The sequence below is a fragment of the Papaver somniferum genome, unplaced genomic scaffold, assembly GCF_003573695.1.
Source record: "Papaver somniferum cultivar HN1 unplaced genomic scaffold, ASM357369v1 unplaced-scaffold_131, whole genome shotgun sequence".
NCBI lineage: Eukaryota > Viridiplantae > Streptophyta > Magnoliopsida > Ranunculales > Papaveraceae > Papaver > Papaver somniferum.
In genome coordinates, this window is record NW_020622270.1 from 739,657 (window position 1) to 811,745 (window position 72,089).

At 36.8% G+C, this 72,089-nt stretch overlaps 2 protein-coding genes and 1 long non-coding RNA gene across 3 annotated transcripts; 1 reads left to right on the forward strand and 2 right to left on the reverse strand.

The window, feature by feature from the left end:
• The first annotated feature begins 875 nt into the window (after positions 1 to 875).
• On the forward strand, positions 876 to 4,491 carry LOC113332292. Its single transcript, XR_003351434.1, has 8 exons — positions 876 to 1,001; positions 1,648 to 1,742; positions 2,621 to 2,767; positions 2,913 to 3,008; positions 3,262 to 3,434; positions 3,524 to 3,663; positions 3,763 to 3,840; positions 4,161 to 4,491. It is a non-coding gene; the product is annotated as an uncharacterized LOC113332292 (long non-coding RNA).
• Positions 4,492 to 4,553: 62 nt separating this feature from the next.
• LOC113332290 (oligopeptide transporter 3-like) lies at positions 4,554 to 7,706 on the reverse strand. Its single transcript, XM_026578854.1, has 6 exons — positions 7,102 to 7,706; positions 6,864 to 6,961; positions 6,158 to 6,727; positions 5,793 to 6,054; positions 5,488 to 5,670; positions 4,554 to 5,392 (listed from the first exon to the last, which is right to left on the reverse strand). Exons 1-6 carry the CDS (start codon positions 7,648 to 7,650, stop codon positions 4,775 to 4,777), a joined length of 2,280 nt encoding a protein of 759 aa, XP_026434639.1. The 5' UTR covers positions 7,651 to 7,706; the 3' UTR covers positions 4,554 to 4,774.
• A 22,011-nt stretch (positions 7,707 to 29,717) lies between these two features.
• On the reverse strand, positions 29,718 to 32,047 carry LOC113332553 (protein NRT1/ PTR FAMILY 5.8-like). The gene is made up of 4 exons (XM_026579095.1): positions 31,910 to 32,047; positions 31,588 to 31,805; positions 30,885 to 31,486; positions 29,718 to 30,777 (listed from the first exon to the last, which is right to left on the reverse strand). The coding sequence occupies exons 1-4, from the start codon at positions 31,971 to 31,973 to the stop codon at positions 29,961 to 29,963; spliced, it is 1,701 nt and encodes a 566-aa protein (XP_026434880.1). The 5' UTR covers positions 31,974 to 32,047; the 3' UTR covers positions 29,718 to 29,960.
• Between the last annotated feature and the right edge of the window lie 40,042 nt (positions 32,048 to 72,089).

Here is a 72,089-nt window from a genome sequence, read left to right on the forward strand (position 1 = left end):
TGTAGTCATCATTACCTTTGTTGTGCACCCATTTACCATTGCAGTGGATGAGAACAACTTTGCTAATCATTATGGCGACGACAATTTAGGGTTCTAAAAGCAACTGCATTTCATGGTGTAGCAGCTGCCATGAAAAAGAAAAAAAAGATGAAAGAAGGAAGAAGAAGAAGATGAACCGCTAAAAAAAAGAATGAAGGTGGGTTATGTAAGGAAAAGAGGGGTGTAACGGGTTGTAAGGAAGGTGAAGCGTTAGGGTCCCGTCAAACGGTAGGATCCAGACTTCGAGAGTCTTGACCCTTGTAAAAATGTTATCACTTCGTTCATCCCCGTTGTCACCTACATGGCACCTACGTGGTCGACTTGAAAAAGGTCCTTAGCTAAGGGTCCCGACTTCTTAGTTAAAGGTCCTGACCCTGGTGCTATAGGTCCTTACCTTGTTCATTCTACTTGTCATCTACATGGCGCCTAGGTGGTCAAGTTAAAAGCTCCTTAAACTAAGATCCAGAGGGTCCTGACAGAGTCAGGACCTTCTTGAAGGGACCCTGCATACTTAAGTACATTAAAAAAAACGATTTCTAATATTTTTTTAATATACGTCTAGGGTTCGGTAAAGAGTCCGGACCCCTTGTATAGGACCCTGGCACTAAATAACCACATAAAAAATAATTATTTTAATTTTTGAAAGTTGGAAATAATATCAAACAACTAAGAGTCCTGTACTATTAGAGGCATAAATGTCATATAGTGACATTTTTGGTAGATTGGGGTTAGGGGTGACACTTTTGGAAACCCATTTCCAAAAGTGTCATTTCCACCAATTGAGCCTGCCCGTTAAAATACTATTCACTTTTGGAAACCCATTTCCAAAAGTGTCATTTCCACCAATTGAGCCTGCCCGTTAAAATACTATTCACTCAGTTTCTTTCTATCGCTCTCGCTCTCCTTCTCTCGATTTTTCCCAGAAATTCAAATTACAATCGTTTGTCGAAATGGTGATTCAGGTACTTTTCGTGTATGCAAATTGATTTTATCTATGATCCAAGATCTCAAAGATCATTTGGATTACATTAGAGTCTGCGATTCAAGATTGTAGTTTAAATCTGAATCTAGATTTTTTTTTTTTTTTTTGTGGGGGTTGATATAATTACAGTATTTCATTGAAGTTTCAACTATTATCGAGTCGCTGATAGTCTTATTTTGGGTTGAAATTTAGAATAGAACGATTTAGTTTCAAATTTGGGGTTCAGGGTTTGAATATTCTGTTGAGTTGGAAAACTAGGGATGCATTGATCATTGAGGTGATAATTTCCCATATAATTTCAGAGAGAACGTGAATTTTGTGTATAATTTGTAAACATTGATGATGATTTATAATCAACTGGTGTTCCGTTACTGTATCATTGTCCTGTATTAGTTTGTTAATCATGTTCTGTTTAGTAGACAACAACAGTTACCTAGATACTGGCTAAAGCTGAACTTAAATGGATGATCTATTGAGTTAGTTTGAACACTTTGTGGTTCATATGTGCATTAGTGGTTACGATTCTATTATATAGGTGATATTATTGTGAAATTGATTGTGTTTTTGGGCGGTTTTTAGTTTGTATCCATGTTATAGTGAAATTGATTTGTTGAGTGTGATTACAGGTTATAGCTACTGAAGGCTTGAGCCATTTTCTACAGCTTCTGGAGTTTGGATGATTGCAGTGCTCCTGCTCGTTTCCAGAAATATTCCCATGAAGGTTTTCTTCTTCTGTTCCCGGCCATGTGTTTTCTTTTGTTGGTATTATAGAAATTAGAATTCGTAGAGAGATTTGCAGGCTTTTTAATTGTAGCTTTATTGGATACTGAGTTTTGGCATACTGTAAAGAACTTCATTATATCATTTGGCACTCAACTTGTTTTGAGTTGCACAAAAAACCTTTCATGTTATCAGTTTTCTGATAGAAGTCTTTGCATTATATTTGTGCAATTCTGAAGATGGCTTTGCAAAGCATGTTACTAATATCTTGTCGTCTGTGACTAGTTGAACAATTGTTTCTTGTCTATCCAAAATCTATTTTGTAACTCAAAATCTATTTTGCAAAGCATGTTACTAATATCTTGTCGTCTGTGACTAGTTGAACAATTGATACTTTTTAAGTGTTGTTCAGCCTTAGTTTAGACTGACAAGTTTCAGTTAATTCCGTAGAATCTGAAACTCAGTAATACTATCTTGGGCTGGGTTGTTGCTGATACTACAAACTTTGTTATTGTGTACGAAGATTTTTCATGTTTGACTAACATTGAATGCTTATTTCTTCACAGGAAAACTTAAAGTGTCTTCCTAAAAGCAGACCATTTCAAAGATACTAACTTTAGTGATAAAGCAGACCATTTATCACTCTCATCGGTTTTAGCTTTCAAATTTATGATAAGTCCAGTACAGTAGTAGATGCTCCTGTCTATTATTTTTCTCTTTTGCAATAAAATCCAAAAGTGTCATAAATTAACACCTAACTATGAAACTTGTTGTGAGAGCAGAACAACATTGGCTATACGCATACTCAAGATTCCTACATATGTCTTCTGGCTTACATATGCTAAATTTTGATCTTGGTTATGTGTTACTTGGAACCAGGCGGTGAAGAAGAAAAATAACTAGGTTGTTTTTCAACAGCTGCTCACGATACCCGTAGGAGAGTCTCAGCCCAAGGTGTTAATGCAGCAAGCCTGTCTAAGTATTAATCCAGTGGCTAACTATTCAGCTGTTACTAGAGATCCTATGGTGAGTTAACTTACTTTGGCCATGATCTAAATTCAGCTTTTATTCCGTCTCCGAATTCTCTGTTTTTAGCATCTAAGCCACAAATCTGTTGATATTATTGTCAGGTAATCATTAGTAGTCGATTTAATTTGAGTTTGTTACGCAGATTTATCTCTTTTATCCTGTGCTTTGATATCTGCTTCAGTTGAGGCTTAACTTCATATTCGTTTTGTGGCTAAGCATGACTCCTGCATATGAGGAGGTAATTCCCGTTACTTTTTATTCTTTTTTGTTTTATTTTTGTTTCCTGGATTTATAGTTTAGAGGTCATAAGAAATTGTATGACTTCCACTCTCTTTCAAGGGGCTTCTATGGGTCCTGTTATTCAGATGGCTATGGATATTGACTTCACGTAATTATAGATGCATAAGCATTGTTGTTTTTTCGTCGCTGTGGGTATCTGTTAGTATATTAACCAGAGAGGAAATATTAATTTGTTACTTTTGTTCTTTTAGATGATAGTTCATTGGCTCATATTAGGAGGTTAAAGCTATCACCAACTGATGCAGGCGATATACCCGATTTTGTCTTATGTTTTTGGTTCTTGCTTGTAATGGAAAGCACCAGCATCAAGCCAGGGTTGATTTGGATGCGTTTCTCCGTGAAAGAGTAGTGAATTTGTGTCCTGGTATTACGTTGTTCCTCGTATTCTTTTCAATAATAAATTAATTTTACAAAACCAGGTGGATAAAGAAACAATTAAACATAAAATTGCAGAAGAGCAAAGTTCCAGGAGATATTTACCGGATTAGATTAATCGTCGTGATATTGTGAAGCATGATTCTTCTAGAGTGGAAGTGTCTTCTGGAAATTCGTTTGGTGGTGAGAAGAACGTTAGATACGCGGGGCAGAGAAAGGTTGGCAGTTGGCACTAGCCTTATTTGACATTAGTTATCTGAATTTAAGTTTATTGTTGAATTCTCATCTAACTTGAGCAACTGGATACTGTTGCGAAGATTGTCAAGGATTCCCTCGACATCAATCTTCAGTGGAGAGAATATTAGGTTCTGTGAGTTCACAATCTGCAATAGCAGGTACTGTACATCTTTTTGATTGTCATCAGGTTGAGAGTGTCAAATACTATCTCTTGTCATTAATCATTTGATTGTCATAATCAATCCTTAACCTCTGGTCATTAAAAAGGCAAATGGTGCTCAGGGTACTTGTCTATCTACCACCGTCTCAGTTCATCATTAAGTCTAGCATTAGTGTTTCTCTTATGTTCTTACTTGTTGTCTTTATCTTAGTCAGCTTTAATTTTCAATCTGCTCTTTTACACCATCATTGCAGTCGTTGTCTAGACATTGTAGTTCACTGTCTATTGAGTGACCAACTCGAATACCCATGTTTGCAGGTAAAGTATTTGGCAGAAGCTGTTGCTTCTGGGATAAGAAACACAATCCAGGGTTTTGGAAGGGGATGTTTCAGGAAGATGGATGGGCATAAAATTAATATTACTTTGAATAGTTCTTTTCTGTTTGAGTAATCATCTTTGGCGAATGCAGTTTAAGAAACACTTAACTGATGCAAAGTTCCTGTATCTCGTTACTCGCATCGATTACCTGGTAATCTTCTTCTTTTTCCTACAAAAAATCCATCTTGAATTTGATTTTCAACTCAGCAGGATAGTGATTGGTCTGCTGCAAAAGAAGAGGCTTGTAATTAACTGTAGTTCAAATTTGTGGGTTAGTTAATGCGAATTTTCATTTTCAAAAACTCAAGTTCTCAACTACAAGACTGGATTATGCAGCTTCCGCCAGCAGCAAGGCAACAAATACCAGAAGTATTTTAATAATTTCCATAAAAAGTATTATTAATCAAACCTAACAGATAATCAATGTTCAAGGGGAAGACTCTGCTTCACTTCACTAAGCTATTCTTACTACAATTCAAATTTAAAGCTAAAGCCAATTTAAAGATTTCAACACACTTTGAGCTCATTGATTATCCAAAGTATTACCAACCTACTTACTTAAAACCTGGGCACCCTTCAACCATAATACCATGTTGAGTTGGGCAAGTAGCCAAGGGACAGTGATCACCTTCGGTTCCCCACCACTTTAATATCACATTCCTATTATCTAGTGCGAAGAAGATTAACACGCCCATCAAGGCTGTCCCAGTATCCAACGCTGCCGACAAAACGTAGTTGTATTTCTGCCACCATCCTTTCTTGTACTTGAACACAAAGTAGTTGAATACCATCCCTGTGATTAGCCAACAAGCAATGTTTGTAGGGCTTGCTGGAGGCATGCCGGCGAATCCATAACATATCAGTGGTATGTTGATCAATGGAATCCATTTCTTCTCAGGGAAGATTTTGCTCATCAACCAAATTGGTACTGGCAAAACAGCTCCTACGAGGTATAACCACACCAAGTTTCGATACATTCCACCTGGTCCGAATAATCTTTCTGGTCCAATTAGACCCCATATAACAAAAGCATTGAAGGTGGTTTTGTATTTTGGACAAGTCCATGGACCATCTGGATGCAGACCATCAACATCACATATGTTTTCGATATTCTCAAGCATCCACCATGCAACTCCCAGGTTGACAATACCAGCTATAATTGTTCCAGCAAGCTTCATCATATAAAGACATCTTTAGTTAGTAAAGCTTTTACATTATGCACACACTATAACATTGCCTTATTTCTGATATGCTTGAAGTTTCATACCTGTGCGGTGTACATACACTTAGGTGGAATTTTCATGTAGTGACCAAGTTTTAGATCGGATAAAAACGAGAGTGCATGAACAGTACTAATACGTCCATATATTTTGAAAAGCAGACTTGCAATGGGTTTTTCTTTTAGGATATAGCCAAACATAAACTGTGCTATTATGTCATATCCCGGTTGCTGCAACATAACCACAAAAACATCCAATAGTTAGTGCAAGATCTGATTTTACTGATGTCTTATTTTTTGTACTGAAAATCAATGGAAAGAGGGAAAATCTAAAAGAGATTGAATGTGAATACTTGGTTGGTGGTTGCTTGAACGACTCCAATGGGTAAGGTAACGACAAAAGCCAATACGAATGCCAAAATCATCCCCCACCAAGGAAGCTGAATATCTTTTTTCCAAATGAAAGACATTGAGAGAGACAAACCAATGCTTCCTCCCAAGAGAATAAGATACCACCACTGAGGGACGTCTTCGTAAGCCTTCATTAATTTTGCATGTATGTCCAATCTCACATTCACATTTTCCCATGCTGATTTAGTTTGTTTCCAAATGGCACTGCAAGATTCCAAGTCAGTCAAGACCAGATACCAACAATTAATTTGATGCGAGGTTTTCTAACTTTATAATGAACTACATAAGATGAACAAGTAAAATATACCTGCCATGAAAGAGCGCAACATGAACGATAGTAGATGAAAATCTTGCGAATCCGGATCCAATTGAAAGAGCGAATAACGTTCCGAGATATAACTTTCCATAATTTTCATAAGCCTCAACGTCAAGACCATATTGTGGATTCAGGATCTTGTTGATTTCATACTTTTGACCGGCAGAAGTGAAAAGTTTATTTGAAAACATAGGGAACTTTCTGTAATCAAAAGTATTATATTTCCAATAACAGATAGGAATGATTATGTAAACGAACATAATGAATCCAACTGCAATATTGAGAATTGAAACCCATGGTGTAATTAGTGGACTTCCATGGTAAGCTGAAATTCCTGCCCAATCAAGAGTGAAAGCACCAATACCAAGTCCATGATGACCAGATCCAATCTGTTGAGCAGTAATGCTATGGGGCCATACCCAACAAATCCATGAAAAAAAGGTCAAGACTGTGAAAAGATAACCAGGTAATGCGTAGTAAACGAAACTTGCCGCCATGAAAATGAGGAAGAATTTCATTCTTGTTAGGCCCCTAGAATTTGGATCCTTCTCATGAAGAGCTCTGTGAATTTGTTATAATTATAGTTAGTAACTTTTAACTGTGCTCAAATATTTAGAATCATATGAGCTAGAAAGAATAGATCTGCAAATCAAACATGAATTCTGTATAAAGCGTCTCATATTTGAAGCCGGAGTACCTGAAGAAAGAAACCTGAGCAAGGTTTGATGGCCACCACATTTCAGATGGATCAACCAAATACCTCTTCAACAACCCTGCCCATCCATACCCCAATATCTGCAGCAAAGTACAATTATTGCAATTAAGCTAGTAAAATACAACAATATCGCAAAACCAAAAGAAGATTAAGACAATATGCACAAAATTAAAGCCGAAAGCAAAAAAAATAGAAAAAATAAGACAAGGAATGAAAATACCTGAGTAGTCAAGACAATAAGAAGAGCACAAAGGAAGCTCATGTTTTGTTTATAAAAACCTTTCATGACAGTAATAGCACCAATAGAATAAGCATCACCACCACCACTTGAAACACCACAGTTTGCAAAAATTGTGATAATAACATGTTCTTTTATATTAAAAGGTCCAGGATTTAAGCTAAATGTTCTCCCTAGCATTATTATATTCCTTTTTGGAAGTACACTAGCCATGAATCTACCAATTGGTAGGACTATCATTTGCATTAAGATTGCAGATATTACTAAAGGTTGAGTTCTATAGGTGAAGAATGTATTTAGACAGATAAGTATGGTACAAGAAAGTGTACCAAGAACCCATGCCCTAAATGTCATTACTGGTAAAGAAGGGTCATCGGTTTCTGGTACTACTAGTTTAACCTCTTCGATTGGTGAATGATCTGTTTCTTCTTCTTCTTCGATCGGTTGTTCATCATATAGTGTTCCTTTTTCTTGTGGATGATTGAGTACCGTTTCTTCTGATTGATGTGTGATCTCATTTGATGACTCCATTTTAGCCTCAATTAATTCTAGTTTTGAAGAACTGAAAAATGAAGATGAGATTCAGATCCGCCGCTATGGTTTTTAGGGTTAGGTTTAACGCAGCAGAATACTTATAAGGGTTATATCTGCCCGTTTAATTAGGGTTTAATTTACTTCCGTTGATTTCTTGATCTAATCGGGTGATCCGTTATTTTGACTGCCCAAACTTGTGGTCGGGCATATGTGTTTTCGACGGTTGTGATTGTGTATTCAAGACACGTGAAGAGTTTAGTCCGAATGTAATTTGAATTGCAGGGTCAATTTGAGGTCCATGACTCGTTGGCATCATCCACATTTAAAAGACTCAAATTAAGCGTGTAATCTTCATGGACCTTTAAACAAAATGTTCGGGTGGTATTTGACGAGAGGGGACTACGGTCCTGATCCTACTACTATTCAAGCTACTGCTGATGAAGTTTCTCAAGGGATTTTGTAGTGTGATTTGGAAATGGCACCATGAATGAAAATGAGGTTTGAGTGACATATATATTTAATTCTGTAGTGTGTTTAATTTGAGTTCATTCGTTTAGTTCTTAATTGTAACGCTTTGTTGTGTTGCCCGAGTAGTTGCAAATAGAGCGTCTGAGATACTTAGACCCAAGCTTAGAAGCTATACTTGCAGAAGAATTCATGGATTCTAATGTTGATGGTCTTTTAAAAGATGACAATCCGTTGCATAACAAGGCTTGGAAGGGCAAGCTCTTGTTTAAAGTTGATGTTCCAAGTAACTTGGATATTCCTCCTATAATCATTCAGGAATGAATTTCTATGCTCCAGATCATCTGTGCCATCATATTCCCTGTCCATCTGTGTGGGTAAAATACCCGACGGCCACGTGTCAACATCCTAAGAGATGAACATATGATGAGATGATAAGGTTGGAGCACCGAATCATTCTTTGAGATAAGGATTTGTCTCAGTCGAGGCAACTGCACAAACGTCACATGAATGACACGTGCGTATAAAAGTCTAATCTGCTCAGACGGTCAAGTCTAAAAAGCAAGACCGCATTTAATGAAGGATAAGAACAGGACTTGGGTAGTTGGGCACCGTGACGGAAGACTCAGACGATCTATACTATGACCCAGAGGTGATGGAGCACGAGGTTCTCCACAGAAGGGCAACACGATCCAAGGGAGAGCGATACAACTCGGAGGGAGGACCAAGTATGCCATCACGAGGGACGGTATAGAACGAGTCTGAGGGAGCCAGGACGAAGGAAGACAGCTCACCTAACTCGGACGATCAAGCAACCACGAGTTTATTCTGTCTATAAATACCAGTCCATGTACCAGGAGATGGAAAACTTATGTAATCTTAGATGGTCTTTTTACAGAGAATTCCTGAGAGAGACTTAGATAGAGAGAAAGTAAGAAATCTAGAAGGGATCTGTAATACTTTCAAGGGTAAGACCTTATAATCAATAAGAAAACATCTTCTTCTCTGTGGACGTAGGTCTTCATGGCCGAACCACGTTATATGCTTGTGTCAATCTTTACATTTCATATTATTTACATCTTGTTTATGTTGAATCTTGTATGTTTAAATAGTTTTTAGTCTTTAATCTTAATTGGGTGTAGTAGTCAGAAAATATACAACTACATTTTGGCGCTAGAAACAGGGAGGTATGAAGATCTAATCTACCTCCCTAACAACAACTCTATATTGTTTTCATAATCTCTGTAAGAAAAGTGTTTTCACAGTACAAAATAGATTTATGTTGAGATGAACGAGTAGAGCTCGGACTCAAAAAGGATCTTCACGATCTGAAAAGTCTAGAAGAACCTCAAGATCAACAGATCTACGTTTTTTCGCTAATTTTCTTTAAGATTTCTTGTTATTTTCGAGATTTTTAAAGCCTACCTCAAGTAGCACAGGAGAGTTGTAGATCGATTAAACATGGAGTTTTAAATTCTTCGGTGCTCAAATGATCTCCTCCATGAAAGGGTTGTTAAGAGATGCTAGTCAGTAAACTACATAAGGAAGCAATCACCTTATGAGAGTTGAAAAAGACGAACTTTTCATGATGTTCATCATCAAACTCACCATAATCTTGGAATCTCCTTCTTAAAAATTTAAATTTAAGTCAAGGAGAGGAATTAATGAGTATATAATTAGTCATCAAACTCTAAGTTTGTTTGAAATCATAAGTTAAAAGATGATGAGATATATTTCCTAGAATGAGAAAAACGTACTCAATCGTCATAATTAGTTTTGGCATTTTGGGTTTTTTTGTTTACCTTCCTGGGTGAATACTTGAATGCTATATATGTAATTTCTTTTTGTGATAACGATATTCATCTACAATGGATCATGGACGATCCAATGTTAACTAATATGTTGAAAAGTTCAGAAAGAAAATGCAATTAAAACATCGATGACCATAGAGTTCTTATAAGATAAGAGGGAAACACTCGTAGGGTCTGGTTTAGGGCAAAAAAGAATCAGGGCCGGCCCTGAGATAACAATACATTGCTTAACATGGCTTGGAAGGACAAGGCTCTTGTTTCAAGTTGATGTTCCAAGTACCTTGGATATTCCTCCTATTAGCATTTCACTTTAATGAATTATATATGCGTTTATTTTCCTCATCAAACTTAAAGACATTTCACTTTCTAACAGACTGAAATAAGGTGTGGCCTCCGGGAATCATTTTAGTACTCATATAGATATAGTCGTATAAGCGATGCATATGCGCTGTAACAAAATTTCATGAACGAAAAGAAAAACAAAGAAATAACGAAGTTGTAAAGGTAATTTATTATCTGCATATCTTAAGAAAAATATTTTGTAATTTATTTTCTAAGCAGAGAATTGCAACCTTGCCATATTGGGGTATACCCAATTTTAAGTGGACTCTTATTAAGGGATAAGGGGGAGTCCTAATGGATAAATTTACAAAACTATCCTTGCTTTTTTTTTAATTCTTATTACCCTAAATCAGTTTTCATTTTTTTCTTCTCTTCTTCTTCTCCTCCACCTCTACCTCACCGGCTTCTCTATCCCATAACATTGAAAACTCGTCGTAATCGTCGATTCGAAAATTCTGATTTATATTTAAACAAGGAGCCACCGCGGCCTAGGGATAGTCATATGAAAAACACAAATAGAAAATGCAGTGAATACAACCTTGGAATTGCAAATTTAGTTCAAAAGAAAGAGAAGAAAAAAGGAGTTGAAGAAGAAGAATAAACGCCAATGAAAAAGGAGAAATGACGCGATTGAGAAAGTAAGGGCCTACTTAAACTCACTCCGTCCAGTACTTCAATTTCATGTTTGCATGTCAAATTAGATCAGAAGAATCGAATTTGTGAATTTGCAGTAGTTTAGCCGGCAAGTGTTTCTTCCACGACCATTCCGACTTTTCATATTTAGGGTCAGTCGCTAAGCAGTCAACCACGAGATGACGCTACTTCACCTTCTAGATTGAAATGCAGGAATGCAAATGTTTCTAAATTGAATAAGAAAAATCACTTTTCTCATGTTTTCACCATAGGTTCAGATAAATAGTATATCAATCAACCGCTTCCCTTCCATGTACTAGTATTAAATCTATCTTGCAGTTTCTGCTTTAATCCATAGCTTCTCTGAAAATCTGCTTGCTTACTTAGTTTATACGGTCTAAGAATTCTCAAAAAGAGTTGGCAAGCAAAGGTTTGGGCCGCACCAGCTGGTGTGTGATTGTATCTACTGATGAGAGGGGTGCTTGCCACCGCACTTTTAAATCTCAAGTCATTCTTGGATGGAAAATGGGTTATCAAAAGAATGATTTTTTTTTAGGGACCATGGCTTTTTTGAGGGGACCATAGTTTTATTAGACCACCTTCCCTATAGTGATAAGGGTGTCCTAAAACGTTGAAATGACTAACCTACCCTTAACCTAATTTAATTTAAAACCAACCTAATAACCACCTATATATATATAACCACCACCTCCTCCCACCACCACCTCCGATTATCACCAACCACCGATTACCACCACCACCTCCTCCCACCACCACATCCACCGCCTATTTAAGAAATGTAACAACATCAATGCGATCACAATTAAGTTCTGTTACATGATAATTTTATCGAGTGTAAAAGACGCCAATCGCAGCCTGATTCTGCCATGGGACCACTCCAGAGGTATTTTCCAACAAACCCTTCACTTTAATTTGATTTTGATTGCTTCAATCGAATAGAAATCATCAAAATAGGGTTTTAGTAGGAGTTACAGAGCCATGTTCGGTTAGGCCGATTTTCCAAAAAAACCTAGTTTACTAACAGAACTTCTTGAAAATGAAGAACACGAAGAACAGTTCGGTTCTATTGGATTTAAAACTAAGTCACCGAACTCTCTGTTCGGTTGTTTCGCAAAAAATTTTAAAACTACAAAGTAACCGAACTCCACCCTTAGAAACGAAAAAAACAAATCTAGTCTAACCGAACTTTGTTGTTTTGGCCACTATCTTGAGTTCCAAAATAACCGAACTTAGCCAATAGAGTTCGGTTTTTTCGCAAAAAATTTTAATACTACAAAGTAACCGAACTTAGCCAATAGAGTTCGGTTGATTCGCAAAAAATACTTTTAACCGAACTCCTTGTATTAGAACAACAGAAGTCCATAAGTTCGGTTCCTTTGCGAAATAAGGATATCACCGAACTTTAGTTTACGAAAATAATGAGAAGTCCACAAGTTCGGTCCGTTCGCAAAAATGTTAAGTTTTCTTTGTAACCGAACTCTACCTTTGAAACTTCGTAACCGAACTCTACCTAATTCGCCAAGAAATAAATTTCGTAGTAACCGAACGTTTGCCTAATTGCATATATGCATATATAAGCCCAGTTCGGTTGATTCGCAAAATCTGTTGAAGTTTGCGAACCAACCGAACTTCTAATACTAGGTTACTTTCAACCTGCAGTTCGGTTGGGAACTTGGTTGCGTTGAAGTTTGCGAACTAACCGAACACACAAGATGTACCCAAATAAATTGTTAAGTTCAAAGTTCGGTTACCTACCATTTTATCCTAGGTAACCGAACATTACACTGTACGACCAAAACCTCCATTAACGAGCGAGTTCGGTAACCTGCGTGTTTGGAAAATGTAACCGAATTACATTTTCAGGTGTGTTCGGTTACATGTTCTTGACATATGGTAACCGAACTGACCCAAATCTACATAAAAATTTTCATTTTTTTTGAAAGTTTGGAGCAATTTAACCAACATTATCTAAGTTTGAAGCACACCTGGGTACCCAAATACCCTTCCTCAGGTTGTAGTTGGTAAAATCCATCGTTTTTCATGTTTTCCTTCATCATCTTCTCTAACTTTACTCTCTCAGTAATTCTACTTCTTCAAAAAAAAATCATCTGATTTTTTATCTCACTAATTATCCTTAACTTAATCATCTCACTAATCATTACACTAACTATTATTAACACTAACTAATCATCACCCAAAATTAATCAGGAGAGTAATTTAGGTATTAATATAAATATCCAGATAAAGAGTGACCTAAATTTACTTCTAATGTCTTTACCTAAAATAAAACCATGGTCCCAAAAAAGATCATGGTCCCCAAAAAAATCGTTCGATCAAAATGGATTGCAAGTTCAACTTGAACTTGAACTGCTAGTGCCAATTTCATTTGTCAGAGGCCCATTTGTGACCATCTTTATGCTGGCTTGGTTGAACTGCTTCTAGTGCCAATTACAATTATGTTCCTATCTTCTCGGATAGGAAGTAAGAGAGTGTTTGTTTATTTTTCCGACTCTAAATGACTATTCTGAATCTGACCCCTAGTTAGTAAGTTCGCGAATGATTCGCGAATCATTCGCGAATTTTTCCGTATCACGAATTTTACCGTCTTATTCGCGTACGTTTAGAACTCCGAACCCAAGTCGCGTATTATGTGGCATTCCCGGATTATTCGCGAACCGTTCACGAATTTTACGTATTCCGAATGATACGTCCGCTTAATTCGCCATAAATTCTTTAGCTTTTACTTTTCAAAGACTCCATTTTTTGGGCTTTACTGCCTTCCGAGCATACACAACCGAATATTAGACGTGTTGTAATTTTAATGAAACAAAAACGACTGAAGAGATTTGAAGGTGAGAGATCTCAAACTCACTAACCAAACATCTAAACCACCATACGACGTCCTCTTGGATAACTAATGTTGTATATATTATTAATATCATCATATTAAGTTTATTTTTTCTTTAAATAACTCACACATATGCATAAAAATTAGTCTATGACCTTATAAATACAAATTATTTGTTATATATAGATACCGAATTTTCAGAGCCGAACTCACATTTATAAATCGAATTATACACGTACGTATGCCGTTCCGAAGTACTGACGAATCACGTCCCGTTGACCGAATTTTGGACTGAATCTGAATTTTACAAAACCGTATAATACTCGTACGTTTGCCGTTCCGTACGTTTGCCGAATCCCGAATTGCTAACTAGGATCTGACCTGTCACATCGACTCTATAATGTAGTCTAAATTGTGTAAAAAATAAATAAAATATGACTGAGTCATACCGCAAGTCATATACTACAAAAATGAGAAAATAAAGAATCTAATATCTGATTCAGGTTGCTTCGAACTGAGTGAAAAATGAGAGGTCCATAGGGCTTTGTCTCTATAGATTTTTCTCGGGAGATTCTCACGGGAAGTAATGTAGCCCCTTTTGGTACGTTGGAGTGTTAAAAAGACATCACCTTACAGTGAAAATATTTCATGATGATTTTCACACGGCTAGCTCCAAGGTAATTCAAATGTTTAAGCTATCCCACTTAATGAGTTTGTAGTTTTACCCTTACAAAATTGAACTCAACTGCTAAATTGGGTCTTATAGCTTTCATATCGTTTGTCATGCTGATATTTTAGTGGTTCTTTACTCAACTCAAGTGTACGTGGGAGTTTTACCCTACTGTTAACATCTAGTTTCCTGTACAGTCCATCTCGAAGATTAAAATGGGAATCTAGGACAGATTTGATGTGCAAGTTCATTTGTTCGTTTTTATTACTATGTTTGAAGTGTCAGTTTGAGCTATCCTGTTAAACAAAATGAAATTGATACATCAACAGTGGTAATTTTCTTATGAGAGCATCAGTGTCTGTGTTTTCCGTAATTTCATGAAAGCTTAACTATATATACAATTTCATTAAAAATTGAAGATAGCACAAACAAGATGGGGCAACAATCATATGTTCTACATTATATGTTGATTTTCTTGCAGACTCACCTCATGTCAATAATTAGATAGAGACCACAGAAAACGCTGAGGATTAGTTTGGAGGTGCAGTTGACCACCATCTAGGTTATGTGACGGGAGTATGCTCTAGTTAAAATCTGGTTTTGCTCAAACAAGATGGTGCAAGAGCATCAATTACATGATTTTTAGGAGTATGCTTTATTGCATATGTTTTACATTATTACACTTCTCAAAGGAGGGGCTGCTGGTTCCATAGCGACATTTATATAGCACTATGGTTTACATTATCTATGGTTTCTCTGAAACTAACGGTCTGTAATTGCAGATTAACACCAAAATCTCAAGAATAATGTTTCATTATCGAAAATGTTATATGGCCCCGCTTATATGGAGATGTAGTATGGTTTTTACTATGGTCAAATAAGATTAGTTACTATGGTTTTTACTTTGAAAATGTTATATGGCCTCGTTGGGTCTAACACGTGGACATTAAATCGGGTGACGCGGAGTAAAGGCGCGGTCAATGACTCGTCGCAAATAGTCTGCTCTGATACCATGTTAGAATACGGGAATCCAACTCAAAACCAATTGGCAATGAGTGGAGAGGCCCTTAGAAATTATAAACCGCAGGATGTTAGATTGCCCAACAATGTGGGACTAATAATAGTCTCAACAGAAAATACGCCTGCAACTGATATATTGCTGCATCTCGACCATCTTGAGTTATCTCAATGAAGTGGTCAGTCGTGTATCCATGTAGAGCCCAAAATTTGGAAGCCAGAAATATATCAGTAAAAAGTGAGTAATAAGTTTGTGTAAAATATAAAAGTGATTTGCTCTTCAGATCCATGCTCTCTGCCCATCCATGCTGAACCATGGTCCGCCTCAAGTAGTTCGGTATCATGAGTCATGAGCCGTGGCACACCATGAATAGTGACCTTAACTTTCTTTGACCGGTTTTGATATTTTTTACTACCATCAAAGAGAAACCCTAAAACATATTCCTCCTCTTCTTCTCCATCTCCAGATCTTCTCAGATCTTCTAAGGGTCTTCTTCCCTCAATAACGCCGTCATAAACCACCTTGAACGAACCAACAATGGAATCATGTAGATCTGGATCTATCATAGGTGGTGGTTTCGTATGGGAATGTGGTGGAAGAAGAACAAACAAGAACACCCCCTATGAATTTAATTGATCTCAGCAGCATTATGATATCTCGTCTCAAGTAAGATTCCAAGGTACTCCTACCGGAAAGATAACTTGGTCATCCGATTCTAATTACCGAAAGGTTTCAGCTGAAAGTGTGAAGATTATTTGTACGTCAAAAGGTTCCAGTTCAAGATAATTAAATCGATGAAGATGTGAATGAAATTCACGAGTTCAAGATGGTTAATTTTAAACGGATGAAGATGTTTCAAACTGTAAGTGTCGATTGATTCAGGGAGATTTCTCTGATACAAAGATTATGTGATTAGATCTCAGCTAGAAAGTTAAAGAACGACTAAGTGATGGTGTTTTGATTGTAATCGAAAGGATGGCTACAGCTCCAAAGTAATTCAAATGTGCATATCCTTCTTGTGTTCATTCCGGTTTCGAAGCTGCCCCAATTGAATTGTATTTATGTTGGTTTCATTCTTAAATTTTTTGGTGCTTCTTTACACATAGGGTAGTTGAATTCTCCCCAATTTTCTTCTGTTCCCATCTTAGCATTAGTTGTCATGTACAAAATACGCTTACAACTAATAAATTGTTGTATCTCAACCATCTTGACCTTATCTCGATCATGGCATGATCAGGATGTTAAGAAAGTTTAAGTTATGATTTTCAGAACGGTCAGTTGAGTGTATCCACATCTATTTTGGTTAAAGACCAAACTTTGGAAGCCAGATATATATCAACTTCTAAATGTTCATACTGATGTAGTGATAAGTGATGTCATAGGATAGACAAGAACATGAAGCAGAAGTAAACAATTGATAGATTTTGTTTCAATATTCGAGTAGAAAAATAGAAGTGAATTTCACCTATAGTTGAAAAAATCAAGTTGCCAAAGTAAAATACTAGTGTTATCAAAAGGATCGAGCAGATAATAATGGGATTGACGTAAAAAGTGAGGCACTCCCAATTGATGGAAAGGAAATTGTGAGAAACGGTTCACATTTATTCGACAAAGACATGATTAGAGAGCCACTTCTTAGAAAAAGGATCAACACCACTTCTCAGATTGCTCTGATTGGTGCAAATGCCTGTCCACTTGGAAGCCTTGATTATGAGTAAGTGTTGTTCTTTCTTTCTTTTTGTCTCAACTGGAATTGGTTTGTGGATTTCTTTTCATGTTTGTGTTTCTCCTGTATGCTTATCAGAGACATATGATTTTATATAAACATTTATCCTTGGTCAGTTTTAGGGAAAAAACTAGCAGAAATGTATAATTTAGAGAAGCCGAACAAGGTTTTGATTTTTTGACAAAATGTTATTAAGAAGACATGTAAATGACTTCTGGTATGCTGAATTTATAGCACAACTGTCAAGTTAGAAGATGCGTGTGTCCGATTCAGTCAGGTTCACTAATTTTGTTTTTTTTTGTACGCGGGAATGTGAACTAAACTTTCTCCAAAATAGTGCAATTATATCTTGTAATCGCATGGAAATGATATTTGAGGTAAAACATGTGTGGAACTGTATGGCATGAAAAAGCGTTCTTTATGAAAGTAAGTATATAAAAAATACATTCATAAAACCACTTGACAACAAATATACCACAATCATGTCATGATTTCCCCTAAAAAGAAGCCTCGGAGGGTAGCTCCTATGGACGTTCACAATCTGATCTAGCATCCAAAATTTTTGCCTAAAACTCCCTGTTCACAAACAGTATGAGTTAAAACCTCAATATAATAGAAGATAATTCACTTTTTTCACAAATTTCACTTGGGCTATAGCCTGGTTTATCCCGTTGTAATGTCCGACCCTGATAATGGATATGCGTTCCACAGAGGAAAAAAAAATGGAATATTTAAAGACCTTATCAAAAAAAAAATTGCGTTTATTTACGTTTGCAACCATACCGGCAAACCTCAGTACAACTGCGTAAAAATCTGAAACTTTCTGCCATGTTTTTTGGTTCTTATGAAGTGCTGGAACGTATTGGTCAGGTAGCATATAAACTCCAACTACCTCCTACTTCTGATATTCATCCCTTTTTTCACGTTTCAATTAAAGAAGAGAGTGGGTCAAGGTATCATACCACAGACAACCTTACCTTCGTTGGACAAGCATGGTTTGATGAAGGTTAAAACAGTGGCAGTGCTAGATTCTCGTGTGCTTCTCAAGGGTCGACAGCAAATACCTCAACTGCTTGTACAATGGTCTCATATTACTGAAGGGTATTACTGTTGGGAAGACACGGCTTTTCTCAAGTCGAAGTTTCCTACATTTATCCTTGAGGTCAGGGATAAGCTTTAAGGGACGGGCATTTTCATGTCTCATGCTCAGGGCACCCATGTATTGATTGTAGTTAGTAATGTGTGTGTGTCTGTGGCACATGTGCCTAGTCTGATGCCCTATTATGTAGAAAACTGTTTTCTCTTTTCTAGTTATCAAAATAGAAATTGTTTTGGTTTGTTCTTCCGCCTCACTGAGGTTTTTTATCCCAATCTCTACAGAGTAAATCCTGTAGGATTGAACCCTGAAATTACTTAATTGTAGTGCAGGTCACTACACATAATGATATTTCCTCTCAACAAATTAGTAAGATCATAATACTACTGCTCTCAATGTAATGTGGTTTTTGTGAATAACATAAAAATCTGACATTTGTTTTGATGGATCTGTGAACTCTTGTAGGTACCTCATGCCGCCCTCCATTCCTTCAAAAGGTATTTGGTTGGTTTACTTTCAATTGATTGAATTATTACTACTACTTCATGTGCATTTTTGGTTTTTTAGTATGCCCCGACTGATGACATGTTTGTATTATTTTTAATTGATTCACAGATCACTATGCCTATGGGGCTAAACATATCCATGGAGAAGCCATATATCCCACAGACTAATATCATGGCATTTGGGTTTACTTTCGATTCCTAATACTACTAGCTGTGTGTTTTTGAATTTTGATGTAACCCAGCTGATAACATCTTGGTATGTTTTTTTTTTTTTTTTTTTTGATCGGTAAATAAATTCACATATATAGAAATGTTTATGTACATAATTTTGTTGCACCAAACCCACATAGATGATTTACCAACAATGTACCGACATAGAAATGTCGGTCATAGGACCCAAATGGAAAGCCCACACAAGGGAAAGCCCAAAAAAAAATACTCAAACCTACCAAAACCCTAAATCAACCAAAGGAAATTATAACATGGAACAACTGAAATTGCAGCCGCCGCCGCGACCCAAGCTCTGAAATTGACGCTGGAATCTGTCAAAATCAAATTGCGCCACCATCCCACTGCTAAAATAGGAAGCTTTTTGGTGGGGCAAAGCCTAAACTGTAAGACTTCTGCCATCATCTGTACTACCGTCATCAACTCCAGATCCATCAAACCACCGTTGAAACCGCTTTAGAAAAGTTAGGATAGTTTTACTCAAAGCTTTTGATTGAAAATGATGTTGAAGAAAAGTGCAAAATTAGACAGGAAAACCATTAAGGATAGGATTTGAACCACGCTGCCGTTACTATCGTCGGACCCTTGAATGAAATCCACCTCCATACACAGACATCTTCCATAACCAAGCCACCATAACGAAATCGTCGCCACTTCTTTCATCAATAAACAAGTACCTCAGATGAAATTAGTGATTTCGGATGATGTTGATTGAAAAAAAAAGATGAAAAATAATTGGAATTCAAGAGAAACCAGCAAATCAGCCACACATCACTGAAAACTCAGCCTCTATGAAGAACCCAACTCTCGATCAAAGTACTTGGAAGCCGTCTCTGTAAAACAGAAACCCAAAGGAAAATACCAAGGAAATCTTAGAAGACTTAGATCCAAAGAGAGAAGATCAAACATCCAACATCATTAGAAAACCCATCCTCCGAACTAATGATGTGCTGCTCAGACCCGATCTGTGAGGTTGAAAAGAAAACCCAATATCTCAAACTAGATATAGAGCTAAATGCCCCAAATGCATAGAACAAGAGGCTTGAAAAGTTTGTGAAGGTTGCAGGGAGGAGGGGAGAAGAGAGTGGGAGAAGAGAGTGGGAGAGGAGAGGAGAGAGCCTTGGTATGTTGTACTGGATTCAGAGTCAGATGCAACACTGATGAGGATGGTTAGTCCGTACCAAGGTAAAGTGTGATCTTCCCAAACGCATTGTGGGGGTTGAAGCGGCAGGGGCGGAGCCAAGGGTTGACTAATCCTGGCTCTAGCCCCCCAAAAGTCATTAAAACCATAAAAACACCCTTACTTTAATCATATATTTTGTATTTAATCCACTAATGCTTTATATTAGAAAGTTTAGTCCCCCTCATTCAAAATATCTGGCTCCGCCACTCGAAGGTATTTTGGAAGGATGTAGCCTGCTCAGCAGCTTCATCAAAACGTTTTTTTTTTTAAGTATCTTAGAGATGTAACACAGGAAAGTAAAGTATCCATCTATATCAGCGATTCTAATCAAAAGGGGAGAGGGAGTTTGGAACGAGCCTATCTCTGTCGGAAAGATCTTATTAGTCAAGGATAGACAAGTTAAAGCCTGGTTAATGGAGAGAGTTGAATCAAATAAAGACATACACTATTTATGTTGGAAAGAATTGATAAGCAAAAATGTTTGAAGGGTTTATTGAGTCATAATTATCTGCTTATGTATGGAAATTCATTTTCGATTCTTTCACTGTTATAGAAATTTTTTTAGTTGATTTGGATTCCTTTGGTTTTTAATCCCAACTGTAACCAAATTCCGACTAGTACAGTATTTTATTTATTCCTGGTGACCAGCCGGTGAAGGGTGGCAATTTATCAGTTTATTAATCCAGGAAACTCTTAAAGATTCAAAAATTCAGTTGAAGAGATACTAATAGCCTATCTAATAACTCTTCTTATGGATTGTTTTCCTTTGATCAAATCTGTGATTGGAATACACATGTGTAGATTTTTATTGTCGTTCATTCGTACGTTGAAAAAAGGCGCAGAATAGGCCAAATATCGCCAAATATGCAGATGTTTTTCATTGATCAGTGTGGTTATTGTATTTACAGAAATTGATCAATAAGGGTTGATAAACTTCATTTAGAGGAGTATAAAGATTTTTCTCCTTGGTTACAGTCTGTACTTTAAAGGGAACCTCATTGAGATTAATAAAACCTTTTCTTCGTATCAAGAAAACAAAAAAAATTAGACAAAATTAATCCAGAGGATGCAATTTCAAATTATTTTTGTATGCGTTGGTTGGCCTGGGATACAAAGTTTGATTTCGAGATGTGTTCTTTGTTTTTCTTTTGAAAAAAGAATATCCGACGATTTCCTGATAGAGATTATGTTAATCATATTACAATCATAACAAAAAATTATGTTCATATTGCATTATTTGTTTGGTGTACTCGTATAAAAATGAAAAATCAAAACTTAAGAAAACCTCTAAAATTTCGAGAAAGGAGCACAAAAGTGTGAAAATACCGAAAGTATGATGTAAAAGACGTGTAAGTAACAATTGTATTTGTATTCTAAGTTTTTGGATATCATTTTAGGGCTTCAGTCTCTCATTTGGCTGAAATCCATATAAGGGACTGGGAGAGAGACTAGAAACTTGCAGAAACCCGCTAGTTTCTAGAGAAATAATCCTAAAGAAAAAAATAGTTGGGTTAGTTCCAAGTCACAAACCCGCTAGTTTCATTGTTTAGTTGCAGTACTGTTTCTAAAATTTTAAGATTTCATAAATGAATTCTAATTAAAACAAACATGTAAGATCACATTAAAGCCACAAATTTGATTTCAAAGCCTTCAAAATTGGATCAGAAGTTCCAGGAGTTGCACAAAAATAAAGCAAGTCAGTAAAATGACAGATGAAGATTAAAAAGCGCACCATATGGGAATGCTCAAATCCATGACCTCTAACCCTATACTTGTTGGGATAGATTTTCACAATTGTACATTGAATATCTCTAGTGGCTGTAGTTGCACTAATATTGAATAAGTAATTCTTTTTTCCCATGCAGTTTCATCATATCTTATAAGGCCAGTGACTTTGGAGGAAAATTCTAAATTTCATGAGTCCATCGGAATCTATACTTGCATCAAGCAGAGTAATTGACGAATAATGCATATGGCACCTTAAAAACCCTATCTATCCTCCACGAGTATCAGACTCCTAGCTCAGCCGTCTTTTACTCAATTATAGTGTTGAGTCATTGAACACGTTACAGCTGTTAGATGAAACAAATAAGATTGAAATCAACGGTGATACCTTAGACCTAAATCTCTAACCCTTATAAATAGTAGTATTGTGTAGTTTCGCTCAACAAACTGTGCCTCCCTCCCTCCCTCCCTCGTCTCGTCTCATCTATCTATGTAGAGAAGATCCATCGAGATTGTAGCTTAACATCACCAATTGTCTAGAGGAAACAAATAATTAAATACCCAACAGCCTGAAAGGGATCGGATCGAATCGGTGAGTTCATAGATGTCAGTCATCAAATACATTTGAGCCGTTGGATCAAATAATAACCCTAACCCTTTTATGTACTGTATATAGCTAGTGTATAGGTTTTTTTGCAGATCCAATTTGCGCCCCCCTCCTTGGTATGTCGAGAGAAAGGAAGAAAGTAAATCAAACCCTAACGCTAGGAACAAAGCAAATGTAATGAAACAACCACATCTTCTCCCCATCTGCATCCTATGTTCATCATCAACATCAGTGGCAGCAGCAAAATCATAAAAGATGGTAGTCTAAGATGTAAGTGAACCAATTACGCAACGTAAAATGAAATGAAATAATCAAGATCTGTAATATAATCTGTTGTGGTGACCAGTTGTAATTACTCATTCTATTAATGAAGTTAGGAAAATCGAAATCGATCCATGTATTATTATTTATTTTGAAATCTTATCTCAATAATTGAGTTTCACTGCTTAATTTTTGCATCTCTCTAACATGGATTCACAATAAAACTCCAAAAAATAGCTTCTCCATCATGTACTTATGTGCGTTTAATTCCTCCGCTACATAGTCTTAACTTCATTAGCTGCACCAAAGAAGAGAATTTCATTGAATTCAATCAGAAAGATTGCCATTACATATACTCTTAGTGGTCGGGACAGCTTAACTAAAAAAAGATTGGCATTAGATTCAGTACGGAGATGTCAGCAAGTGTGCACAAAAAGATTGCCATTGACAACTCACTGGGATTACAGATGATCGACATACTTGGAAAGGTTGGTGAAGGATCAATTGCGGCTCTTTTTGGCTAGGGTTTTTACTTTTTATTGGGCTTCTACCCTTTAGTGGGTAAGGCATTTTATTTTTTGGGGACCATGGTTTTTTTTTTTGAGACCATGGTTTTATTTTGGATAAAGGCATTAGAAATAATTCTAGGTCACCCCATATCTAGTTATTTATTTAACGGTCCGCGAGTTATAACCCCAAAGGTGTCACTATCCATATATAAAAACTCCAACAAAACAAATTGTTAACAAAAACCCCATTTAATATAAACTGTCTATATTACCCTTCTAGTTTAAATCACTCCAACAAAAACAAAAATCAACCACACTTTAATTCTTATTATATTATCACCCCCAACAAGAAATAAACAACCACCAATAAGCACCGCCGCCACCGATAACCACCGCCACCACCGCCACCACCTCCACCACCTCCACCACCTCCGACCACCGCCAACGCCACCTTCCGCCATCGCCGCCGCCGACCACCGACACTGACCACCGCCGCCACCTCCGACCACCACCTCAGTCGCCTCCACCGACCACCACCGCCGCCGCCGCCACCGACCACCACCGCTCCGCCGCCGCCGCCGCCGCCCGCCGCCGCCACCACCGACCATCGCCGCCCGCCGCCGCCACCATTGACCACCGCCGCCGCCACCGACCACCGCCGCCACCACCACCGACCACCACCGCTCCGCCCTCCGCCGCTACCGATACTGCGCAATTGCACCACCACTGCCAGCCACCCTACCATCCAGCACCACCATTGTCGACCACCACCGCCACCACCTCCGACCACCACCACCACCACCGATACTACGTAATTGCACCACCAATACCAGCCACCCTACCATCCAGCACCACCACTGTCGACCACCGCCGACCAAAACCAGCACCACAACCGCCCACCACCACCACCTCCCAAAAATACGATGAAACCAATTTTGGTTTCATCATAAATACGATGAAACCGATTTTGGTTTCATCATAAATAAGATGAAACCGATTTTGGTTTCATCTTGGTTTCGTAAGAAATCACCAGCAAGAAATTTTTTAAGAGGTATTATACATCTTCATGGATAGAAATACATTGTTGAAATACGATGAAACCGATTTTGGTTTCATCATAAATAAGATGAAACCATAATTGGTTTCTGCGCTTCACCAACAATACCACCAGTTATGTCTCAAGACCCATTACTCAGCTTCACCTGGTATATCTTTCCATCTAGGTTTACAGGCAATTCCTCATTGTATTGCAGCACTTCATTGCACCTGCAACTACAAATTCACTTCAAATCCCATACCCACTGCATTACTGCCTTGCATTTCAGTTCAAGCTCATACCTGAACACCACAAATGCTCCATCTCAGGCTCAGTTTGATCTTCAACTGGACCTGCAATATCCATATTAATTCAACCAGAGCAACACCAGTTCCTCCATGGATTCTGATTATCACCAGCTGCAGTTCATAATCATCACCAACATAGGCATCTCAGTTCTTCTCTACACTCTCAACCTGCAACTGTACTTAAAAACCATTCTCAAGCATCAGCTCAAACCATTCTTCATAGAGAACCAACTCAAATCCAACACCAGTACCACCTTCTCTATAATATTAACTTCAGCTGCAACCGGAGCTTACTAGCAGCATCAAATGAAACTCGTCACAAGACCCTGTCACTGCAATAACCATATCAAACCCATCACTGCAATAACCATATCAACAATACCAGCAGCTACACTTGCACACTGCCAATATGAAAGCAGCGACAACAACATCTCCTAGTTGACTCTAATCAGCTCCACAATCCAATTCACCACCTTCAATTGCTTCCCATTTCAATTCTAGCCATCATTTTTCTCTATTAAACCTTCTTTTGGACCCTCTCCTTCACCTAATTTCAGAATCAGATTCCACTGTTTCCAGAACAGTTTCCTGTTTCCCTTCTTCCTGTAGTAAAGAAGTTTCATCAACTTTATTCATCCCAAGAGCAGTCCTTAATGTCTCAATCTTTCTCTCCTTTCTAGCATCAATTTGATGGGTCTGACTGAGTACCTGACACCCTGAATCAAACACAAGCAGTTCCAACATATCAGTAATAAGATATAAGAATATTGGCCAACAAGAATAGAATAGTTACTTTTCTCTTTCCATATGCTCAAATCATCTCAAGTAGGTACTCGGAAATTAAAAAGAGCATGTTTTAGGGAGATACCTCCTTCACTTACGCTGCACACAAGTGTCGGTGCAGGAGTCAAAAGAGGGCCACATTGTGGTACTTATACAAGTTTTCAAGTTCAAAAGGGGCACCTAGTCTAACCACTCTAACCATAGATGATAACTATCAGATTGAACTGCAAAATATGACTTTGAAATGTATGCATGACAGCTCAATATTAACAAACCACATAATGTCAACTGCTAAGTTAACTGTGGAAACACAACTTAAGTTTTCAATAATTGCACAACCAAACAACTTGTACACTTTCCTTAACCAGTTCTTTAACTGGCATAGACTTCAATTAAAAAGTTAGTCCATAAAATGGACCTCACTAAGAGACAGTAATGCACACTTTATTGATCTCAACATTTTAGACTAAAGTACTTAGACAAACTTCAGTTCAAAATTCATCTACTATTAGAAAAATCAATCCACCAACAACGGTTTCACCAAAACTTGTTTCATCATAAATCATAGTACCACCAATAATTGGTTTCGTCTACAAAAAGTAAACCGACTAGTATTGCTTGATACAAAATTGATGAAATGAAAGCAACAAACAGTTGAGTTTCAATGAGAACAATCCCATAAATTTGCCAACAATACTGGTTTCGTCGACAAAATAGGTTGTACCAAAAATAAATAAGAAAAAGAAAGATATTAAATATATGATGAAGAATTCAAAGGTAGTCCAGGTGATACCTTTTTTTCCAGGTTTCTATGAAAACGTTGTATAACAATTAAGCTTCTTGGGCAATTCATTGTTGTTTGTGGAAAGCAACCTGCAGCCCTGTAGTACCACTTTATATGTAAGTACTAAACAATCCAGACAGAAAGAATGTGAAAATTTTAGGTCCACTTCAATTATAAACTTCCCATGTGAAACACAAACTGTGGAAATGAATAACTAAATAAATGTGTACCATTCTTAATTGTTCCAAGAACTTTATATAATAAATAATATCTCAGTGAACGGTTTTGAGAGCTATAGAGGGAACCCTTAAAAAAAATTATATCCTTCCAAACTCCACAAATCGAGCTCTCATTAATCAAATGCAATCCCACAAATTAGCCCAAGCCTTATACCATCTTAAACTGGACTTTCACATTTCTTTTTACCCAAAGCCATCACCTAAAGGAAGCCGCTGTTCTTATATTTCGGACAACGTCGTTAGCAACTTGACTTGCTTCCTCATACAACGTATTCAACCATTACATGTAAAAAGATAACTTTTGCACAACCAAGATCGCGAATTAGAAGTAAAAAAATAACATGTATATAAACCATGTAACGGATTCTCATTTATACCTAAATCACTTATGAGTCTTTTGATTAAGCTACACACGACAATGACAAAGGAATATATTTTTGATGCAGATGAAAAAAATGAAACAAAGTTAGTTTCACCTATAAAAATTAAAATAAAATTACATGAAATCAAAATCGCTTTCACCAAAATTAGATGAAACCGAAATTGGTTTCATCAAAAATTCACTCATGAGTGTTTTAATTTGCCTTTTCCAACACTTTCAGAGAACTATTGTGTTGGTGTATATGTTTACATACCAAACATCATCTCTTGTAAGTGCTTGAGCTAAAATTATCATTAACACAACGAATCAATCAAACTGAAACAATCATGACTTCAAATTCAGATCTAAAATTCATTGGAATGTAAAATCAATTCAACCCAAAAAAAACCAAAATCGGGTCCAAACCATCATAAAAATATAAACCCAATGGCAGATTTAACAAAGATGACCAAAATTTTATCTCAATTTCAAAAAAAGAAATCAAATGGATTCAACAGAAACTCATATAAAATTATAATTCAACAACAACTCGTATGAAATCAAGTAGGAAATTAGCACCAGATTGAAGTCATGGTTTGTGGTTGTACAACCACTATTGAAGAAGTGAATCAATGGAGATGAGCACCAGATTCCCAATTCACCAAACAATATGTTGATTTGTTGTTATTTTACTGACATCCAATTCCTCTTTTTCTTCTTCTACTTCAAGTTATTTGGAACTCTAAGTTCTACAGTGATATGGTGTTGACGGAGGAATAAATAAACCCTAAAGAAGTTAAGGAGGAGGTGATGGTGGTCTTGGAAATGGTCGTCGATTTGGTGGTGGTACGGAACGAAAATGAGGTGATAGATCTGAACATAAAAATAGAAGAAAAAGAAACGGATCTGTTCGTGGAGGAGACGGAGGAGACAAAGGTGTTGCTGATGGTGGTAACAGAGGTGTTGCTTCTGGTTTTCGCGGAGCTATTTGTTGCTGCTGGTGGTGATGATGGTGGGGAGAAGGAGGCGGAAGAAAGAAGAAAAAAGAAAAGAGAGAAGAAGAAGAAGAAATGAAGATAAAAAGGGTATGTTTGGATTTTTAAAAAATAATAAAAACTAAATTTACTCATTATTATTTGACATGGGGTTTTTGTGCCACTTTTTAATCAAATAGTTTTTATTTATTAAAAATAATATGGTTGGATTTTTTGTACCACAAGTTTGGTCACCTAGGGGTTTTGTCACTAGTTTTGTTTATTTAATACCTAATCTACCCTCTTAATTAATTTTACGTTATGATTAGTGAATGATTTAGTTAAAAACAATTAGTGAGATTAAATTAAAAGATGGATTTATTATTAGTTGAGTAAAATTATTGAGAGAGTAGAGTTAGAGAAGATGAAGGAGAAAAACATGGAAAATAATTTTTTTTCCAATTCACTAAGTTTGGTAGTTATGTTTATATTCGTTACGTAGGTTTTTTAAAATGGTTTTCAACGGTATAAAATTTACGAAAAACCGTGATATAGTTTAAGAGATAAATCATTTCTAAGTTTTACTAACATCCTTGTCTTAAAAATTGTGCAAACTAGACGGAGGGAATATCTTTTTCGCTGGATTGAAACATTCTTTACTACTACTCTTCTGAATAACCAAGCCTTTATTCAAAATCACCAACCTCTGTCTTAAGACATTTCATCAAAGTCCACATCAAATGCAGAGATAAAAGCTTCGCTGATGCTGTCATGAAAAGCTCTGCAAGTGTTTTTATATATTTATTTGCTTGCTTTAAAAATTATGTTTGAGAGTTTTATCAAAGGAATTCAAAATTGTTAAGAGAACTGAAGCGCGGTGGAAATTCTTAAGATCTAATGATCCGGTTCTTGAACTCAATAGCTTATAAGTTAAAATCAAGTCTGTGAGTCAATTAGATTGTAACGTAACTAGAGCAAGCAAAAATACATATTGCGCATGTTTAGTCCAGACTTTAGGTTAGTGTCTCTGGTGCACAATTCAGTGGTCAATCCATTTTATTACTCTTCTACTATCACACCAAGATGTTTGGGCTGAAATAAACAAAATAATCAAGAACCAAACACAACTACTTGTCAGTCATCAAATACGTTACACCCGTCGATAAAATGATAACCCTAACCTGAATATGGAGATCTCTAACCCTTTGTAAGTACATGTAGTAATAATAACCCTAAACTTAATGTGGAGATCTCTAACCCTTTTAAGTACAAGTAGTAAAATATTGCATCCAATTTGTGCCACCTCCGTTTGTGATAGATGCTTAAAAAACAATTTACCGTTTGTGCAGAGGAGGATTAAGAATGGGCTTAATTCTGTCCTGCCAACATGGTGTTTGAAGTATGTTGAGTCCATCGGAATATTTTCCTGCACAATTAACTGATGCACAAATAAACGATTATCCCTTGCACCTTGAAAATCCTCACTGTCCCTTGATATGAGCCACAACTTATTTTAATCTATTACTACGTACATTGAAAGGAAAAAAAGAAAAGAACTCTTCGAGTACAAAAAATGGATAATGTTTGGAATCTACAACTTGCATAAAGTATTCTCAAATACAAATGTACTTGGAGGAAGATGATTATGGAGTTCAAACATTAGCTAGTTGGGTGAGTCACCTAAGATTCTTTGCACATATCGATTGCGACTAGCTCCCTATATGTTCGACTAAGAGAAGTATTTGGAAGGATAAGATCATCACCCGTGACTTGAATGATGAAAGGAAAAGTTATTCGGAATGGGTCTACACTCCATGGAATTTACATTACCATGCATCTCTGGGACCTCAAAGGATTCTCTTCCATGATTGTCATTTTCAGGTATGTATATGCAGAAAGTACCAGCCAGCATCAAAAGTTGTATGTACAATCTCATTCACAGATTTATTTATCCAATAACCTAGTAATCAAACACAATTACAACTTTTTTTACATCAACATAATAGACTCTCAAGATACTGAACGTTTAATGTACAGGCAAACAATAAAGATACTCCTGAAACACACTATATAAACTACCCAAGTGCAAGCCAAAAGAAATAACAAACCCTCATTATGACCTCTAGCTGAGTTAATATAACTTTCTTATACTCCATTATGTGTTTCAACTCACCTACTTGTAGTACTTATGTGAGTAAATTGCAAAGAAAAACAAGCTTAATGCACTTGAGAATGCTAATAACCAGTAGTATTTGTTTAGTTGGGCCTCGCTCATATCATCTGAGAACCAACTATGCTTTCCATTGCTATCACTTGTAAAAAACTCGATGAACGATATTAAGATTGCGCTAAGGAAGCTTCCAACACCAAAAACACTTAAATGTAAAGCCATTCCCATAGTTTTCAGCTTGTTAGGAACTTCGCTGTAGAAAAACTCCTGCATACCAACAACTGTAAAAACATCCGAAATACCCAAGAGGATATACTGGGGCAGTAACCAGAAAATGCATAATGGAACAGAATTCATGGTTGGTTCTCTTCTACTAATTTCAAGTCTTTTTGTCTCCACAATTGCTGCGATTGACATAGCAATTACTGATAAAAACATACCAAAACCCATCCTTTGCATCACACTCATCCCATTATCGCTTCCACTAATTATTCGATAAACTGGTGTTACTATTTTGTCATAGAAAGGCATTAACAGGATTATAGAAACATTTATCGCACTCTGTAATGTTGCTGGAGGGATCATAAAATGGTTACCGATATTCCTCTTCATCGTCATGCCTTGTTTTGTGAAGAAAGTAGCTGGTTGTTGAAAGATGATTGCAAACATTAATAGCATCCCCCATATTGGCAAGAGCCGCACTACAGATTTTGTTTCCTCAACTGTATCAACTACTGGTACTTCACCGTTAGGCTTGTTTACCATGTTGTCGGATTGTTGATCACCAGAGTGCTGGCTACATAGTGGTTTCTGCTGAGGCCTATAGATGACATGTAAAAACAAGAGTTCAAAACCAATATAACTCTACAGGAAATATTATTCATTTAAGAGAAAACAGTTTCCATCAATCGAAATAGAAGAGCTTACTCAAGTTCGCCTGCCTCTGCGTCAGATTGATTTGTGGGTAGGGCGACATAATCGCGATGCATTAACTTCTGTGCAGCACCCTTAATAGAGTTCACTAAGCTTTTTATCATGTTTGCGGTGCTACCTCTAACAGACTTGGGCTGTTGGTCGATAACTGTATAGAACCTAGTCCCACATGAGAAAGGAGTAACAGACATAGCCATGGCAATGCAAGGAATCGCAAAACCTAATCCCCAACCAAATATTTCTTGAAGGTAGGACATTAGCGATACACCTAGCAAACTCCCGCTACATATACCAAAATACCACCATTTAAAGAACATACTTTTCATCCTTTCATTAGAAATATTTTCGTCATTTGCATCACCATCTTCGTTGTTGTTCGAAGTTGGTAACTGATTATCATTTTTCCTAAGTTGAAGTTGATCTGCTCCAAAGGCTTGCAAACATGGGTTGTATCCACCTTGTCCTAAAGCGATCAAAAATAGAGACAAAAACAGAGGAAAAGAAGACCATGGACTTGAACTAGTCTTTTCATGGTCATCAGTACTCTTAGCTATCCATTCCCATACCAGTGATGTTAATGTCATTGCCACCAGTCCCTACATTTATACAATTATTAACCAAAAAAAAAAAACAATGTACAGTTAATCAGCTTTCTCAAAATTATACGAAGTGTTTAATGCGCCAACTAATTACTTACAGCAACATAAACAATAGAGGAGGAAAACATGGTAGAATATCTATCCAAATAGGAGTCTGCAAGAAATGCTCCAAACAACGGCAACAAGAATGAAATTCCAGCCCAACTGTTGACTGTTTTTGCCGCTGTTGAATTGCTCATCTTCATCACCTCCGTCAGATACGTTACAAGGTTCGAGGCAACACCTTTGAACGCAAACCTCTCTACACCAGCCACCACTACAGAATAAAAAACAGAAAAATATGGTCTTAATTGGAGTATAATTCTAAAACAAAGGAAAGAATATAGCTTAGAAAGATAAAATAGATATCAAATTTCTCACCAATTATAAGAATACATGATTTGTTTAGCATGATAGACGGTAATCTCCCTCCACCTCTTACCATGACTTAACTCTTTCCTCCCCTCTCACTCTGTCGCTCTAGACAAGACTCAGTGTTCTCTGCACATGTTATTTTTGTGCTTGCTAGAAATCTGAAGTCACATAATCTATCACTCATTAAAAACAAGTTTAAAACCCACATGTCATTCTCCTTGACCGACATGTCATCCTCGTCAACCAACACTTATCTAGTACTTAATTAACAAATAATCAAAACTTAATCATCGGAGGGTATAATGACTTCGATGAAAGGAACATATATGGAAATCCATATTATGGAAGACTGAAAAGGTAGCATGAATCTTAATTTTCAATAGTATCTCATTGTTATTATATCATCATCCAATTGGATGCTAATTGTATATGAACTAGGCCGCCTGTTTCATTTTGTCGTGGTATATGTACTTAACTTGCTTCCTCTTGTCATTATACTTTTACTTTTGTTTCGTTTTTCATAGAAAAGAAACAAAAATCTAAACTCAATCGGAGTGTGGTACAAAAACAGCGTGATCATTCCGTATGCAAATAGAAATCAGAATACATACGTAATGATGTGTATGTATATGTATTGGTACATGTTGTATTTGCCTCCAAGAGAAACTAAAAAGAGTGCTTTCCTGGTTGATGAGTATTGAGTTTTTTATGGAATTCACATTACTTAATTAATTATGCGTCAAGTATATTCACCTTATTGATTTAAGAGTAACTTGGTGGATTTTCCTTGCTTCTTGCAGTCGTAAAGATGAATAATCGAGTTCCGAAGATTGAAAAACAATCTATATAGAGAATGTGGATTCAAGTTCATTGTTTAGAGAAAGGTTTACAGGTGCGTTTCTCTCAGCTTTGTTATCATCAATCAATGCAACAACAATTGGATGTTCCATCACAACTCTACAGTAAGGTTGCTTATCTGTAATTTTTCACTTTTGTAAAAAACATTTTCCATTTAACAACCTGTAATTTTATGAAATATAAACAGGAGTAGTCATTAACTATTCACTCACTCCAGGTCACGTCATAGATATCAATATCTGTAATACTATGTGACTGAACATACAATGCGAGACTTGTCATGCCATGTGACCACGCAAATCAATTCATAAGTTAATCAAAATGGAAACATATCTAAAAACTCACAAACATGAAGCTAAAATGGTTTCAATACAGAGAGAAATATAAACCTGAACATGGCAATGAATACTTGGACCATCATCTATTGATTGGTTTAAAATTCCAATACTTGCTAATACAAAATATAGGTCCAAGTCACAACAATTGGCACAGTAATCCACGTGACCATTTGTGCTGTCTTGATGAAATATCACAGCTAGCTATAGAGGTCATGATCATATATGTAATGGAGATAAGTGGACTGATCAATGATCATAGAAAAAGGTCGGTGGGAGGTAGGACTTCACAAAAGCACACCCCATCTCTCTGATTAATTAATTAACGTTAATATACTTTAAAGTATCCAAGTCACCGTACCATAACACCATAGTTTGTTTCACCGAAACAATAACCTCGGCCACATTCTAATCAAAACTGGCAAAAATGGGTTTCATCTTAAATCTTATTAATGGATCTTTGGAGCCTCAAAATAGCACAAGAATGAAACTATTACTACTACAACACTACTTTCTACAAATGACCAAAAAACAAAACTGATCACGTGAACATAAAAAGACATAATCTAAGTGTACGTACGTAGAGGTGTAAATTGGGCTCCGTCACCACGAGTACAGCCCACCACAACACGCTAAAATCTGAGCACAGTCCAGTCCAGCACGTGATTTAGCCCAGCATGGCCCAACACGTTAATTTTGTGGGTTGGCTGGGTTAGCCTAATCAGCACAGTAGCACAACACGCGGCACGGATAAGCACGTGGCCCAGCCCACCACAACACGTTAAGAAAACACGTAATAGCATGCACAAGTATACCATATAACAAGGCATAATACATCACATTTTGTGTATATTTCACAAAAGAGTCCCTATTCTAGCTAGTTTTTGACATTTTATGCTGGCTTATTTTTATAACAACACATATAATACCTACATATTTGGAAAATATATTTCAGTATCGATGTTATAATTTCGTTACATATATTTGACTAGAACATTAATTTACACGACAATGATCCAATTTTATATTTTATGGGTTATTTCTCTTTATTGAACAAACTTGTTAATTTAACTTGAAATAATTTTACTTCTTAATATTTATTGAAAAAACGTGTTATTTCTTTTTATTGAACAAACTTGTTAATTTTACTTGAAATAATTTCAAATGATATGTTGTCTATTCAAATTCTCGTGATAATGTCCGACTTTATGTATACATTAAGTGATTTTAAATTGTTTATAGCACGTATGCCAGCACGGCACATCACGACACGTTTATTCATGTGTTGTGATCATGGGATGTGCGGTGCCTAGCTTTTGACTAGTAAAGCATAGCACGACACAGCACGTTTAAATCGTTGGCACAGCACAGCACGACACATGGCACGTGAAGCATGTGACTTCGTGTGTCGGGATGTGTCGGGACGACACGTTTTACACCTCTGTACGTACATATACAACATAATTATGAAAATCTCCAAGGAAAATAAAATAACGTCTGTGAAGGCTAAGATTGTTTTCTAACAAAAGGAAATAAAAAAAAAAATCAGAACATGGGATCCAAAGAAGAATATCTGGATGTGTTATGGTTGGATTAGAAGAATTTTCTTACGTAAATTTGGATTTACATGTACATTCACGGTTGGGCGGTTTTTTAATCGTAAGTGTTATACAATTAGTTAAGAATAAGACAAAACCTAACCGTGAATAATTCTGGAAGTCCAAATTTCTGCATTGTATATGTAGTTGTGGGAAATCTTATAACTACACCCAAATAATGATAATAATACAAATCTTAAGTTATTTTGTTAACTCAAATATTAATGATATTATGCACCACTTTGATACTGCTCGTTTGATCTTGTAAAAATCTTCTATTATGAATGTACGTTACACTTATAATGGAATCACACTAGAATATAACATGACAATAATGAACATATAAATGAATTTTATGATGAACTAATCCCTTAGTTTATGCCTTCTTAGTGATTGCTCTCCCTCCTTTTTTATTCTATTTCTGATCCCTTACATAGGCGAGCTTATCAAATAAAGACAGTCTTAATTCACGTGCAAGATCTTAGTTGACTGATTATGTTTAGTTTATCTTATACGCCAGATTTTTGAAAACTGTCCCTATCTATCGGATTGATGCCTGTCTTTTCGCGCTTATTCCAGTACAGTGTTCAAGCTATTGTTTCACATGATCATTCGTTCATGCTTCATTATTATTCTCGTATGATTGTTTCTTCACCTTGTTATCTGGTAATTTCTATATATGTTTTCATGATTAGGGTTGTTTCAAACAAAGCGAAGTTTGTGTATTTGTCTTGTGCGATATTTCGCCCCCACATTTTATCTCTTCTCGCGTTATTTTTCCGTAAGTTGAATAATGCTAGAATTCTGGTCAAATTTGGCGCTACCATGTCTTTTCTTTTTTTCTGTCTTATCCGACATACTTCCATATTTTCCCCGTAACTACCACATGTTGACGGTTATTTCCTTCTCCTATTTCTTCTGCCAACTTAATTCTTCCTCCTCCTCTTCTGTTATTTCTATCCATTACTGCTTTGAGTTTTTCCAACTATCTCAATATAGATCAGTTCGCGTCATCTTTTCCTACCTACCCTCTTCTGGCGTCTTCTCCTTCTTCCCCATGTTCTACCCGGTTTCTTTCTCTATTACCGTGTCTTTGATCTTCGCGTTCTGAGTCATTTTCTCTCCCTCCATCATATCTTTGGTATTTGTGTTCCAGATTTTCTCTTCTTTCACGATTTCTTCACCTCTCTCTTCTCTCGTGATGACTCGTTTCTATGTCGCGTGCATCTTCCCTTTCTCGCTCTCTTTTGCGTACTCCAAATTCATATTCTTCTCTCCGATGCTTTTCTGAGCGTGAAAAATACTATAACCCCCTACTATATGGGTTGAATATAGAGAAGCCCCACAAAATGGATCTTTATCTATCAACTCCATTCTTTCACATTTTGATATTTCTAGGCCCAAAACTTTAGAATTCAGGGCTTGTTAACAAATAATTTTTCTAATAATACCAAACCTGCCCTTTTGTATTTATACTAATAAAATTAGCTATAGATTCCGTTTTTCAGTTCATTTTTTTTCATTCTCTCTCTCATTTGCTTTTACTCTCTCTCGGCTAGAAAATAGGAAGAGGAGAAACAACTTCTAATCGAGATTTTCAGTAAAATGTTTTTTCAAAATTTAGATCTAAGATTTACAAACAAAGATAGTGATTACACCTAAATTCAACATCAACATCACTTGTTCCTGGGAGATTCAGTGAAAATCAATGGAAAAGAAATGATAATCATCAACAACAAATGAATCAGAAGATTCACATACAAAATGAAATCGAACATGTAAGTTTCGTTAACATTTCAGTTCTATAGCTAGATTTAATTCTTCGATTTTCAAATTTTTATTTCTGCAAGATCGTTTTATGATTTTGAGAACTTTTAAAAGCTTGATTTCATCATAAATATCTTATTGAACTTATAATTGGAGTCAGATCTGTCATCATCTCACCTTAATCTTACTATTGAGAAGAAAATTTTGAAAATAAAATTCAAAAAAAATTCTAGGGTTCTTGAACAAAATTCGATAGATCTTTTAATTTTTTATCTCGATCAAAAATCGGTTTTAAGATTTGAAATCAGTGAATCATTATCTCTTTTACCCATCTATTTGATACGAATTTTATATACTTTGATTTTCGAACTGAGTTTTGCTCATCTCCAGTGTTACATATTCTTAAAAGATTATTTTTAGTTCAATCTATATGATTTGGTTGTTCAAATTTAAACATCATGATGTAGTACGATTTCAAGATTTAATATATTTGATCGAAATTTTATGTCAATTTTGTATCAGCTAATATCTTCTATAGGGCGTCAATTACTAGCAACGATGCTGTCAAATCCAAAAAACCTAAAGCTGAAGAATAAAGAGATGTAAGGAAAAGTTGGATCGGAAGTGATTGTATAGGTAAAATGGATTAGGTTACTAAATTGTGGCTTGTGTAAAGTTCTTATGATTCTAGCATGAAGTGTTTTCTTAATGTCATAACAATTTGTTATGTGTTGCAGTTTTAGGGTTAATGCAACGGTTTTCTCGTAAACTTTTTCAGGCTTGATTGAATATTTTTTTTATTGTTTTTATGTGTTTTGAAATCGGTGCTTCAAATATGTTGCAGAGTATGGAAGATGTATGTTGTTCATACAAGATATAGCTGTGCAGCTGAGAAGTCATGAAAATAGGGGTTCTGGTGGAGAAAAAGTCGATGAACATAGTGAAGCAATCACGTTTGTTGACATTGTAGGAGTCGATGAGTCTAAAGAGTAGTTGGAAGATATTACGGTATTCCTAAGAACTTTCTTTTATGGGTTGCGTAGACTGTAAAAGAAGTTGCACTAGCAGATGTTAATTATATACGATGCAAATAGTATATTACACTTTCAGTAGATTAAGAGTCATTTGATCTTATTTTTTGAATAGACTTTATTGTTTAAAAATCGCAAGTATCTCTATGTGATGTCCCTGTTTCTAGCACTGCCAACAAAATATAACATATATGCTCTGAGTACACATACGCTCTGTGTACACAAGGCGTATTGATGTGTAACTGGAGATTACACAAGCCATATGGATGTGTAACTTTCTATTACACAAACCATATGGATGTGTAACTGCAGATTACACAAGCCATATGCATGTGTAACTTCCATTTACAAAGAAAATTTTATCAACTTTATAGTTTGAGTTTACTGTTCTTTTGTTCAGAATTAGATTAATATTTCAACGTGATTGAATTTCTCATTTCGATTAGATATTTTTAGTTACTTTTAAATATAGGTTATTATGTATCTATTTTATGTTCATTTTTGGTTTACTCTATTGGATTTTGTGCAGGTCAAAGGAATGCTGATGGAGGTCTTAAAGTTCGTACTTCAGCAGACTTGAGTGTTGAGGTTTCAGCAACAATCTTTCTCAAACATATAAGATTTTTTGTGATTCTTAATTTCTTATTTACTTAAATTTAAAACTAAACTTATATATCTCCTAAGCTGGATACCTGAAAGCACACCAAGAATACGCAGCTGAGAACAACTTTTGATCCATAATATGCACATATATAATTTATCATAATAATATTATCTTATAATGCCTATTTTTGACTGAAACTTTATGAATTTCAATTGCTAAGACATGATGAAATTATAATTTAAATTTTAGTCTTGAGATTGATTTCGGTGAGCGTTATTGTTTTCATATGATATCATTCAATGAATAAACCTTGCAGTTAAAGTTTTGAGATGTGGTTTTATCTAGGAGTTAATGTTTTGAGATGTGTGAATTTTGAATTTTACATGATCTGTTTTTCGAGTATCCGTGATTTATTTAGCATCAGTGAAGCAAGATGCTATTCTTTTTGTTAGACTGGATCATGCCATATGTTATTGCTGGTGGTGGTGATGATCCTCAATTATGTCTGTGGATATACAAATTTAATGTGTAATTTCCAGTTACACAGTCGAATTGGATGTGTAACTTTCGAATACACATGCCATATCCATGTGTAACTTCCGGTTACACAAGTCATATGCATGTGTAACTGTTGGTTACACATCTATTTTCGTAATTTTATCTAATTGCTTTAGCAATCTGAATGAGTATCTGCGGCATCTTATTGCCATTACTGATCTAAATCATAGGAAAATAAGTGTGGCATAAATTTGAACATCTCTTATTGCATTGAATAGTTTTATAGTCATTGTATTGATTGCATTAATATGAATAACCCGGAAAAATTATGGCTATAGCTTACCAAAATGAACAAAAGTATATAGGATTCTTCAGTTCGTTAAGCTATGTGTAGATTTTCTTGCTCATGAGGAGGGAGGACTATCTTGTATATTTTAATGAATTAACTGTTATTATGTGAATATATTAGCCTTTTAATTCTACTTTCTAGTCAAGTTGTGGGTACAAATATTCATGATTTTTCTAGTCAATTTCTTGATTATGAAATTGTTAGTCGTTCTACTTTTGTTAATAGGCGAAATGCCTTACGTGGCCGCTGGAACTGTAAGATAAAAGAAATTCCCATTAGTCTTAGTTTCTTTAGATTACTTGATAACAATAAATAGTTTCTTTATGATCTCTTATTTCAATGTTTCTACAATGCTCTCACAATACTACATCTCAGTATTCATCTTGTTATTTGTGTTCTTATATTTATTTCAGTTTGTTATTATGCAGATGTTGGTTTTTTTCATGGTATAGACCATTGTATCCTATCAAAGCGTTCAATAGGTATGCTGAAGGGAAAAAATTAAACCAAGTATTCGACACATCAGTTCATCTAATTGCAAGATTGAAGGTTAGTATGAGAATGAATACAAAGTACCTTGATACGAAATATGTAATTGTTGATTACACATGCATATGGCATGTGTAACTCAAAATTACATATGCATTTTGTATGTGCACCAGCTGATTATACATGCTTTTTTTAGGATTGTTTAGAGTATGGATGTGTAACTGCTAATTACACATGATAATTAGATATGCAACTTTTAGGTACACAATCTAAATTCATGTGTAGATACTAGTTACACATGTATGTAACTTTCAGTTACAGATTCCACATGCATGTGTAGTTTCTGATTACACATCCCTCTTCGTAGTTTCTTTTTTATGATTACTTTAAGTTGGTCTAAAAGGTATACTCCTGATTTTTTTTTCTTTCATCCTATATTGTTTACCTTGCTAAAGAATTTATCTGTTTATGATGTCTACCAGCTTCCAACCTCATACTTTTTATGTTTTTGACTCTTCTTTTACTGGCCTACATGCATTACTAGTTGGGTATTTGACTATATTTTTTCCTGGAATTTGCAGATTTCCTTGATTGAACCAAATTGGAAGATTTTTGGTGCTTCACGAGGATTTATATTATAGGATATAATGGATTACTTTTAGGATTTCGCTTTCCATATCTCGTGTTTTAATTCGTTTATTGTATTCAAACAACCAATTACTATAATTGTAATAATTGATGAGTGGACAAATTATTGTAAATGAAAATTAAAGTAATCTATATATTATATGATGAGTAACTTGTAGATACACGTACATATATCATGTGTAATGAAAAGTTACACATGCATATGCATGTGTAACTTGTAGATACACATGCCATAGAAGTGTAACTTTGCATTACACATGTCATAAGGATGTGTAACTTCTGGATACACATGCCATTTGCATGTGTAACTCCTGTTTACACATTCACACTATGCTTTAATAATTTTGGGCCTAAATTTAAATTTTATTTAATTATGGGTTTGACAATATGCATAAGGGTATCAAGGTCTTTTAATAATTTGGGGCCTAGATTTAAACTTCTTTTAATTAAGGGCCTCATATTATGGGTTATCCATGGGTGGGGCTTGAGCATAATTTTCCTCATGCTCGTTTGGGTTTCTGCTTTTTCAGTCTGTCTGTCCTCATTATTCTATTATTTTCTTCCAATAATAATGCGTTTTTCGTGCCAGGTTTTCTCGTTCCATTGTCAACTCTGCATCTCTTCCCTACTTTGTTCAAGTCCTTGTCTCAATTCTCGCTCAATTCGCCTATCCTGTGCGTGATGTTCTCTTAACTGTTGGATGGTCAGGTTGTCTTCATTGTTTGGGTTTTCAATTCCATCCTGTATCACCTGATTTTCTTCTTCTATTGTTTCTGTATCAGTCGTGTGAATGGAAACTACTTCGTAAATGACTCTTTCCTCATTTTTCCACTGCAGGGGACCATGTGTAGTAATTATGGGGTTCTGTTGGTTTTTTTCTAAGATGGGAAGCAGACTGCCGTTGCGATTTGGTCGTTAAGGGGCTCGTGCTTCTCCTGCAGCTCAAGTCTCTCCTGCATCTCTCACTCCTCTTCTTCATGTAATTTTGTTTCTTCTTCGTGTATCTATGATGTGTCCAGCTCTTGATGTTACTCGTACCATCTTGGTTGTGATGAATGTATAAATAGGATCTTGCTGTTTTGCAAAGGGAGTATCTTAAGAGGGTACTTTTTCTGCCAGCTTTTTATAAATTTCGAGATGTATGGGGTATTTGAGGGAAACTTTCCAGATCGGGATCATGATGCTCTATCAATACTTCATGAGGAATGGAAAATGATCTAGTGGATATAACAAAGAAATTTCAGGAGGTGATCATTTCAAACTTATCAATTATCAAGTAAGGATAAATCCTTCACAGTTCCCTGTTTCTAACGCCAAAATGTAGTTGTGGAAAACCCTACAACTACATCCAAATAATCATAATAATACAAGGCTTAATTCAGTTTTTTAACTCAAACATTAATGATATTATGCACCATTTTGGCACTTGTTTGATCTTGTAAAATTCTTATATTATATTATGAATATATGTTACTCTTACAGTGGATTCACACTAGAGGATAACAATGAGAATCGTGAACATATAAATGAATTATATGATGAACTAATCCCTTAGTCTATGCCTTCTTACTGATTGCTCTCCCTCATTTCCTCTTCTATTTCTGAGTCCTTGTATAGGAAAACTTATCAAATAAAGATAGCCTTAGTTCACTTGCAAGATATTAGTTGACTGATTTTGTTCAGTTTGTTTTATACGCCAGGCTTTTGAGAATTGTCCCTATCTATCGCACTGATGCTTGTCTCTTCACGCTTATTCAAGCTATTCTTTTTCATGATTTTTCGTTTGTGGTTCATTATTATTCTCGTATGATTGTTTCTTCGCCTTGTTATCTGGTAATTTATATGTTTTCGTGATTAGGGTTGCTTCATCCGAAGCGAAGTTTGTGTATCTGTCTTTTGCAATATTTCTCCCCCACAGTATAGTCTGTATATCTCTAGCAGTTTCATTTTATTGTGGACTCAATGGATACTGATAGTCTGACGAAACTCCAACGTTCTACGGAACCAGCGGAGATGGGATTAAAGAAAACCTCTAGTAGCCTTGAGGAATTAATTAAAGTAACAACCTATATGATTTATTAGATTTTGATTTGGATCTAATTAATCTGATCGGATTCTGTTTGCAATTGAATCGATATGAGAGAAAAGCAATGGTAGTTGGTTACCGGAGAGAATGAACAGATCAACAGTAGCTGGTTACCGACAAGCAACATGAAAGGATTAGGAAAAGGGTGTCTAGTTTGTCATTAATTTTTTGTTGTGCAGGTAATGTGGATGAAAAACTCCATATACCGCCACCTACCACATGCATACATTTCCAAACCTAAACCTGCATTTTTTTTTCTTCTGTATTTCGTTTGCTGGATGAAGTGATAACTTCAAGTTTAGTGATATGAATCGATTACAAAGTCGGTTGAAGTTGTAATATTTTTGTGTTACATATCCCTGCATATGTATCCCAATCCAAATTCTAGAAAAGGATCAGTCTAGTAAGTGTACATACGAAACTAACGTGTCACTTAGAGGCACCTATTGAAACCCAAGCATCGCCTATTTCTATTACTGAATTTGTAATAATAAATCAAACTGAGTATCCCATATAATTCCATCCGTGTTCTCCTTGGGAAGTATTTGCATACCAGCGCATCATTGTGTCCCCACTGTAAAATAGATAAGTTGTACGCCTTGATGTGTTGGATTGCACAAGTAGTTCCGTCGAAAATGCTAGTAAATGTCGGTAGAGTGCACTTTATTGGGATTCCCGCATGTTGTATGCCTCGTACAAATGGTGATTTTCCTGCCTCTTCTATTGCTTCTTCTAATTTCCTTCTCCATCCATCTTTTCGCGTGGTCATCATCGCCCTCATCTATTCTAGTTCTCTTAGTATTGTATGGTTGATGTTTTGATCCTCATCTCATTGCATTGGCATTTTTAGTATCGCTTGTTTTATTCTATTTTGTTGTCTACTTTGACGCACTGCTTCTTGAAATTCTCGCTCCTATGCATCTTCTCTCCTACGTTTGCGTCTTTCATTCACTGTATTTTCTCGCACTTTATTATTATCTTCCTCTTCCTCGGCGTGGTGATGTTGATTCCTATAGGGTCTCCTTCTTTCTTACAGTATCATTCTTGCACGTTCTTCTTCGCCTTGTTGTTCATACCGATCATCCCAATGAGGTTGCTCCACACGGTTATCTTCGCGCTGCTCTAGTACGTTATCGCCTACATTAAGATGATCACCATAATTGTTGTTTGGTTGTTGTGTTACCCGATCGTCCATGGCATGCGTTCGACTTCGCCTTGTTGTACTCCTGCTTTTCATAAATCTTGAACCTGCACGCGTTTTCCTTGATGTCGTACGAGATCCTTCCTCATGTAGCCTGTTGTTTTTTTCTCTTAATTCAGCAATTTGACGTGTTAGATTCGCCCTTTCTTCTTCTTCTCTCCTTCTTTCTTCAGATAATATTTGTCTCAGCTCCCCTATTGTCATTTATTCTTCACTTCCTAGGATTTTTCCTTTCTCTTGGGTTCTTTCATCGTTCTCTTCCACCGTATCTGTATCTATAGTATGCATACTTACTTCATCATATATGTTTCTGTTGACATTACCATTTTCTTGTACATGCTAGATCTGGGACTGGATCTGCTGAGGTTGGTTGTTTCTTTTGCCCATGATTGATGATTCACCGATTTCACCTCTTCTTCTACATGCGATTCTCCTAATCCTCCTAGTTGCCATTACGTGCTCGGCCCTGGATGCTACTCTTCCCATTTTTGTACCTGAAATGATATTTTCTCTTGACAATGTACAAGGGATATTTCTTATATCTAGAAAATCAAACACTGAAAATCTATTTCCAAGGATAAACTAAAAAAAAAAAATTAGGTCTAGAATGCGAAAAATTCTCAAATCTGTTGAAAGGAAGAACAAAATCTTTACTTAAAATAGACAAGATAAAATCAACGACTATTTCTAAAACTTCACAGATGAGGAACATCCCTCTTACTCATCCAAGCTGTTTTCTTAGCGCCAAAATGTTGTTACAGTAAATCCTACAACCTACATCCAAGTAATTCTATCTAAGTAAACTAGGACACATATGAGATATGAGAAAACCCTAACTTGGAGATCTCTAAATCTTATTATTGAAGTTAGAACAAACACAAATGAGATAGGAGACAACCCTAACTTGGAGATAAAAATAACTTTCTCTCTCATAAGTTTCTTACCAAAACTTTCCAAAAAGATCTCTCTATTTACAATGGCATCAGGATGAATTGTGGTTGCAGGTTCAATCGATGAAATCGATGGAAATTGTGGCCAAAACACATTGGAGCACTGACATTTTAGATGGTTTGGGTCGTATTGTGCAAATTTTCTATACTTCTAGCAGACCATTCATCAGTTTCTTTCCTTGCATGATTTGGTAAGGACTTCATCCTTTTTCTGCATCCATTAACTATAGGTGCAGACTCTGTTGAGCTAAGAAAGTTCAAACAAACTTGCCTAGTTTCCTGTCAATTCTTAGGCAAACAGTAGATGACTAATATATAGGGGTGGATAAGCTATTTGTTTTTTGAGTTCAGCCGTGTTATATCGAAGTAAGGTTGCTAAATACTAAGGCATCAATTCTCAGTAATGTATATGTGCATATCTGGAAAAATAAACTGGCAGTGAGCTGAAATTACATTCAATCTTCTTCGTAATTGGTGGACTTACATGAAATTAAGGTATGGAGATCATAAAAAAATAGAGGGAATACAAATGCTGAACTAGCAGATCCAGATCTGTTGTGCTCTCTGTTTGTGAGGAACAGTTGAATGCCGGTATGTGCCAAAATATAGCAGTTACTCTTAAGACAAAGAAGGCCCTTAGATGCTCAGGACAAACATATCATGATAAGATAACCACTGAAATGGAATACTTATACACCCCGGAAACCCCAAAAATTATCATAATTGGGAGGAGAAATCATAATGCTAATTGCTGCTTGTTGTTATGCTGTCGTGATTATGGAAGAAAACTAATATTAGGGTTAGAATCTGTTTTCTTGGCTTGCTTCTCTACACAGATGAGGAGGGAGTAAGGTAAGATGCATACTGAAATGTGTAATAGTTTAAACTCCGTTTCTTTTTGCCATGGAGAAAACTAAAGTTCTCTATCGGATTCCATTTTTGTTAGGATAGCCTTGAGTGTTTTACCCAATTTCGGCACTAGTTTAACTGAAAGTTGCACCACAACATTCGTAATTTTGCAAGAACCGGACTTTGTCAGTTCGGGTTTGATCTGGTTCCATTTTGATAGACATGTGATATGAGACTTCTTTACTGTTAGGGTCCGTAGGGAAGAACCGATCAAAAAACAAAAAAAAAGGGGGTCCGTAGGGAAGATGGCGTAAGATTCCCAAGCCAGCAAAGACAACATGGATTTCTGTATATATAGCGTCATAAATCAGACTTACTGTTAGGGTCTTGTGAAAAGTAAGTTGATGAAAATGAATGATTTTACACTAAGGGCGGAGGTGGATGGACATAACCAAAAAATAGGCCTACATAATCCATCAGCAATTCAAATAGAAGGTGAGCAAGTTTTGGACTCGGGATAATAATTGAAAAAGAGAGAAGAGATGTAGGTCGCGTTGAAAAAGAAAAACCAAAGAGAAGGATCATTTGTCCTTTTTACGTGTAATGTTTTGCATGATGAGTTGATGACTCTTTGGAAGTGATTGTCATGCTGCTAAGCGAATGTTCCTCCTGGACAAAAAGCAAATGCAACACTTATTTTCGGCGTCACTTCAAGTCTTCAACTTCAGTTGTCGAAAACAATCTAGTGTTGAGGTGACGGAGAAACGCATCAAGGAAAAAAAAGTATGAAACATTAAGCAAGACCAAACGGGCGCTGACATTTTACGGTAGTAACAACTCTGGGCGCGAAAGTCATTTCATGCCAATATATATACTAATTATTTGTAAAAACATATAAAACCGTCAAAAATAATTTAGTACTTGAGGCTCAAAAGTTGTTTGGTCGTGGAATGGCCTTCGGCTTCGTTGACTTCAGATAAAACTTGGTGCCATTCAACTGACGTTTCCTTCACTTCAGTACAGTTTAAGGGCATTTGGTAATGTTGGATAGAAATTAACTGTCTGGGCCTATTATCCCGAGTCTCTTGGAATACTCCCTCGGTCATAATTTAGATGTCAAAATAGGGATTTTTTTTGTCCAAAAATACTTGCTACGCTTCATATTTTTCCTTATTTTATCCTGATTTGCTCCTATTTTTGGAATCATGCCATAACATGGAGAATTGTGTATTTCAATTTTCTAGACACACTCTTAAATACTTTTCTCTATAGAATTTCTTTAATTTGATTTTTTCCAAGCAAAAACAAAAGCCTAGACATCTAAAAACTAAAAACCTTAAATACTAATTCAGGGTAATTGTGAAAAAAAACTATTCTCTTTGCATTTCTTAATATTTGTGTAAAATCTAATTTTAATATCTAAACTAGGACGGAGGAGTATTAACTTACTAACCAATTCTGGGCTTGGGAGTTGGGAATGACGGCATTGAAAGGCAATATCAAGTTAGGTCTTAGGGTTAAGGTTCACCAAGCTGGACCACTCACTATATATACCTTAGAAACCCTTATCTAGCTAGCCCTCATCAAACAATATCTTGCCGTCTCCCTCTCTCTCAGCAGATCCACTCTGTGCAGTCGTTATGATTGAGATTTTGTTTATCATTATGATTATGAGAATAGTTGCATATGACAAATACCATAAAATCAATTTTGTCATAATGATTTCTCTTGTCAAGCCTATTTCCGTTACTTAGGGAACCAAAAGTTTAGGTAATCTTAATCTTTTGGGTTCCGACCTTAGTAGCCAGGAACGGGAACGAGATCGGGAGCGGGAGCGAGGACGGAAGCGGGGTTCGTCAAATCTTCAAAAAATGAGATACGAGAAGCGAGTCCGGAGTGTAAACTAGGTTTACTTATACTACTAGTTTTCCAAACTTATAAACAAGAAAGAAGACAACATATAACATTCAGAAAAACTCTATGAAGTATTACTTTCTTCTGCTAATTTCCTACCATATATCTCTCATTTGGTGCTTGACTATCCTGTGAACCCTGGTGTTGGAAGTGGCATAGTGTATAGATGTGTCGGGGAACTGAGAAGACGTGAGTATTCATTACTCTAGATAAACACTAGCACTAATCTTGACAAGATAAAGACTAAAACTAATCTAGTAATACGAACGTGATATATGGAAAGCTAACTAGAATATATGTGAAGATATGAGAGTATACAGTTAGTATATTTAGCCGGATATAATTAGATATGTGAAGATATCTGATATATGAGAATACATGTGAAGATATGAGAATATACAGTTAGTATATTTAGCCGGATATAATTAGATATGCTTCAATAAGATGTTAATTAGAGTTGAATTGTGGGTTTTTAACTGAAACGTTTCTCCCATATCAGGAGGGCGTTTCTTTCTTGTCAGGAGCAAGTTCCCATCACGATTCTCACTGAGGAACGCAAATCCGCGTTTCTCACTAAGATACGTGATGACTCTTCACGTTCCTAGCTACTAAGGTTCCGACAGCTTCTATACAGTACCAGGAAAATGCCGACGGTTTTGAAGCAGATGACTGGATCAGCTTTCGCAGAAAGAAGTGGTACTCTCCAAGTGAGTGCTTGCTATCCGAAGGAATGGAACTACAATTTTCATGTCATGGAAATTTTATGTATAGGAATAATTCTTCATTTAATTCTGCAATTTTCTTGAATGTGCATCAACTTCTGAATATATATATTTGGTCCAGTTGAAAATAAAACTTTTAAGAATTCCTTTGTTCATTTTTTTTTAGTTGTAGTAGATTGCAAAATGAAATCAGGTTATACACAGTTATACATGACATGATCCATTCATGGCAAATAAACATCTGTCCTTAACCTTTAACTTTTTTGCTGATACATTGTCGCCGAGGGTAGAATTCCGCCGTACACACCTCGTTGTAGAATTCCGTCATAGATACCTTGTTGATTGATTGGGGTTTCCATTGGAAATAAGGTTCATCAATTGGGACTTGCCAATTTGAAATAAAAAAACAAGCACAGACACCCTTTTTTCAGCTGTCAATCTTTTATGTGGACCAAGTACAGGGAATATGAAATTACATAATTGTCGGTAACTAGCTAAGAGAGCTAGCATACATAATTTAGATTTTCAACAATTTAGATTAGGCAATCTAACATAAAAGAGAATTTAGAAATAACAAAAGAGAAATTACAACAAGAATCATCCCAACCAAAGTAGAATTGAAGATGCGGACGTTAACGCATATATACAAAAGATCCCAGGCATTTTAGCAAGTACGGAATGTTTGGGCGTTAGAGAATGAGAAGAAACATGATTGTAGCTGAGAATAACTCGAGGATGTGAAAAGTTCGGATGATGTTCGGCTTGACCAGTAATTGAATTGTGCTGGTTCTATAGAACTCGTGCTTAAATTTTCGTAACTTACAGCTTGAGAGTGAGGGCACGATTGCTTCTTTGGTGTAAAATATAGAAAAACTTAACTGCCCACTTGTGCTATAGACTACTAGCTAGTAGATAGCGATTCAATGTTTCGACAAGTCTAGCGTGCTATTCCTCTTTGGATTTCTTTCGAATATTCCAATGCGCGGACATTGGCAACTCGAGCAATGGAGTTGTTAGAAAAGACTTAGCTCTGAGTTCTTTAGCATCTCAGTAGGGGCTTATTTTCTGACTATCACCGTGTCATATCTTATATGTGATATTTGTGGAGAAACAAAGTAAATGGGTTAGCATCCGGGAATCGCCTGTGGATAGAGATGGAGGAAGGAGAGAGAAAGGGAAGACCTAACTGAATCAAGCACCATCTCATGTGGATTTATAATTTATCTTGAATGTGCATAAATTACAGATCCAAATTTCCTATGAATATATAGTAAGATTTCATGTGCTCATTCTTTTTAATGGTACTATGTTGAATTTTTTTGAATGGTACTATGTTGAAAAATAAAATCAGGATATACACATGACAGTATAGATTCATGGTAATTGGGATCTAACAATTCTAGATATTTCCTTTCCTTACAAAGCTTCCATGCATGCAAAATACAGTTTTCATTCAAAAACTAAGCAAGTGAAAACTTGGACAATGAGGTAGGAATCACTGTTGGCATAAAAGTCTTACTATGAAAATGGGTATCGCCAATAAGGCTCAAAAGTTGTCTGGTCGCAGAATGCCCCTTTATTTGTGCACAAAATTGGTTTAAAAGACCAAAATCAACAATTCCTGAGTGAAAAATGACATTTAGATTTTGATACTGTTTAAATGGACAAAAATGTAAAAATAGTCAGGATGTAAACAGTTTCATCCTACCCATTTTCAAATATTTTTTCTTATTTATTTACATCAGGATGTATCCAGTTTCATCCTTGCTATTTTTTAAGTTTAAGTCAGGATGACTCCAGTTTCATCCTTAATGGCAACTGCAAGATGAAACTTAGCTTATATAAAGACAACTCTCTTTATTGATGTTTAGAAAATCTCTCAAAACTAAACACAAGCTCTAATTTTGCTCATATGATCAACCACAACTTTGGTGATCATATATATATAGAACTATGAATTCCTTTTCCTAGTCCTATTACCTTATTACATGTCTTACCTTTTCTTAGAACTAGATGACTTCTAATTCCCTTAGGATTACATCAATTTCCTAATCTTGTCCTAACCAGCTTGTAGTGACTTCTATGTTGAAGTTAATCCAACAATCCTTGATATTTTTTTGGTGTCCATTTCACCCATACTAATTTTTACCCGTCCATTTGAACCATGTTTTAAAAATATTTGGACAAATGACCCATTTTCCGTTATCTGTGAGGTTCAGAGCAGATAACACTTTGTGAGCATTCTACTAACGTTAGCTTGGGTTTGATTGCGGTCCGTAAAACGGTGATGGAAGTCGGTAAATAACTAGATATGTAAATGAACTACTTGGGACAATTAATAGTACTAGCTGATATTGGGCTTGAAAGTTACGGCTTTATAAAGTTATGTCTTTCTTTTTTTTCTTTTTTTTTTGCTAAGAAAGAATTGCATTGCATTACTTCAAAAACTTACAAGCGTTGTGAAAGGAAATCTGGGATGATTTCCCACCACTCATTACAAATTTTAAATCGCCTACAATGCTTAGCAGTTTTATCTGCTACAGAATTAAAAGTTCTCCTAAGGTGACTAATTTTGATGAAAGAAAAGGAATTCAATAGCAAATTACAGTCATCCATGATGGTACAGCTAAACCAACAGAGATTATTGCTTTTATTCATCAAGTAATCTAGTACTCTTTTAGCATCACTATAGATACTGATGTAAGACAGGTTCTTGCAGCGCGCCCACTTGATAGCTTCCAACACCGCTAGACATTCTGCCTCCTCTGGATTCCTTGCTAGACATTTGATTGTTTTGCATCCCTTATAGTCATCTGCACCTGTAGTCATGTAAATATCAATGCCAATGATATTAGTAGCCTTATCAAAACTACCATCACAGTAAATTAAGATGCAATCATCAGGGAGATTATCATACGACATTGTATTAGAGACAATAACAGATTGATTATTCGTGTCTCTACTAGGATTATTAGCTATCTGGACGGTCTCAGAGCTTAACATTTCAATGGTATCAGTAGAAAGCCTTATGGACAGTCTGGCAGTGGCAGACGGCTGAGTGAGTTTCTGCTGAAAGACTATTAAAGCATCTATCTCTCCAGATGCTCCAAGCAGTAGTGAGAATTTCAATCTGAGTCTTTTCATCGCTACCTTTCTCCAACAATTTTTCTATCCAACTCATAATTGAAGGAGTTGTACCTGCATCCTATAAGGTGATATATCCATTTGGGGTTGCAGACCAAACAAATTTTGCAAAAGGACAGTGCAAGAGTAAATGTTCAGTGGTCTCAGTAACACCACTATTACACATAATGCATAAAGTAGAACTATTGGACCTGTATTGCGACAATCTGACTTTCGTAGGCAGGGCGTCAGAAATAGTTGCACTTTAGGAAGTAGATGAGATTTCCATAAAGCTTTAAAAATAGGTTCAATGGTAGGATTCATAGTACCATTAACATTAACAGAAGTGAAAGCCCTATACGAAGATTTAACCGAAAAAGTGTCATTATGAGAGTTAGACCAAATTAGTCTATCTTCACCATAATAAGGAATACGAATCTTCTTAATTCTATTGAGATTCTCTCTAGTGAAAAAAGCTTCCAGTAAAGGTTCATTCCAGGTAATTGAATTTTCCCCTATGAAATCAACAACCACAAGATTTGGGTTAGGATATTGAATACAAAGAGGATTAGTAGCATCAGGTATCCAGTTACCCTCAAAGGATTTTATACATCTCCCATTATTTACCTCCCAAAAAGAGTACTTTTTAACAATACCTAACCCTCTACAAATGCCTTTCCAGACCCAAGATGAATTTTGGTTTTTCTTATAGTGTAAAGGATGATTATTTCGAAAATACTTACATTTAAGGATTCTAAACCAAAGTTCATCAGACCCATGTATCAATCTCCATGCAATTTTAGATAACAAAGCTAAATTGAACATTTTTAAATCACGAAAACCTAGACCTAAAACATTCTTGTGAGTGCAGACACCTTTCCATTGTTTTATGTAAATACCTCCCTGATTCTGTTTACCCCACCAGAAGTCTCTTTGAGACTTTTCCATTTGATAAATGACACTATAATGAATCAAAAATGAGTTCATATGATAAAAATAAAAAGACTTTAAAACATTTTGGACCATGATTGACCTACCTGCCTGATTAAAATGTTTTCCTTTCTACTTAGCAACACTATTGTCGAAGTGGTCAACTAGAAAGGCAAAAGATTCAGATTTATTTTTGTTAATGAAAAGAGGGATACCTAAATATTTGTCATTTAGGTCAATTTTCTTGACATTAAGAGTTCTTATGAGTGAGACACATTTATCTGGGTGAACTTTCTTACTAAAGAAACAACCAGATTTTTCAAAGTTTATCATCTGTCCATAGAGCTAAAAACATTGATGGCCTCAACCAAATTCTGAGCTTTATAGTGAGTTTCCTTGGTAAACAACAATCAGTCATCAGCGAGTAAAAGGTGAGACACACTAGGTGCCTCAGGGGTAACTTTAGCACCATGGATCCAGTGTGTATCCTCGCAATACAACAAATATCTGGATAAAGACTCTATACATAAAATAAATAGGTATGGAGACAAGGGATCACCTTGTCTCAGACCCCTAGTTGGTCTATACACATTGCAAGGGAATCCATTCAAAAGAACTGAGATGCTAGTGGTACTGACACATTGAAGAATCAATTCACACCAATGATTTGAAAATCCAAAAGCTTTTAAAACATCAATCAGAAACGACCACTCTACCCTATCAAATGCCTTAGACATGTCTAGTTTAAGACCCATGATTCCACTTTTAGCTTTTGTTCTTTTCATAGTATGAAAAATTTCATGAGCAATTATAATATTGCCATGAATGTTCCTATTTGGCACATAGGCTGTCTGAAAAGGGGAAATAATTTTGCTAAGTAGTGGTTTCATCCTGTTGACAATTAGTTTTGAAATGATTTTATAGTTTGTATTACACAAAGAGATAGGTCTAAAGTCAACAGCGGAAGAAGGGTTCTTTTTCTTTGGTATTAGAGACAAAAATGTGTGATTCATTTCTTTTAAAATATGTTTGGTTTCGAAAAAATATTTGGTGGTATTCCAAACATCTTGTTCTAACAGCTCAATATTTTCCTTATAAAACCCCGAAGGAGAACCATCCGGACCTGGAGCAGTCCAGGATTTCATTTGTTTTATTGTATCTCTAATTTCATCTAGAGTGACAGGCCTTAATAGCATAGCATTATCCTCATCAGTAATGCAAGGTGCTATGCAGTTAAGGAATTCCGTATTTTGCATGGGATTGGTAGTAGTGTCAATATTACTAAAATGGTTAACCAATAGGTCCTCTAACTGTTGTTTGTCATTAGACCATTGGCCATTACTCAGTTGCAAGGATTCTATGTGATTGAAATGTCTTTTCCTGCTCATAGATGTATGATAAAAACTAGTGTTCCTATTGTAGTTGCATATTTTCTGACTACTACACCCAAGTAAGATTAAAGACTAAAAACTACTTAAACATACAAGATTCAACATGAACAAGATGTAAATAGCATGAAATGTAAAGATTGACATAAGCATATAACGTGGTTCGGCCATGAAGACCTACATCCACGGAGAAGAAGATGGTTTCTTATTGATTATAAGGTCTTACCCTTGAAAGTGTTACAGATCTCTTCTAGATTTCTCACTTTCTCTTTATCTAAATCTCTCTCAGGGATTCTATGTATAAAAACCATCTAAGATTACATAAGTTGTCCATCTCCTGGTACATGGACTGGTATTTATAGACAGAATAAACTCGTGCTCGCTTGATCGTCCGAGTTGGGTGAGCTATCTTCCATCGTCCTGGATCCCTCGGACTCGTTCTATACCGTCCCTCGAGATGGAATACTTGGTCCTCCCTCTGAGTTATCTCGCTCTCCCTTGGATCGTGCTGCCCTTCTGTGGAGAACCTTGTGCTCCATCGCCTCTGGGTCGTAGTATAGATCGTCTGAGTCTTCCGTCACGATGCCAAACTACCCAAGTCTTGTTCTTATCCTTCATTAAATGCGGTCTTGCTTTTTATACATGACCGTCTGAGCAGATTAGTTCTTTATACACACGCATCATTCATGTGGCGCTTGTGCAGTTGCCTCGACTGAGACAAATTCTTCTCTCAGCGAATGATTCGGTGCTCCAACCTCATCATCTCATGATATATTCATCCCTTGGGATGTTTACATGTGGTCGTCGGGTATTTTACCCACACATTTTGCTCCTTTTCTCTACAACTTTCCGAGGGCATGATGGGAAGAAAACTATGTAACCGTCGCAACTTTTCCGCCACATCCCTGGTTTATGCCACGTCTGCATTTTTAATGCGCTTTTACCCGTTGGACTTGAGGCGTCGGTTGGTGGTCCTTTGGTTTCTTATAAAATCTATTGGGAGGAGAGAATGTATCCTTTAATATTTCTTTTCAGAGTTCTGAACTTTTTCGTTCTTTCTCTCCTTTGTATCTTGCTGTTTCTTCTTAACTTCTTGTCTCCTATAAAGAGATTTATAATGCCTGGGAGGAACTCCCCATATCTCTCCTCAAGACGGTATGGTCCCTTCTCTTTCTCTTTACTTTTCCTTTTGTTTTCTCCGATGATTATCATCGATCTCTTTTTGTCTGTAATCATTCGGTTTTGTTAGTATCAATGATTCTTGTCATTGCTTCCTTCCCTTTTTTGGGTTATGTGGTTATTACAGTCATTTTGACTGGTAGCTTCCCTCTTTTGCTCCGACTGTGATGCTTTGCAGCCATTGTTTCCGGCTGTTCTTTCCGATGTATGTTTGTTTTAGTCTGGTTTTTCTTTGCCGTGTTAGCCATTGTTCTCACTTCTTTTCTTCTGTTTTCTTTTTTATCAGTCCTGGAAAATCTCCGATGAGAAATCCCAGTTCTGAGCGTTTCTCCGGCCTGTCTGATGAGGCATTTTTGGAATCGGCGAGGGTCGGGCATCGTCTCCAGCGATTTGATATCTCTTTTTCCACTCCTGAGGGGAAGTTTGGTGTTCTTTCCAAGGATATCTTCGAGAGGAACCCTTGTGGTCCCAATGAGATCATAGTTTCAGTGGGTCAGCTTGACGCCGGCCTTCGTCTTCCTCGGTATTATCCGTTGAATCCCTTCCAGTACGAGATATTATGTAAACTTGATCCTCAACGAGCCATCTACCAGCCCAATGGTAATTTCTATCGGATCTCCCGAGAGTGTAATCGTCGAAGTCAAGGCAAGGTTAATCAGCACGAGTTGAATCGATTTACTCACGCTCAGAAGGATTTATATAACTCTGATACTTTTGTGGAGAACTACTGGTGTCACCAATTCGATACTTATGATGGCTTTGGTGTTGGGATTTCTAGGTCTCGGAAGAGCACTCGATATTCTCAGTATTTGTCCGATTTGGATCCTCCTGTTGCTACTCAGCGCACTATTCGTAAGACTCACGATCCCAAGTGGCATGTTGCTCCTATCCGAATTATAGTCCCTTACGTTTATGGTTGGGATGAGATTGGTAATGTTCTTCCTTGTATTCCTGAGATGCACGCCCATCTGTCTGCCTATAGGCCCTGGGAGCTCAAGTGGGTTATCTCTCGTAGGCGTTTGTCTCATTCAGCTCGAGCTAGTGAGGATGCTAAGGTAAAAAATACTTGTCCTGATTTTTTGACGTATATATATACCTTGCCCCTGTTTTTTGCCTTAGCATCCAATGTATTTGTGTTGTTTGGCAGAGGAAAAGATTAGCTGATGGTGCTGGGCCATCGAATGCTCCTGCTGCTGCTGTTGAACATGCCATGGAAGTGGATGTTGATGCTTTGTTTGGTGATAATGAAATATTGGATGTCACTGATTCATTCTTTGAGGACCTTTATCAAACTCTGTTGGCTGATCCTACCGATCCTGGTGTTGCCTTTGGATCGGAGATAACTCTGCCCCAGCCAAGGGATATTGCTGACAGGGGTGCAGGTGTTGGTGGCGAGGTAGGCGATGGCCTCATGGTGACTCCGACTGTTGGTGGTGGTACCCTAAGTGTACCAAGCAACTTTGATAGTGGTTTTCCTTCTGCTCCAGTGGGTCCGTCTGGTGCTTCTTCTTCTACGCCCTGGTTTAGTGGTGGATCCGAGTCGATGAAGATCATATGCTCGGATAGGTACGCTCAACTGAGCAAGGACGAGAAAGCTCGTCTCCTGGCGTCTTTGGATAGGTATGCACAACAACAACTGGTGCTATCGGTATGCGTTGTTTAACTTGTTTCAGTTTTTCATCAATGTATGATTTGTTGTTGTTGTTGTTGTTGTTTTTTTGCCCTAGTCTTGACTGGTATTGTTGTATTTTTAGAGCAACAATTTGAGGATTGGTATGCTAGCCGAGTCTCGTGTTGCTATGAGGAAGGCCAAAGCTGTTGAGCAAGAGGTTCAACTACTTCGTACTGCATTGGCATTGGCGAAGGATGAAGCATTGGCCTTTCATCAGGATAAGAAGGAGTTAGAAGGTATTTATTTGTTATATATCCTTAATATTGCACCTTCTTGATAGGGATGAGACCTCTGAAATAGTCCATGTATTGGTAGTTATAGTCAAACGATTGGAGGAGCAGTTAGATAATGTTGGTCATAAACATGCTAGAGAGCGCAATGATCTTAGACTCGATGTCAGCGCGCGCCAGTGTAAGATTGACTCCTTAGAGCAAGAGAATGTGATGTTGCGTGAGGATGTTGAGGTACATCGGAAACGCACTGTGGAGTTACGGTACTTGCTTGAGAAAGCGAAGAGAATAGTTGTGGAGCGTTCAGATGAGATCAAGGTGCTTCGAGCGCAGAAAGATGGGCTTATTAATTGGCAATGCGATCATATGCCCATCATAGCACAGGCTGAAGGTGATAGGGAAGCACTGAGAAGGCTTAAGCAGGATTATGTTGCCCTGGAGAGGGAGCGAGATAGGCATATGCTATCTTGTCCTCATGGTGATATGGCCGTAACTCCTGTAGAATCCCGACTTAGTGCTCTAGATGCCGAAAAGATTCGATTAGAACAGAATTTAGCTGCCGTTTTGCTTGGAAACGAAGGTCACTTATGCATCACTTTGTGTATTGTTTCACCATGATACTTCGCATGAGTTAATCTTTTTGCTTTGTTCTTACAGAGGCTTGTAAGAAAAAGGCTGAGTTGGAGCGTCAATTGGAGGAAGAGAGGGTGGCTAGGCGGGGCCTTGATCAGGATCTTAATGAGTTGGTGAGAAGTCATGAGGAAGAATTAGGTGCTGCTCAAGTGGAGAAGGATGAGAAGTTGAATAACCTTCGTGCGGAGTATAAGGTTCTGATGACAAAAGCTTGTAAAGCTGCTGTCATTCGAGAGCGTCAACGAGTCGCCGCCGCTGCTGCTGCGAACATCGTGGTCCCTCCACCGGTTGTTGAGTCCGAGCCTGTGCAGAATGTTACTGACGTCGAAGATGAAGGGGGCGACGATCAAGGGGCTCCTGATGGTGGACATACTTGAGCTTGCCCATCGCTTTGTACAAGCGATATCTGCTTATTTTAGCCTCTTTCTCTTAGTTTCTCATGTTGAACATAAGTCTGTAGGTTTATATGCACCTTTATGGAAACATTTTCGTCTTTACTGGAAAGTCCTCAGTTGTGGGAGGCATGACTTTGTTGTTATTTTTCGGTAAGTCCTCGTATGTGGGAGGAACTTTTAACATTGTTATTAATTGCTTTTGATAGTGCCGTTTGGCGACTGCCTTTGTTTTAATCGTATAATATTTTTATCATGATTTGGCTGTGAAAGAGTTTCGATTGTACATTGTTGGTCCAACCTCGGGTAACATATCCAAGGAGTGATCAATTCCTTAATTGGACAATCTATCTCTTATGGTGTTAGACTAGGATTGTATCAACTTTCGTTTAACCTTGTATGTTTTGTTTAGTACCAATTGTAAGAGCACTTGTTCCTTGAGTTTGCTGTCGGAGCATATTGTCAAGGGTGATACCTTGGTTGATCAATTCTTACTGCGGCGTAAGATAGGATTGTCAAATATTGGTATCTCATGTCATATCAAGACATCGTCCGATATCGTGATCGGGACGACGTTACCTTAGGTCTGTTGCCCGTGTAAGGTAACTTGGGGTGATTTTACCCCCGCTGTTTTGTTGTAGAATGGGAGGTGTGGATAGCACCGTGCCATAATTGTTGAGTGTATTTGTGTGTTTGTTGGAAGTGCAAGTATGATGCAACTAACATATATGCATATATAAATCAGAAAGGAAAGGTAAACACATGCGATGATTAGAATTTAAATCTACATAAAGTAAACAAGAAATACACAAAAGGAGTAGTTTTATTAATTTCAAAAGAGCGTGTGAGCCCTTAGTACATTTCGAGGGAGGTCGCATGACCTGCCTACAAGTAGGGGCTCGAAGCCATGACTTCTACATATCAACCTTCATAGGCTGTATATTGTTCTTAGTGAGAGATAAACGATAAGTGCTTTAATGCTTCTCATTATTTTGAAGCAACATTTTGGGCTTTGCTTCCGGCCTACTTTGTGGGGTAAGCTCGCTTAGTAGCCTAATTGGTCTTAGTAACATTTGTGCCTTCTTGATGGATGGCCAAGGACTTAATGTATCGCTGAGGACTTTGGAGAGGGTGTGCTCTTGTCGTGTGTATGTTGTGCCTGACTGAGGTGGACATCTTTGTTTGAGGAAATTTTTAGACTGAAGATGGTTCTGCGTTTTAAGCTTGCTAATGCAAGGGTTATAGCCCTAGTAACTATCCAATAAGGATAGTAAAGCGCCTGTGGACGCAGCGTCTATAATCCGATCAGTAGCAAATTTTTGGGAAGAGTTTCCCATGGGTCTTGTTGATAGCTTGTTGTTGCCAGATGGTGGTGGCTGTAGCATGATATCCCGTGAGCTTGGATGAGTTAGCTCCTTAAAAGTTGCTCGTTGGTTGTGTGGAAACATTCTCCATTCCATATTGATTCCTATGTGATACTCTCCATGACTTTTCTTAGGGGTTCCTTGGACCTTGTTATGAGGACGAGGTTCGATTTCTCCCTCATCGGGGAGGTTCTGTGATTGCTATAAGGGTCGTATGGTCGGTCCCGAGGTTATGGTGTTACATGAGGCTGGGGCGTCAGACAAGCGTGTTGGCGCATCTCTTAGTATAATGTAGTCATGGGCTTCAATCGAGTTATCAATACCTCTAGCCCTCCTCTCCTGTGTTTTTGAAGAATTTACTTTGTTCTTGCCGTTTTGGACGTCCATCTTGTAGCAATACTTTGCTTCGACTGAGTCTCCAATAATTTCTGCCACTCCATCAGGCGTAGGAAATCTTAGCCTTTGATGGTAAGTCGAGGCCACTCCTTTGATTCCGTGGACCCAGGATCGTCCGACAATGGCTGTGTAGGGTGAAAGTACATCTACCACACAGAAAGTGGTTAGGGTAAGGATTCGTCCAACCCGAATTTCTAATGTTATCTCTCCTCTTGGACGGGTTGATGAACCATTTAAGCCGAATATATTGTAAGTCGAGGGTATGAGGGACTCGTCTTTGAGGCCCATTTGTTTGAGCGTTTGTTAGAATAAGATTTCAACAAAACTGCCACCATCGATCAATATTTTGGGCATTGCCCAGGGTAGTGCTTTAGTCTTTGCTTCCTCGCCCTCGTGCTCGGGAAGTGTGATGGCCATCGTGACCACTAGTGGGTCGTTACGCCTTTGTCCTCCTTCTGGTACCTCCGAAGCTGAAAAGATGATGGGTAGTTGCATCCATGCCTCCATTGGGAGTTCTCTGGTTACACTGAAAACTTCATCACCTTTGAAGTTTCGTTTGTGAATTCTTCCAGTAATATTTCCTTCTCATACGGGGGTTGTTATCGCCGAGTGTGAGATGGTATTGCATCCTAAGTACTGTTCCTCGCGGGGGATCCCACACGATGTATGGGTGCCCCAATGGTGAGTGGGGTTGTCGGTTGTGCAATGTATTCTTGGAGCTTTCCCTCGTTAATCATGTCTTGTAGCACCTTATTTAAGTCCCTACACGAGTCTGTCGTGTGGCTGTGAAATTGGTGGAATTCACAGAAGTCAGTCATATTTTTAGTTCGTTCTGGTTCCTGACCTCTATTCCATGGGTAAGTGATTTTATGTTGTCCGTCGATCTTCTTGGGAATATCGGATATGGGGGTATTCATTTTTTTATATACTGGGTCAATGAACTTTCCCTTCTTCTATTGGGCCTGGTCTATTCCTTTCCATCCTCCAGTCCGATGTTTGTCGAACTGGGTTGACCCATTGTTGGATCGCCCTGCTCCTTGGGCTGGCACTGGAGGGTTTTGTGGTTCTACCACATTTGCTCCTCTACTTGTTCCTTTTGCCATCTTGTCATAAGTTCCATCCTGGAGTTCCTCCAAGGCTATGTAGTCCTCTTGGATTTCTCTTAGCTTACCCAAGATTGTTGGCATGGCCTCATACATGCGGACAAAAAGAGGGTCTGTCTTTCTAAGGATATTCTTGAAACCTAAGATCGCGTAGTCTTCAGGGACCTTTCCGATCTCAGCACATAGTTTTCTCCATCGTGTCACCAGGGAACGGAGCGACTCGTTTGGTCCTCTAGATATTTGAAACAGCGCATCAACTTCTGGTCGGATTCGACTATTATGAATATATGTTTCTAAAAACTGCTCAGATAGGTGAGCAAATGATTTGATTAAGCCTTTGGGTAGATTGTTATATCATAATAGGGCTTCATTTCTTAGACTAGCCGGGAAAAATTTACACAACACCAAATCGTAGTGGTCCCATTGGGTCAGTGTCATACGATAAGTCCTAAGGTGATCAATTGCATCTCATGTTCCTGTGAACGGGGGTGTGAACACCGGTAGGGAGCATTTCCTTGGGAATGGAAATCTTAGTAGATTCTCGGATAAGGGAGATTGTCCTGCTTCCCTGTAGCTTCTCTATACATTTCTTCGAGTCGGTTGACTCGGGCTTGGAGTTCATCCTCATTTCTCCTGGTTTCGGTCTTTTTTCTTCTTCCCAGAGCTCTCTCGGGCGAGAAAGATGGTTCATAGTAGCGATGCATTGATCGCCCTAAGTCATCGTCCGATTATTCAACGTATGACATAATCTTAGAGCGAGTTGACCTTGAGTTCTCCCCTCGTTTTGGGTTTGTGGATGCGAGATTCTCGGTCTCGTAGTCAATATTTACTTTGTCGATTTGGTTCTTGTTTCGTCTATGTTTGGGATCAACATCTGATGACCCCTCGGATAGGCTATCTTCGTGGTCGGGCAAACCTCTATTTCCCTTAGGAAATCGATTCGTTGTTTCCTCGTTCGAGGTGTCATGGATGTTAATTCGTTCGTCGTCTTGCAGATGCTCGAAAGTGTTTTCCTCCTCTTGGATTTCTTCAATGGTGGTGAGTGGTACCTTCTTTGTCACTTTTTGTTTTAGCCTGCGGTTTCTCCGTTCCAGCTTTCTATTACGCCTTTCTAATTTCATCATTCTCTTATCTTGGGCCTCTTGGGTTTTTAGGATGGCTGCGATAGCAGCGTTAGCATCGGAGAGGTCTGAAGGGCTGTCCTTCTTGACCTCACTGTTTGTTGCTTGTCTCGGCAAGCGGCTTAACCCTCCTGGCTGAGTAATATGAATATCATCACGCTTCTCGAAGAGGTTTCCCTCGCCTTCGGAGCTAGAATTATCAGTTATTCCTTCCCGATATTGGTCATCGGGTTGTCCCTCGCCTGGGATCAGAGCCTCTCCTGGCTCCATGTCGTCGAGTCCTTCTGTTTGGGCTCCACCATTTTCTCCTTGGCTCGCACGAGTAGATCGTCGCGTCACCATTACCTTCCCTGCAACATATGCAATAATACTTAATTTGTCTTTTCTTTTAGAAAAGTGGGACCCTAAATTTGCAGGTCACATGCAATTACTAAGTCATAGTTCAGACTGGACAGTTTAGTATAGGAAGACTTTGCTGTAGATTTTGGAGACATGTGAAACGTCAAAACATTCCCCCTTTGCATGAGGTGTCGATGATGGAGAAAAGGTGTTTTTCCAGTCCCCTCTTTTCGAGGAAATATCTCCTTCAACACGCCATACCCCTATAGGGAAAGAATCTAATTATGACGATTGAGTACGTTTTCCCATTCTAGGAAATATATCTCATCATCTTTTAACTTATGATTTCAAACAAACTTTGAGTTTGATGACTGAATATATACTCATTAATTCCTCCCCTTGACTTAAATTTAAATTTTTAAGTAGGAGATTCCAAGATTATGGTGAGTTTGATGATGAACATCATGAAAAGTTCGTCTTTTTCAACTCTCATAAGGTGATTGCTTCCTTATGTAGCCTACTAACTAGCATTTCTTCCCAGCTCTTTCATGGAGGAGATCGTTTGAGCACCGACGCGTTTAAAACTTCATATTTACTCTGATCTACAACTCTCCTGAGATACTTGAGGAAGACTTTAAATATCTTGAAATTAACAAGAAATCTTGAAGAAAATTAGTGAAAAAACGTAGATCTGTTGATCTTGAGGTTCTTCTAGACTTCTCAGATCGTGAAGAACATTTTTGAGTCCGAGCTCTACTCATTCATCTCAACAGAAACCTACTTTGTAGTGTGAAAACACTTCTCTTACAGAGATTATGAAAACAATATAGAGTTGTTGTTAGGGAGGTAGATTAGATCTTCATACCTCCCTGTTTCTAGCGCCAAAATGTAGCTGCATATTTTCTGACTACTACACCCAAGTAAGATTAAAGACTAAAAACTACTTAAACACACAAGATTCAACATGATAAGATGTAAATAGTATGAAATGTAAAGATTGACATAAGCGTATAACATGGTTCGACCATGAAGACCTACATCCACAGAGAAGAAGATGTTTTCTTATTGATTATAAGGTCTTACCCTTGAAAGTGTTACAGATATCTTCTATATTTCTCACTTTCTCTCTATCTAAATCTCTCTCAGGGATTCTCTGTAGAAAGACCATCTAAGATTACATAAGTTGTCCATCTCCTGGTACATGGACTGGTATTTATAGACAGAATAAACTCGTGGTCGCTTGATCGTCCGAGTTGGGTAAGATGTCTTCCATCGTCCTGGCTCTCTCGGACTCGTTCTATACCGTCCCTCGCGATGGCATACTTGGTCCTCCCTCCGAGTTGTCTCGCTCTCCCTTGGATCGTGCTGCCCTTCTGTGGAGAACCTCGTTCTCCATCGCCTCTGGGTCGTAGTATAGATCGTTTGAGTCTTCCGTCATGATGCCCAACTACCCAAGTCTTGTTCTTATCCTTCATTAAATGCGGTCTTTATTTTTAGACTTGACCGTCTGAGCAGATTAGACCTTTATACACACGCGCCATTCATGTGGCGCTTGTGCAGTTGCCTCGACTGAGACAAATCCTTCTCTCGATGAATGATTCGGTGCTCCAACCTCATCATCTCATCATATATTTATCCCTTGGGATGTTGACACGTGGCCGTCGGGTATTTTACCCACAGACCTACCATAGCATTTTATGTAATCAGTTCTAGACTTTTGCGCATAGAATTCCTCTTGTACTTTCACCCAATGCTCAAGTTCAATTTCAACTTGTTTGATTGCATCCATATTCTGAGTAAGTTGTGGCTGATTATTCAGAGTATGGAGTTGTTCACTTAATAGTCGAACTTTATGATCTATGTTACCAAAATGAGAGATGTTCCACAAGTTGAGATCATGTTTCACATTTCTTAACTTATTAGTCATCTGGTAAGCATTAGAGCCTCTAACATTTGTACTACAGGAATTCTTAATCAAGTCCTTACAGGTTGGGTCTTTACCCCAGCACTTAAATTATCTGTAGCGTTTGAAACTATTTTGGGACTGTGGATTAGTCACCGAAATAATTGGAATGTGGTCTGAACTGATTGAATCAATATGAAATACTTTAGAATTTTCATAATGATTAATCCACAGACTATTACCATGACCCTGTCAAGTCTAGCTTTAATGATATTATCATCAGATTGTCTGTTAGACCATGTATAAGGTGTACCAGAGAAACCAAAATCATTTAAATCAGAGCTAGATATACAATCTTGAATAAAAGGAAACTCAACAGTACTAGGCCTAATTTTTGTGGATCTCTCATGAGTGTGCATTGTTATATTCAAGTCACCCATGAGGATCCAAGGTTGGTTAACCCTATCACCAATATTTTTAATGTAATTCCACTGGTCCTTTCTCTCATTATAGTATATGGCACCATAGAGGAAAGTTACTAGGAATTCAAGCCTACTAGCATCATAGGAGATTAAGACATTAATCATTTTACTTTTTGATTGTACCAAGTCACATTGGAAGTCACTCTTCCATAGAAGTGCTATACCCCAGAGAGGCCAGCGGAATAGTGACACTAAGAGTTTGGGTAATTGAATCTCCTAAGATAATTATACATTTTAGACTCACAATTTTTAGTCTCACAGAGAAAACTAACATCTGGATTTTGGGATCTTATTAGGTTCCATAAAGCATTTTTGGTATTAGGGTTACCGAAACTCTGGCAATTCCACGACAAAATTCTCATGATTAGGATATGAGAGTAAGCTAAACCAATCCTAGACTTAAGACCATAAGTAATGTTATTTGAAAAATGTATCACAGAGTAATTGATTGTATTGACTACTTCAATACCAAAAGCAGAGTTCTGAATACTAATGTAAGAAACTATAGGTTCAAATATACTAGGTTCAAATATACTACACAGAGAAAGTAAAAATTGAATAGGCAATTGAAGGGAGATAAACAAATCAAAAAGCACAACAGATTCAAAATCAAAATGGGTTATCGAAGGAACCTGATTTGAAGTACTTATGGTTGATTCAGCTGCAGGGATATGGTACACCAAAGGGTTTGGTTCTCTGGCTCCATTCTCAACATATTCCATGTTTAGATCATAATCTCCATGGCTTGAAGCTCCGATCTATGATTGAACACCTCTACCATTGATATTCGTTTGAGACATCTCTCTGAGATTGGGGTTAGGGTTTTGGGAATTCATTTCTAGCAGAACATAGTTATCTTCGATACCTGAATCCCTACTTCTTTTATGCTTCCTCGGGTCAAATTCTTCATCATTCGGATCCTCCGGCCCATTTTGGTTTGCATTATCAGGCCCATTTCCACCTTCAATACCACTTGAGTTGTTTTGCATAGCCTCAACCAAATGAGCGCGCTTTGCATAGTATTGTTCAAATGCAGGTTTAGTCATGCCAAAAATAAATATATACCAAGCACGTTCTTCACACATCTCTTGATTGTGATCAATAGTAAAGCAATCAGTACATATTTTCCTGGGTTGCTTCTCAAAATGATATCGAATCCATACCTTTTGTTTCACTGCACTTATTAGCCAGTTTCCTCTCTCCAATGGTTTTCTAAGGTCGACTTCAATTTTTGCAGAGACTACTCTTCCTCTTTTAGTAAAACACGTACTTCCTTCTTCAGATACTTTCCTTCCAATATCTTGACATAGTTTGTCAAGAATGACATCATGCACATGTTGAAGAGCGAGACCTTTGAACATCACTGAGAATAATTGAGTAAAATTCTCGGGTCGGGTCTTATGCGAGTTCGCTAACATTTTGTTACGATTATCTTTCCTTGCTTTGCCTTAGTCTAGTTGAGTTGATTTTGATAGGATAATTACTAGTTAGGGTGGAAATAGTCACCTAATTAAGATTTGATAAATGAATAATAATATAATAAATTTAGGAAAATTGAAAAGACAATTAAATAAAGAATTATGTGTGTTAATGTTGGTATTAGTATTAATAGGGGTATTATAATAAAATTGAAAAAAAGAAAGTATTTTAGAGAGGATATGGAAATAGGGTTTTTAGAGAAAAAGGATGAGGATAATCAAGAGGAGTTTGTATCCATTAAAAGGTAGAATGTGAAACCCTTTCTCTTTTGCGTTTATTTCGTATGTCTTTGTATTGTTAGGCTTCTGAAATTTAATTGAATAATTTTATATGTCTTATTGATGATCAGGCTTATCTTATTGATTGAAAACATCATTAGGTATCTCTTTTTAAAATTTGAGAATTTTCCTACGCAAATTCACCGTTGAATGTTCCTTGTAAGTTGGATTGTGATTTCTGAAATTCCGGACAGTTTCGTTTTGATGTGGTTTTGATGTTCTTTGGAAGTCTTAATGATGTTAAAATGTTTTAAGGTCTTAACAAAAGTTGTATATAAATGTATTATATTTCATTGTGCTTTGGGTTTTCTCAATTTGAGACTAATATGAATTTATGGTGAATAGTTTGGTAAAATGATGTTATCTGCCCAGATTTAATAATGTGTTTGTAAATTCAATATCTATTGATTGAGCCGTTATTTTCATGTGAAATATGGATATGTTATACATTATGGTGTCATAAATGTTAACTAAAATTTTGAGGTAGATCTGACAAAGTTATAGTTACGAAACCTTTAAAGTAAAATTCTGCAGTTAGTGTGTTTGCTTGAATGCTTAAAATAACTACATTGTTAGTTGGGTTGTGACCTTATAAACTTGTTGATGAAGTGGTTTGGAATATCAAGATGTGTATTATATTACAAAATCATTTTGTAAATAATTGGGTATGTTTGATTGGATGGCGGTGCCCGTACCGAGGATATACGGATAGTGGGGCACGACCCAAGGATACTCGTGCAACGGTAATGTGAGTTTATAGATGAATGGATATACTTGTTTGAATGGCGGTGCCCGTACCGAGGATGTAGTTGCAGAAATCCTACAACACACCTCTTGTATTATCATGACTATGATTTCTAGATCTAAACTTATTTGATATGAAAATAAAGATAAAGATAATGAAAATAGAAAATAAGACACAAGAATTACGTGGTTCGATCAATATGATCTACATCCACGGGGTTAGGGATCTTCACTATGATTGTTTTTAATTACATATGGATTATAATTGAGACTCCATTAATGAGTATTTGGAGCTCTTGGTTGAAGAAATAAGAAGAAGATAATAATACAAATTCTGCTCTCTCTCTCTCTACAAATGTGTCCTCCCTAAAGTGTCTCTCTCGTTTTTCTTTTTGATTATCCTTTTTCATTATTATCCTTTCTCTCTCTTGCCTTTCTCTTTATATAGCATGCTACCTAGTGGATGATAGCTCACATAGAGTGGAGTACAGCTCATATTATCTCGCTCCTAAACTACATTCTCGCAAACTCTCTCTATAATTTCGCAGGCTCTATCTATAATTTCACAAATTCTTACTGTTGTGCGATATTTGGATCCTACATCTTGCCTCTTTTTCCTTGAATATTGCTTAAAGAGCGATCTTTAAGGAAAAATCCACCTTGTTGTAGTCGTTGGAGGAACGAGCGAAAGAATATTAGACTTGAAAAGTACGTACTTGCCTCTATTCTTTTGTGAAGTTCCGGAATGTTGAGAAGTAAATAAGAAGTATCATCTTTTGAAGTATGCGAAGTATGAAGTATTCTTGAAGAAGTATAAGAAGCATGAAGTATCCTTGATGAAGTATAAGAAATATTCAATTCTCGAAATGTAAGAAGTATCCGTCCTTGAATGAGAATAATAAGTATTGCCTCTATTCATGCAAAATTATTACTCCATTTTTGGAGATTCTTGCCGAGAAGATAAAGAACATAAAATGTTTTCTTGGTAATCCCTAGTTGCATATGTTCTTTATCTATGAGGGTAGAATCTTTGAGAAAATGTTGAATGTGCGAATTGTTTCTTCATTCTCGTCTTTCTTCTGTCTCCTGTTTTGTGCTCATGCGATAGTATAATCTCTTCAAGTTGCTTATAATTGTGTGAAATAATTGAGCGAAATAATCATATCGTTCGGAATAATCACATTCTGCGATATAATCACATTCTGCAAAATTCAGACACACTCTGCGAAATTCTGACACATTACGAATAATCCTACGAAACTCTGAATAATCCTACGAAATTCTGACACATTCTGCGAAATTCTGAATAATCCTGCGAAATTCTGAATAATTCTGCGAAATTCTGAATAATTCTGCGAAATTCTGAATAATTATGCGATATTATTGCGAAGTTCTGCAATATTATTCCGTACAGTTTTGTAAAGTACTTGTGCGAATATAATGTTTATGTGATGATTATGTTATGAAATGTCTATGCGATGTTTATGCTATGAAATGCTTATGCAATGCTTTTATGATGTTTGTATGATGATAATGCTTATCTATTGCAATGTATAGCTAATGTTTGCGTTACTTAGCTCATTTTGCACGCTAAAATTCACCGTTGAATGTTCCTTGTAAGTTGGATTGTGATTTCTGAAATTCTGGACAGTTTCGTTTTGATGTGGTTTTGATGTTCTTAGGCAGTCTTAATGATGTTAAAATGTTTTAAGGTCTTAACAAAAGTTGTATATAAATGTATTATCTTTCATTGTGCTTTGGGTTTTCTCAATTTGAGACTAATATGAATTTATGGTGAATAGTTTGGTAAAATGATGTTATCTGCCCAGATTTTATAATGCGTTTGTAAATTCAATATCTTTTGATTGAGCCGTTAGTTTCATGTGAAATTTGGATATGTTATACATTATGGTGTCAGAAATGTTCACTAAAATTTTTAGGTAGATCTGACAAAGTTATAGTTACCAAACCTATAAAGTAAAATTCTGCAGTTAGTGTGTTTGCTTGAATGCTTAAAAGAATTACATCGTTAGTTGGGTTGTGACCTTATAAACTTGTTGATGAAGTTGTTTGGAATATCAAGATGTGTATTATATTAAAAATCATTTTGTAAATAATTGGGTATGCTTGATTGGATGGCGGTGCCCGTACCGAGGATATACGGATAGTGGGGCACGACCCAAGGATACTCGTGCAACGGTAATGTGAGTTTATAGATGAATGGATATACTTGTTTGAATGGCGGTGCCCGTACCGAGGATGTAGTTGCAGAAATACTACAACACACCCCTTGTATTATCATCACTATGATTTCTATATCTAAACTTATTTGATATGAAAATAAAGATAAAGATAATGAAAATAGAAAATAAGAAACAAGAATTACGTGGTTCGATCAATATGATCTACATCCACGGGGTTAGGGATCTTCACTATGATTGTTTTTAATTACATATGGATTACAATTGAGACTCCATTAATGAGTATTTGGAGCTCTTGGTTGAAGAAGGAAGAAGAAGATAATAATACAAATTCTGCTCTCTCTCTCTACAAATGTGTCCCCCCTAAAGTGTCTCTCTCATTTTTCTTTTTCATTATCCTTTTTCCATTATTATCCTTTCTCTCTCTTGCCTTTCTCTTTATATAGCATGCTACCTAGTGATGACAGCTCACATAGAGTGGAGTACAACTTATATTATCTCGCGCCCAAACTACATTCTCGCAAGCTTCGCTACCTTCTCGCAAACTCTCTCTATAATTTCGCAGGCTCTATCTATAATTTCACAAATTCTTACTGTTGTGCAATATTCGGATCCTACATCTTTCCTCTTTTTCCTTGAATATTGCTTAAAGAGCGATCTTTAAGGAAAAATCCACCTTGTTGTAGTCGTTGGAGGAACGAGCGAAAGAATATTGGACTTGAAAAGTACGTACTTGCCTCTAATATTTTGTGAAGTTCCGGAATGTTGCGAAGTAAATAAGAAGGATCATCTTTTGAATTATGCGAAGTATGAAGTATTCTTGAAGAAGTATAAGAAGCATGAAGTATCCTTGATGAAGTATAAGAAATATTAAATTCTCGAAATGTAAGAAGTATTCGTCCTTGAATGAGAATAATAAGTATTGCCTCTATTCATGCAAAATTATTACTTCATTTTTGGTGACTCTTGCCGAGAAGATAAAGAACATAAAATGTTTTCTTGGTAATCCATAGTTGCCTCTGTTCTTTATCTATGAGGGTAGAATCTTTGAGAAAATGTTGAATGTGCGAATTGTTTCTTCATTCTCATCTTTCTTCTGTCTCATGTTTTGTGATCATGCGATAGTATAATATCTTCAAGTTGCTTATAATTGTGCGAAATAATTGAGCAAAATAATCATATCGTTCGGAATAATCACATTCTGCAAAATAATCACATTCTGCAAAATTCAGACACACTCTGCGAAATTATGACACATTCTGAATAATCCTACGAAACTCTGAATAATCCTACGAAATTCTGACACATTCTGCGAAATTCTGAATAATCATGCCAAATTCTGAATAATTCTGCGAAATTCTTAAAAATTCTGCGAAATTCTGAATAATTTTGCGATATTATGGCGAAGTTCTGCAATATTATTCCGTACAGTTTTGTAAAGTACTTGTGCGAATATAATGCTTATGTGATGATTATGTTATGAAATGTGTATGCGATGTTTATGCTATGAAATGCTTATGCAATGCTTTTATGATGCGAGTATGATGTTTGTATGATGAGAATGCTTATCTATTGCAATGTATAGCTAATGTTTGCGTTACTTAGCTCATTTTGCACGCTAAAATTGATGTAGCTTTAAATTTCCTCCATTCTCCATTTCTCTGGGTTTTTCTTTAGTGTATGCATTCCTATTCGTGTAGTTATTATTCCTCACAAGTTCTTACTTGTGTTTCATATTTCCTTTTTCCTGCACTATTAGTATCTCATAACAGTATGATCATAGTATCAAGTCTGCGGCATTTCCACTGCCTCAGTTTCATTTCCATGTACATATTCGCAAGCTTGTTTGCTTACATATAATCATTCTCGCAAGCTTACTTGCTTACTCATTTTCTTATGTGGTCTTATTTTTCCTTCCTAGTTAAAGGTCTTATTTTTCCACCTCTTGTCATTGCGACAAAATCGCAGGACGTCTTTGCACTTTCATGCAAAAACCCATTGATCTTGCCTTAACTTTTTCTTTTGTATTATTGCCTCTTCAGGATTGTTGCGACAATATGACAGGCCTAAATATTCTTGCGAAAATAAAGCCCCATGACATTGTCGTCTTGCGACGAAATCGCAGGACGTCTTCACACTTTCATGTAATGACCCATTGATCTCGTCTTATCTTTTTCTCTAGTATTATTGACTCTTCAGGATTGTTGCACAAATATGACAAGCCTTAATACCCTTGCGAGTAAAAAGCCTCATGACATTTGCGTCTTAAGACACTTATCAGCTCCCTAATGGAGGGTGCCACCCTTATCTCCCCCCTGGTTGCCCATTCAAGGAGGCGTACTTCTACCATACAAGGTTAGCTCCTCCCATCCGGTCTTAACAACAACCAGTTATTTTCGCAGCCTCTTATCCCTTTTACCTACAGGGCTTATGGTTAAGAGGATGCACCCTAAGTACGTACTTGCCTATTATCTTTTCTTCGTCCTTCCTTAACATCTTTCACATTTGCCTTCTTCTCCTGAACATGACAATCTTCCACTGAAACTTCCATTTTTTCCTTAAATTTCACAACAACAACTAATTTTTTCTCTCACTCTTTTCATGTCTTTGAATTATTGATGATGTTTACTCCATGAAAGTGTGATTTCTTCCATAAAATTTCCATTTTTGAACCTAAACTTTGTAGATCTAGAAAAATATGAATAGTAGCTAATCTTCATGAAAATTTCTTGATCCAACAAGTTACATGAAGGATAAATTCTTTACTTGTTCCCTGTTTCTAGCGCCAAAATGTAGTTGCAGGAAATCCTACAACACACCCCTTGTATTATCATGACTATGATTTCTAGATCTAAACTTATTTGATATGAAAATAAAGATAAAGATAATGAAAATAGAAAATAAGACACAAGTTTACGTGGTTCGATCAATATGATCTACATCCACGGGGTTAGGGATCTTTACTATGATTGTTTGTAATTACATATGGATTACAATTGAGACTCCATTAATGAGTATTTGAAGCTCTTGGTTGAAGAAGGAAGAAGAAGATAATAATACAAATTCTGCTCCCTCTCTCTCTACAAATGTGTCCTCCCTAAAGTGTCTCTCTCCTTTTTCTTTTTGATTATCCTTTTCTCATTATTATACTTTCTATCTCTTGTCTTTCTATTTATATAGCATTCTACCTAGTGGATGACAGCTCACGTAGAGTGGAGTACAACTCATATTATCCCGCGCCCAAACTACACTCCCGCAAGCTTCGCTACCTTCTCGCAAACTCTCTCTATAATTTCGCAGGATCTATCTATAATTTCACAAATTCTTACT

Bases quoted from the DNA above. Each gene is read 5' to 3' on its own strand.
- LOC113332290 (XM_026578854.1), bottom strand. From the start codon at position 7,650: ATGGAGTCATCAAATGAGATCACACATCAATCAGAAGAAACGGTACTC. The intron at 5,671-5,792 runs GTATTCACATTC...GTTATGTTGCAG, and splicing joins TTCAAGCAACCACCAACCAA to CAACCGGGATATGACATAAT. The intron at 5,393-5,487 runs GTATGAAACTTC...TATATGATGAAG, and splicing joins AGTGTATGTACACCGCACAG to CTTGCTGGAACAATTATAGC.
- LOC113332553 (XM_026579095.1), bottom strand. From the start codon at position 31,973: ATGGTAAGAGGTGGAGGGAGATTACCGTCTATCATGCTAAACAAATCA. The intron at 31,806-31,909 runs GTGAGAAATTTG...TTTATTCTGTAG, and splicing joins ATCATGTATTCTTATAATTG to TGGTGGCTGGTGTAGAGAGG. The intron at 30,778-30,884 runs GTAAGCTCTTCT...TGTCATCTATAG, and splicing joins GCAGAGGCAGGCGAACTTGA to GCCTCAGCAGAAACCACTAT.